General features: G+C 42.4%; 1 protein-coding gene across 1 annotated transcript; it reads right to left on the bottom strand.

Moving 5' to 3' along the window:
- Positions 1 to 55,570: 55,570 nt before the first annotated feature.
- Positions 55,571 to 59,089, bottom strand: LOC127034351 (cytochrome b-c1 complex subunit Rieske, mitochondrial). Its single transcript, XM_050923111.1, has 2 exons — positions 58,822 to 59,089; positions 55,571 to 56,348 (listed from the first exon to the last, which is right to left on the bottom strand). The coding sequence occupies exons 1-2, from the start codon at positions 59,030 to 59,032 to the stop codon at positions 55,738 to 55,740; spliced, it is 822 nt and encodes a 273-aa protein (XP_050779068.1). The 5' UTR covers positions 59,033 to 59,089; the 3' UTR covers positions 55,571 to 55,737.
- Positions 59,090 to 72,089: the final 13,000 nt, after the last annotated feature.

Below are 72,089 nucleotides of genomic sequence, written 5' to 3'. Positions count from 1 at the left end.
ATATAAAAAAGAAAGAAAAAATACATACAAATGGTCTCTCTGTATTAAGGTGACGAAATACAGGATCAATTGCTTAAAAGAAATATGAATAAACAGCCTTATTCAAAAAGAATACAAATCAAAGCACTCCAGCACTTATATTTATGCAAATACCAAAGAAAAGAAACCATATAACTTACTATCTGATCTCTTTGTCCTTACACTTAGAAACAGAAGATTAGAAAGCAGAACTACTTCTCCAAAGCTCAGAGAAAGCAGGCAGACAGAAAACAAAGACTTAGACACAAACTTCCCTCCACCCAGAGTTGAAAAAATCCGGTTTCCTGATTGGTCCTCTGGTCAGGTGCTTCAGGTGAAAGAGACATTAACCCTTAGCTATCTGTTTATGACACGCCCCCCAAATTGCAGACAGTGGGGAAGCTCACTGGCGGCGATTTCCTTCTAGAACTTTAAAATAAACAGATTACTACAACACATGCACCTTTACATATACTACTAAGTATATAACTAACAGACTTATACATTTTAAGAACACTTTTTAACTACTGAATTCTGGGAAACTCTCACGGGAGAGAGCATCAGCAACTTTGTTAGAAGCTCCTGTGATGTGTTGAATTTCAAAATCAAAATCTTGGAGAGCTAAACTCCAACGAAGAAGTTTCTTCTTGTTCCCCTTGGCAGTATGAAGCCACTTTAGTGCAGCATGGTCAGTTTGTAGTTGGAACCGCCGTCCCCAAACATATGGGCGTAGCTTTTCCAGGGCGTACACAATGGCATAGCATTCCTTTTCACTGACTGACCAGTGACTTTCCCTCTCAGACAGTTTCTTGCTGAAAAACACGACAGGATGGAAGTTGTGATCTGTTGCTTCCTGCATGAGCACTGCTCCTATACCACGCTCAGATGCATCCGTGGTTACTAGGAATGGCTTGTCAAAGTCCGGGGCCCTGAGTACAGGGTCAGACATGAGCGTTGCCTTAAGCTGGGTAAATGCCTTTTGACACTCATCAGTCCACTTAACGGCATTTGGCTGGGTCTTTTTGGTCAGGTCGGTCAATGGGGCAGCGATTTGGCTGTAGTGTGGTACAAATCGCCTGTAGTATCCGGCCAAGCCTAAGAAGGATTGGACCTGCTTCTTGGACCGTGGGACAGGCCACTTTTGGATAGCATCCACCTTGGCCTGTAGGGGGTTTATGGTTCCTCGACCCACCTGGTGCCCCAAGTAAGTCACTCTGTTTTGGCCTATTTGACACTTTTTGGCCTTAACAGTTAGTCCTGCCTGCCTGATGCGCTCAAAGACCTTTTCCAGGTGGAGTAGGTGTTCGGGCCAGGAGTCTGAAAAAATGGCCACATCATCGAGGTAGGCAACTGCAAATTCTCCCATTCCAGCTAGTAGACCATCTACCAGCCTCTGGAAGGTGGCGGGTGCATTTCGAAGGCCGAAAGGAAGGACATTGAATTCATACACCCCCGCATGGGTGATGAATTCTGACCTCTCCTTGGCAGGTTCATCTAGCGGTACTTGCCAGTACCCCTTGGTTAAGTCTATTGTAGAGATGAACTGGGCACGTCCCAACTTCTCCAATAGCTCATCAGTGCGTGGCATTGGATAGTTGTCCGGACGAGTTACCGCATTTAGCTTACGGTAGTCCACGCAAAAGCGTATTTCCCCATCTGGTTTGGGTACCAGAACCACTGGAGATGCCCATGCACTGGTAGATGAGCGGATTATACCCATCTGTAGCATGTTCTGGATCTCCCGTTCTATAGCAGCTTGGGCATGAGGAGACACCCGGTAGGGTGGGGTTCTGATTGGGTGAGCATTACCTGTATCAATGGAGTGGTATGCCCGTTCAGTCCGTCCTGGGGTGGCTGAGAACAATGGGGCGAAGCTAGTGCACAGCTCCTTGATTTGTCGCCGCTGCAGATGTTCCAGGGTGGTTGAGAGGTTCACCTCTTCCAAGCCACCGTCTTTTTTCCCGTCATAGTAGACACCGTCAGGCCACTCAGCATCATCTTCCTGGACTGTAAAATGACAAACCTGTAAATCTCTGGAATAGAAAGGCTTGAGAGAATTAACATGGTACACTTTAGGCTTTAGTGAGGAATTGGGAAATGCTATGAGGTAGTTTACAGTTCCCAGGCGCTCTTGGACCGTGAATGGCCCTTCCCATGATGCTTCCATCTTATGGGCCTGTTGCGCCTTCAAGACCATAACCTGGTCTCCTACCTTGAAGGAACGTTCTCTGGCATGTCTGTCATACCAGGCCTTTTGCTCTTCTTGAGCATCCTTTAGGTTCTTTCTAGCAAGGGCTAAAGAGTGTCGGAGGGTGCTTTGTAGGTTGCTTACAAAGTCCAGAATGTTAGTTCCTGGAGAAGGCGTAAACCCCTCCCATTGCTGCTTCACCAACTGTAATGGTCCCTTAACCTCGTGACCATACACAAGTTCAAATGGTGAAAACCCTAAACTGGGATGTGGTACAGCCCTGTAGGCAAACAGCAACTGCTGCAACACTAGGTCCAAATTATTGGAGAATTCGTTGATGAATTTTCGTATCATGGCCCCCAAAGTTCCATTGAACCTTTCCACCAGGCCATTGGTTTGATGGTGGTACGGGGTGGCAACCAAGTGATTCACCCCATGAGTTTCCCACAGTTTTTCCATGGTCCCTGCCAGGAAATTAGACCCTGAATCTGTAAGGATGTCAGAGGGCCAACCTACCCTGGCAAAGATGTCTGTTAGGGCCAGGCACACAGTGTTAGCCCTGGTGTTGCCTAGAGCTACTGCTTCTGGCCATCGGGTAGCAAAGTCCACTAAAGTCAGTACGTACTGCTTTCCTCTGGGTGTCTTTTTTGGGAAAGGACCCAGAATATCCACAGCTACTCGCTGAAATGGGACCTCAATTATGGGGAGTGGCTGGAGAGGGGCCTTGACCTGGTCTTGAGGCTTTCCCACTCTTTGGCATACCTCACAAGACCGGACATACTTGGCAACGTCCTTGCCCATCCCCTCCCAGTGGAAGGACTTCCCCAACCGGTCCTTGGTTCTGTTCACCCCAGCATGGCCACTGGGATGATCATGGGCTAAGCTTAAGAGCCTCCCCCGGTACTTAGTTGGAACCACCAACTGTTTTTGCGGCTGCCATTCTTCCCGGTGTCCACCAGAAAGAATTTCCTTGTATAAAAGTCCTTGGTCTATAACAAACCGGGATCGATTAGAAGAGCTGAGAGGCGGAGGGGTGCTCCGTGCCGCCGCCCAAGCTTTCTGAAGGCTGTCATCCACTTCCTGCTCAGCCTGGAACTGTTCCCTTGAGGCTGGGGTCACCAGTTCTTCCTCAGACTGTGGACTTGGGCTTGGTCCCTCTGGAAGCGATGTAGGTGATGGGGTTGTTTCCGTTGCTGGTGAACCGCTCTCCGCTGGTGCACCTGAGGGTATTTCAGGCTCTGGCTGAGCCTTTTGGGTATGGCTGTCTTTTGCTTCTGCCAGTTCTGGCTCGCTGGCGCCCTCTGGCGTTGAGTTTGAAGATGTGGTTGCACTTGCTGGTGCTGGTTGCTGTTCCAGTTCCGGGCCTGGGACTGGAGATGCTGTGGCTGTTTCAGTGGTAGGCATGGAATCCGGGTCCACTACCTCTGTCTGGGTCTCTGGTAACACAGACGGGGCCTCTGTGGACGGCTCAGGAACAGGAATGGGTCTGGAAGCTTGCCTGGTTTGGCTACGTGTAACCATTCCCACTCTCTTGGCCCGCCTCACCTGGTTGGCCAAGTCTTCCCCCAGTAGCATGGGGATAGGATAATTGTCATAGACTGCAAAAGTCCACATTCCTGACCAGCCTTTGTACTGGACAGGCAGTTGAGCTGTAGGCAAGTCTACAGCTTGTGACATGAAGGGGTAAATTGTAACTTTGGCCTTTGGGTTGATGAATTTGGGGTCAACGAAGGATTGGTGGATAGCTGACACTTGTGCCCCCGTGTCTCTCCACGCAGTAACCTTCTTTCCGCCCACTCTCAAATTTTCCCTTCGCTCCAAGGGTATTTGAGAGGCATCCGGGCCTGGGGATCTTTGGTGTGATGGTGGTGTAATGAATTGCACTCGCATGGTGCTCTTTGGACAGTTGGCCTTGATATGTCCCAGTTCATTACACTTAAAGCATCTTCCATCTGATGGGTCACTGGGCCGAGGTGAGTTACTGGAGACTGGTGAGGTGGAAGAGTAGGGTGTCTGTGGCTTTACTTGGGTGGTAGGTGGGGTCTTTGGCTGTCCTCGGTTGTAGGGTTTATGGTCTGTGTGCCCCCTGGGGTAATCGTTCCCCTTGACAGTAGCTTTCTTGCTTTCTGCCAGTTCCATCCATTTGGCTCCAATCTCCCCCGCCTCAGCGAGATCTTTGGGTTTTCCATCTTGTATGTACCGTGTGATGTCTTCAGGAACACCATCCAAGAACTGCTCCATTTGTATGAGGAGGTGCAGTTCTTCCAAGGTTTGAACGTTGTTTCCTGTTATCCAGGCCTCATAGTTTTTTGCAATGTAGTAGGCATGTTTGGGAAATGACACCTCTGGTTTCCACTTTTGGGTTCTGAAGCGCCGACGGGCATGATCTGGGGTTATCCCCATTCTGTATCTGGCCTTGGTTTGAAAAAGTTTATAGTCATTCATTTGCTGCTTAGGCATTTCAGCTGCCACCTCTGCTAAAGGTCCACTGAGCTGTGACCTCAATTCTACCATGTACTGGTCTTCGGGGATGTTGTACCCAAGACAGGCTCTTTCAAAATTTTCCAAGAAGGCCTCGGTGTCATCACCTGCCTTGTAGGTGGGAAATTTCCTGTGCTGTGGAGCAATAATTGGCGCCGGGTTGTTAGGGTTCGCTGGCACATGCAGCCCAGCTTTTGCCAAGTCCAGTTCATGTTTTCTCTGTTTTTCCTTCTCTTCATTTTCTTTTTGTTGTTTTTCCATTTCTCGGCGGTGGGCCAACTCTTCTTCTTCTTGCTTCCTTCTGTGGGCCACCTCTTCTTCTTCTTGTTTCCTTCTGTGGGCCAACTCATCTTCTGCTTGTTTCCTTCGGTAGGCCACCTCTTCTTCTTCTAGTTTTCTTTTGTGTGCTGCCTGTTTGATTTGTTCTTCTCTTTTTTTCATCTCCATTTGTCGCCTGTGTTCAGCTTCTTTGAATTGCTCTTCGGACTCAATTTTTGCCTTAGAAGTCATGATTCCTGTTTTCTTGTCATTACCAGCACTATATATATGCAAATAAAGTGGTTTTTCAGGTTTACTTAACATTGAAGATTAGCTAAAGGCACTGTTGCTAGGCAGACTTCAGGAGGCAACAGAGCCTGCAGTTCAGAAGATAAACAGCCTCCGGTGTTTATCTTCTGAACTGCAGGCTCTGTTGCCTCCTGAAGTCTGCCTAGCAACAGTGCCTTTAGCTAATCTTCAATGTTAAGTAAACCTGAAAAACCACTTTATTTGCATATATATAGTGCTGGTAATGACTCTCAATGGGAGTGCTATTGTGTGACAAAAGACTCTTAATAGCACCTTAATGGTTTCTTGCTTAAGATGCAAGCCACAAACTGCCAGAGAGAGCAGAAAAAAAAATTCTCTCTGGTTCCCTTTTAAAACCAACTGTTTCTCTCTGCTAAAAAGCCCTTAGCAGAGAAGAGAAAAATATAATATTCCTACTGGCTTCTGGATTCTGTCTATATCCCACCGCTACCACCATTTCATAACCTTAGTCCCAGATTTGGACCTTAGCGTCCAAAATATGGGGGTTAGCATGAAAACCTCCAAGCTTAGTTACCAGCTTGGACCTGGTACTTGCTGCCACCACCCAAAAAATTAGAGTGTTTTGGGGCACTCTGGTCCCCCTGAAAAACCTTCCCTGGGGACCCCAAGACCCAAATCCCTTGAGTCTCACAACAAAGGGAAATAATCCTTTTTCCCTTCCCCCCTCCAGGTGCTCCTGGAGAGATACACAGACACAAGCTCTGTGAATCCAAACAGAGTGACTCCCCCTCTCCGTTCCCAGTCCTGGAAACAAAAAGCACTTTCCTCTTCACCCAGAGGGAATGCAAAATCAGGCTAGCAAATTCAACACACACAGATTTCCCCCTGATTTCTTCCTCCCACCAATTCCCTGGTGAGTACAGACTCATTTCCCCTGAAATTTCCCAGAAAAGAAAACTCCAACAGGTCTTAAAAGAAAGCTTTATATAAAAAAGAAAGAAAAAATACATACAAATGGTCTCTCTGTATTAAGGTGACGAAATACAGGGTCAATTGCTTAAAAGAATATTGAATAAACAGCCTTATTCAAAAAGAATACAAATCAAAGCACTCCAGCACTTATATTTATGCAAATACCAAAGAAAAGAAACCATATAACTTACTATCTGATCTCTTTGTCCTTACACTTAGAAACAGAAGATTAGAAAGCAGAACTACTTCTCCAAAGCTCAGAGAAAGCAGGCAGACAGAAAACAAAGACTTAGACACAAACTTCCCTCCACCCAGAGTTGAAAAGATCCGGTTTCCTGATTGGTCCTCTGGTCAGGTGCTTCAGGTGAAAGAGACATTAACCCTTAGCTATCTGTTTATGACACCAATACCGTCGATTTACAGCCATACTAACCCTAATCCGACATGGCAATACCGATTTCAGCGCTACTCCCCTCATCGGGGAGGAGTACAGAAATCGGTTTAAAGAGCGCTTTATATCGATGTAAAGGGCCTCATTGTGTGGACGGGTCCAGGGTTAAATCGGTTTAACGCTGCTAAATTTGGTTTAAACGTGTAGTGTAGACCAGGCCTGAGGGAGGGGATTGGCTGCTGGGGTCTCTGGGAAGAGGTGGGGGAAGGAACTCACCTGCGAGTGTGACTCCCTCCCCCGGCATGAGGTGAGGCAGGCTCGGCGGCTCTGGCAGTATCCTTTGGTGTTCTCCATAACATTCGTTCTTCTCCCCCCTGCCCCACGGAGCACCCCAACTTTCTCCGTCCCCCTATGGAGCACCTCTCTCTCCCCTCTTCCCTCCCTGACTGCCTACTGAGGAATGAAAGTGAAAGTAACTCACTTCCTTGGCAGGCATCCAGGATCGGAATGGTCACACAGGACTGGGCTGGGGATAGCCAGATAGCATGTGCAAAATATCAGGACAGAGGGTTGGGGTAGGGTGAGCAGATGTCCCACTTTTATAGGGACAGTTCCAATTTTGAGGTCTTTTTCTTATATGGGCTCCTGGTGCCTATATAAAACAAAGCCCCAAATATTGGGACTGGCCCTATAAAATCAGGATATCTGGATCTGGTCACCCTAGCTGGGGAGCGCATCTCTCCCCCCCAGGCGGAGCTGCACAGGGCAGGATGAGGTGCTGTGACTCCATGGGTGCCCCGTCCCTGAGATCAGATGCTGTGCTAACTTCACCATGGTGCGCTGGGCTGGCGGTGGTGCCCATTGGCGTGTGATCCGACCTGAGGGTTTGCTGCTGCTGTTACCACTCTGCACCCCAAGAGGTGGATTTTAGGATCCTGCAGTTTTCCACCTATCTCCTCCTCTACTGCAGCTGTTGCACCAGCAGGCTGGGGGGTGAGCCAAGCATGAAAGCAGTGCTGTGTTGCCATTTAGATTGTCATTTAACAAATGTGTTTGCCAAAAATGCTTGGTAACAATCCTGAATTCAATTTCAATTTTTTTTTAAATCAGTATCTTAGTCAAAAAATAGAAAATTAAGTTGTTGACAATTATTTGTGACAAGTTTGGTATGGGGAAGGGAGTGGGCTAGTTTTCATTAGAGAAACAAAAAATGTTGACTGACTTTCCTATAGTCCTGTTACTGCTAAATAGAGCCCTCCAACAACTGTAATATGCTCATCTCCTTACTAGTGTACAGAGCAGTGGTTCTCAAACTTTAACAGCTCGCGAACCCCTTTCACTAAATTGTGAAATGTCATGAACCCCCTCCTAAAAATGAATATTTTCAGGGATTTAAGTTTAAATTTCCTCAATGTAATGGATGCCCCAACTGCCCGCCCTGCTCTTCCTGGGGCTCAGGCTTGGGTTCGGGCTGCCGGCTCCCCTGCTGATGGGGGCAGGGCTCAGGCTGCCAGCCCTACTCTGCCTGTTACTCAGGCTGCCAGTCCTGCACAGAGCACTGGGGTTCAGGCTTCCGGCTCCCTTGCTGACCGCCAGGACTTGGGCTGCCAGCCCCAACTGCCCGGCCTCACTTTCCGTGGGGCTTGGGCTACCAGCCCCGCATGGAGTGCTGGGGTTTGGGCTGCTGGCTCCCGTGCTGACCGCCAGAATTCGGGCTGCCAGTCCAAACTGCCCATCCCCCTCTCCCTGGGGCTCGGGGTGTCTACCCAGCAACGGGGTCCCACCTGCTGTCTCCAATGTCCAGGGTCCTCTGGCTGCCATTAATGAAATTTTTCTGGTGACCCCCCTGTAATGTTCTGCAACCCCCCAGAGTTTTCGCGAACCCCAGTTTGGGAACCACTGGTATAGAGCAGGGGTCAGCAACCTACGGTACACGTGCCAAAGGTGGCATGCCAGCTGATTTTTGATGCTCTGGGGTTCTGGCTGCTGCCCCATTGCCAGCTGAGGTCCCAGCTGCCGGCCCCACTCAGCACCCGCTGCTGGCCTGGGGACCCCCAAGGAACCCCAGGCTGGCAGCAGGCTAAGCAGGCCGGTGGCTGAGACCCCGGCTGAGCCACTCAACCCGCTGTTGGCCTGGAGTTCCATTCACTCAGCTGGCAGCAGGCTGAGTGGGACTAAATTCAACGAAATAGGAAAACAAGAGTAACTAATGACAAAGTGCAAGAAGCTAGAGAGCCTCCTGAAGCACAGTGATAGTTTTGATTTAAATGGACTTGAACTGTACGAAGAATTGAGTACACTGTCATGAGTGTTGCCACATGCAAAATTGATGATGGACATTGTACAGTTTATTCATACCAGCAAACTTGTTGATATATATATCTCCTAATGTGTTCATTGCCACTCGTATTCTACTGACAATTTCTGTAACAGTAGCATCAGGAGAACAGAGTTTCTCAAAACTAAAGCTCATTAAAAACTATCTCTGCTCTACAATGAGTCAGGAACGCTTGACTGGTCTTGCTATTCTTGCAATCAAACAAGACATCACTTTGTCTTTGTCATACAATGACATTATTACTGATTTTGCAGCCAAAAAAGCCAGAAAGTTTGCTTTTAATTAAAAACAAATCCTTGTTTTAATACCACTTCATATAAATTTCCAATAAAATGGTAACAAATTAAAAAAATTATATTATTTGTATCATTCTATCAAATCAGAATTTTTTCTATAGTGCTACTTCTTTAGTGCTAGTCCATCAGCATTACAGTGTGCTTAATTAAGTTAAACTGGTTTTAATAACATGCATGTGGCAAGTTTTCCAATACTATAAGCTTATGTTTGTGTTGCTCAGAGCACGTCAGGCACAGGGGCACCCGTTTAATAATCCCGCCTAGGGCACCATAAATCCTAAGGACAGCTCTGGTGGCAGTTCTCTGACCCTTCCCCCAAAGCAGCTGAGCATGCAGTAGTGGAATGAAGAGAAGTAGTCATCGGAAAGTGGGAGGCAGATTTGGTCTGCGGGTTTTAGAGATGAGCAAATTAGATTTGTCAGACAGCTGCAGTGGCACAGGAGCCAGCAAACAGAGCTGCCAACAGGGGAGTTTCAGAGGGAGTTTACAAGGGGAGGTTGTAGGGGAAATTAAGACAGAGGATCCGACAGGCTTGTTAAGGGTGTGGGTGGTGGTCTGGTGCCTGCTGGGGGTTTGTGGTGTGTTCTGTTCTGTGCACTACCAGGCTTTAGGTGGGAAGGCTATGACTGATACAGAGGTAGCAGTGAAAGACACAATGAGGATGACTGGATGTGGAAGCTGCGGCATGTACATGATCCTGGAAGGGGTACCTGAAAAGAGTTTTGTCTGCATGAAGTGCCGCCTGATAGAGCTGATGGAAAAAAAGATCAGAGGACTGGAGATGCAAGTGGAAACTCTGGTTGAGTTTAGAAGGGGGTTTGAGCAGATGATGGAGCACAGACACGGGGGGGCTGAAGGGATAAGCTCAGACGTGCAGATGGAAGCAGGACCAAAGAATTCAGAGGAGAGACTGCTGGGGGAGGAAAGTGGACGTTGGAAGCATGTGACTAAGAGAACCAGGCAGAGGAAAAGACGGGCCAGTGAAGGAGAAATAGAACTCAGGAACAGGTTTGCAGAGTTGGAAAATGAAGAAGGGGCACAGCAGGTGGTCGCTGAAGGAGAGAGGGCAAGGAAAAAGAGAAGAGCTGATAGTCCTACAAGAGGAGGGGAGGAGTCAATGGAGGCAACACCAAATATAAGCCCCAGGAGGATTGCAAGGGTGAATAGGAATCGAGAGGACTTGCAGCCAGCAGGTGCGGGGGATAGACCGGAGAATCACACTGTCACCAGGAAAAGGCAGGTCTACATGATTGGAGACTCCTTACTGAGAAGAATAGACAGGCCTGTAACTAGAGCTGATCGGGAGAACAGAAGGGTGTGCTGTCTGCTAATATACAGGATGTGGACCTGAGGCTGAAAAGGATCCTAGTGGGAGCGGGAAAGAATCTGTTGATTGTCCTTCATGTTGGAATCAATGATACAGCTAGATACTCTCTGGAACGTATCAAGGGAGACTATGCAAGACTGAGGAAGACACTTAAGGAAATCGAGGCTCAGGTGATCTTCAGTGGGATTCTGCCAGTTCCTAGAGAAGGGCAACAAAGGTGTAACAAGATTATGGCAGTTAACAGATGGCTCAGGCAGTGGTGCCATAAGGAGGGCTTTGGGATGTACGGCCATTGGGAAGCATTTACGGACAGAAGACTGTTCTCTCGGGATGGACTTCACCTGAGTAAGGAGGGAAATAGACTTCTAGGATGGAGGCTCGCCGAACTGATTAAGAGAGCTTTAAACTAGGAATTTGGGGGAGGTGGTTGGGAGATGTCCAGGAGATCTCCATGCCGGAATTTAACCTTGAGAGGGAAGTAAACAAAGTAAGAGGGGATACAGCCTTGGACAGAAGAATTGACACAAGGAGGAAGGGTAGTGCAGATAGCAGACTAACAGGTGATGCTGGTGGTAGAATGTCTCTGCCTAACAGGGTAAAGAATGCCAGTGAAGCCAAACGGCAAAAATTAAGATGTCTGTACACTAATGCGAGGAGCCTAGGGAACAAAATGGAGGACTAGAGCTACTGGTGCAGGAAGTGAAACTGGATATTATAGGGATAACAGAAACATGGTGGAATAGTAGTCATGACTGGAGTACAGGTATTGAAGGCTATGTGCTGTTTAAGAAAGACAGAAATAAAGGTAAAGGTGGTGGAGTAACATTGTACATCAATGAGGAGGTTAACTGTAAAGAAATAAGAAGTGATGGAATGGACAAGACAGTCTGTCTGGGCAAAAATCACACTGGGAAAGAAAGCTACCAGAGCCTCCCCTGAGATAGTGCTTGGGGTGTGCTACAGACCGCCGGGATCTGATTTGGATATGGATAGAGACCTCTTTAATGCTTTTAATGAAGTAAACACTAATGGGAAATGTGTGATCATGGGAGACTTTAACTTCCCAGATATAGACTGGAGGACAAGTGCTAGCAAGAATAATAGGGCTCAGATTTTTCTGGATGTGATAGCAGATGGATTTCTTCACCAAGTAGTTGAAGAACCAACAAGAGGGGATGCCATTTTAGATTTGGTTTTGGTGAGTAGTGAGGACCTCATAGAAGAAATGGTTGTAGGGGACAACCTTGGTTCGAGTGATCATGAGCTAATTCAGTTCAAACTAGATGGAAGGATAAACAAAAATAGATCTGGGACTACGGTTTTTGACTTCAAAAGGGCTCACTTTAAAGAATTAAGGAAATTAGTTAGGGAAGTGGACTGGACTGAAGAACTTGTGGATCTAAATGCGGAGGAGGCCTGGAATTACTTTAAGTCGCAGCTGCAGAAACTATCAGAAGCCTGCATCCCAAGAAAGGGGGGGAAAACCATAGGCAGGAGTTGTAGACCAAGCTGGATGAACAAGCATCTCAGAGAGGTGATTAAGAAAAAGCAGAAAGCCTACAAGGAGTGGAAGAAGGGTGGGATTAGCAAGGAAAGCTACCTTAGTGAGGTCAGAACATGTAGGGATAAAATGAGAAAGGCTAAAAGCCAAGTAGAGTTGGACCTTGCAAAGGGAATTAAAACCAATAGTAAAAGGTTCTATAGCCATATAAATAAGAAGAAAACAAAGAAAGAAGAAGTGGGACCGCTAAACACTGAGGATGGAAAGGAGGTTAAGGATAACCTAGGCATGGCCGAATATCTAAATAAGTACTTTGCCTCAGTCTTTAATAAGGCTAATGAGGAGCTTAGGGATAATGGAAGGATGACAAATGGGAATGAGGATATGGAGGTGGATATTACCACATCTGAGGTAGAAACCAAACTTGAACAGCTTAATGGGACAAAATCGGAGGGCCCAGACAATCTTCATCCGAGAATATTAAAGGAACTGGCGCATGAAATTGCAAGCCCATTAGCGAGAATTTTTAATGAATCGGTAAACTCAGGGGTTGTACCTTACGACTGGAGAATTGCTAACATAGTTCCTATCTTTAAGAAAGGGGAAAAAAGTGATCCGAGTAACTATAGGCCTGTTAGTTTGACATCTGTAGTATGTAAGGTCTTGGAAAAAATTTTGAAGGAGAAAGTAGTTAAGGGCATTGCGGTCAATGGTAATTGGGACAAATTACAACATGGTTTTACTAAGGGTAGACCGTGCCAAACCAACCTGATCTCCTTCTTTGAGAAGGTGACAGATTATTTAGACAAAGGAAATGCGGTAGACCTAATTTACCTCGATTTCAGTAAGGCATTTGACACGGTTCCACATGGGGAATTATAAGCTAAATTGGAAAAGATAGGGATCAATATGAAAATTGAAAGGTGGATAAGGAACTGGTTAAAGGGGAGACTACAACGGGTTGTACTGAAGGGTGAACTGTCAGGCTGGAAGGAGGTTACTAGTGGAGTTCCTCAAGGATCGGTTTTGGGACCAATCTTATTTAACCCTTTTATTACTGACCTTGGCATAAAAAGCGGGAATGTGCTAATAAAGTTTGCGGATGACACAAAGCTGGGGGGTATTGCTAACACAGAGAAGGACCAGGATATCATACAGAAAGATCTGGATGACCTTGTAAACTGGAGTAATAGTAATAGGATGAAATTTAACAGTGAAAAGTGCAAGGTCATGCACTTAGGGATTAATAATAAGAATTTTAGATATACATTGGGTACGCATCAGTTGGAAGAAACAGAGGAGGAGAAGGACCTTGGAGTATTGGTTGATCGCAGGATGACTATGAGCTGCCAATGTGATATGGCTGTTAAAAAAGCTAATGTGGTTTTAAGATGCATCAGGCGAGGTATTTCCAGCAAAGATAAGGAGGTGTTAGTACTGTTATATAAGGCACTGGTGAGACCTCACCTGGAATACTGTGTGCAGTTCTGGTCTCCCATGTTTAAGAAGGATGAATTCAAACTGGAACAGGTTCAGAGACGGGCTACTAGGATGATCCAAGGAATGGAAAACCTGTCATATGAAAGGAGACTCAAAGAGCTTGGCTTGTTTAGTCTAGCCAAAAGAAGGCTGAGGGGGGATATGCTTGCTCTTTATAAATATATCAGAAGGATTAATATTAGGGAGGGAGAGGAATTATTTAAGCTTAGTACCAATGTAGACACAAGAATGAATGGGTATAAACTGGACACTAGGAAGTTTAGACTTGAAATTAGATGAAGGTTTCTAACCATTAGAGGAGTGAAGTTCTGGAACAACCTTCCAAGGGGAGTAATGGGGACAAAAGACATATCTGGCTTTAAGACTAAGCTTGATAAGTTTATGGAAGGGATGGTATTATAGGATAGCTTAATTTTGGCAACTGATCTTTGATTATCAGCAGATAAGTGTGCCCAGCGGTCGGTGATGGGATGTTGGATGGGATGGGATCTGAGTTACTGCAAAGAATTCTTTTCTGAGTTCTGGCTGGTGAGTCTTGCCCACATGCTCAGGGTTTAGCTGATCGCCATATTTGGAGTCGGGAAGGAATTTTCCTCCAGGGCAGATTGGCAGAGGCCCTGGAGGTTTTTCGCCTTCCTCTGCAGCTTGGGGCATGGGTCACTTGCTGGTGGATTCTCTGCAGCTTGAGGTCTTCAAACCACAATTTGAAGACTTCAATAACTCGGGCATAGGTTAGGGGTTTGTTATAGAAGTGGATGGGTAGGGTTCTGTGGCCTGCTTTGTGCAGGAGGTCAGACTAGATGATCACATTGGTCCCTTCTGACCCTAAAGTCTATGAGTCAGCTTAGAGCAGAAGGATGGAAAGAAGTGTCCTTGTGTCCCATCTGCAGAGAAAGTGGAGTCTGGTGTAGAAAAGGGATCCTGATAGAGTATAAAGAATCAGAGTCATAGAGTTTTACAGCCAGAAGGGACCATCAGATCCTCTAATTTGACCTCCTGTATATCACAAGCCACCAACAGCACCCAGCATCCTCACACTAACCCTAACAGTCAAAATTAGGCCACAGTATTATGCCCTTAGGGGACTAGACTAGTGTAACAGGCAGAGATTAGGACGGACCAAGGCTAACCAAGTGTCTTTCTCTGAAGAGAGAGGGCCTGGCTGCAGATACAGAAATAAGACTAAAGAGTGGATAGAGAGAAACATTGGTTATGCTCAGATTTTGGTGTGAGGGGAGAGAGGAGGAAGTAGAAAGGGAAAGACCTAGCAAGTTCATAAGGTATCGTCTACACTTAAATCACTACGGCAGTGTGGCCACTACCTACCCTGATGGAACGGGTTCTCTCATCAGTGTTGGTAATTCACCTCCCTCAGAAGCAGTAGCTAGGTGATGGAAGAATTCTTCTGTTGACCTAGTGCAGTCTACAAGAGGACTTAAGTCATCTTAACAACAGTGCTCAGGGGTGGGGATTTTTCACACCCCTGAGCGACATAGTTAAATTAGTCTAATTTTCTAGTGTAGACCAGGCCTAAGTAAGACCTTCAAGCAGCAAAGGAGATTAAACAGTCAAAGCACTGTAAAGAGACTGAACCCTGGGAGCACAAACTATAGTACTGAGAAATGCATGACCTACAACTTGCTATGGCTTGCATAGAAATATTTCTTGGAGTCTATCAGTGTTCTTTCAGGTGTACAGTACATCTGAAGCTAGTGCCTTAGGGATTTTCATATAAGAGGACAAAGCAGGTCTTCCATTATTAGAACATTATGACCGATTCTGTCTCTCTTGCCTTCACTGGATGTCATACCTTCTTTTACTCTAATCCATATGTGTAGAAAAGCCTCCGCCTCCATGTTCACCAGGCCCCTTTCTTGTTCGTAAATGTCTGAAAACCCACCTATCCTCTCATGCCACCTGTCATTGAGCTCTGCACTGGTTCTTTCTACATTGCTCTGCACCGGCTCAAGCTTCCAATCACATCCCCTCTGGGACAGGGTTTTGTTACTCGGTATTTGTTTTGCACAGCTCTTCTAGGGTGAAAAGGGTTGAAGTGCTGCATGTGCCTTGTACTGGTCTTCTGCATAGGGCTGAATTTCACCCTGCATACTTAGGGTCAAATCCAGCCTGTGCTTCCTAAGCTGTGGAGGCTCCCCTGGCAGCAATTCCACGGCACAGTGGAAGGAAGGAGAATAGGATTTCAGGGTGTACACTTCTGTGTGACACGGGAGTTCAGCTGCACAGGAGCTGCTTCAGCAGCAGCCTGCAGGAAGCAGGAGGGTCTGGGATATAGCTGTATCCTGCCCTGATTCTCCCCCGTTGTGAAGGGAAGAGGCCATGTAGCTTGCTCCACCCAGTGACTTCAGAGGGACAATAGAGAGCATGTTGGGGGTGGAGGAGGGTGTTGCAGTTTCAGTCCCAGGGTTTGTGAGCCCAATCCCAGGCCCAGTTGGTGGGAGTCTTTCAGCATATATGTACTGCTCTATATTTAAGTGACTACTGTTATTACTAGTATTAATAATAATTATATCCCATTTCTCCGGTATGTTGTGACGTATGAGGTGAAGCCAAGTGCTTTCAATCACCCAGGAGATGTGTAATGGCTCAGTAATGCATTCCCAGTTGCATCTTTCAGTTTTTATGCAATGGCAATAAAAATGTAAAATGTATTTAATTAAAGAGAGAGGCTTGTTTTAGTGAGAAAATATACTGAATAAATAAACCAATTGTAGCATTCAAAGTAGGAGGTTTTTTACTTTATTATAGCAATGGAATTTAAAAACAAACAATTTTTAAATCAATGCAGCTATTTTTAATTTTCATGGGTATTAAATTATGAGTTTCTCAGAGACATGACAGCATATGTGAACTGTCAAATGAGTTGTGAGGAACGTACCTTTTAAAATTAAGGGGAAGAAACCATCATTCTTTCCACTAGGATGTACTGTATTTGAAAAATAAACAAGGAAATTTAACATTGAAAGCAACGTTAAAATAATCTATTTGCCTGGGAAGCCTTAGCTAATCACTATTTTCTTGCATTCATTGCTGGGCATGTCTGTTTTAACATTTATTTTTGATTTACTGCTATGATGAATCCCTCCCTTGTAATGTAATGTCTATTGTCTTTTAATGTACAATGCACAGTAAAGAGTCTATCTTTGAGATTGTCTTGAAATACCAACTGGCTGTTGGAGAGCAGAATATACTGTAATCATTTCCCTTTACTTTCATAGTGTAATGCACATTGGATTCCTCTGCAGCTAGTATTACATAGTCCACTTTCATACAGTATTGTAATGCTTATTGGTTTTTTTATCAACATAATGAAATGATCCCCTTTCACATCATCCAGTAGCATAATGCCTATTGATTTTATTGCTGTAACTATTTAGATGCTTATCAGAAAAGTGCCCCCTTTGTATATTAGTTCCTGGGGTGCCTCTAGTAATAGCATAAGATAGGAGATGCACAAAGGTGAAAATATAAGACAGAGTTTAATTATTTTACTTGTGTGCTACAGAGGACCTCACTTACCTGAGACCATACACTACTTTCAGCCCACAACCTTCTTCTATACTAGAGAAAACTCCTCTCTCTCTGTGACCCCTTTCCTTACAGCTGCCTGCCTATCTTTGCAGTGTGGGAGTTTATGAAGTGCAGCAGCCTAATTTTCTACCCCTGCTTCCTCATCCTCCCCGGGCCTACAGGTAACTCCTGTTGAGCTGAAGCAAACATAAGTCCATGGTAATTACTTATATCCTGTTGAGGTAGAATCAGACCCTGGATTTTGTTCCCAGATGGGAGAAATCACTGGACATCCCATTAATATATGAGTGGGAAGGCTTGTCTGTTGTGGCCCACCTACATCCCTCTGCATGTATACTGTCGAAAAAATATTTAAGCACAGAAGAAGCAAATCAACAATCAAGTTATTCTTAGAATAAATATATTTTATTGAATTCAGGCACAAGGCTATAGGTTACAGAGGAATGAATAAACTGATGATGATAACAGAAGCTGATTACATTGTGATGGGCAATAGCAGCAAATAGGCCTTATCTTGCAAAGCGAAATAGAAACTCAAGCCAAGGAAATAAGGCTAAATTCCCAGAGAGAGCATTTTATGCAATTTACGAGCAATGACCCTCAACGTTGTGTATGCAAAAACAATACATTATTTTCAGAAGTGCAGCCGAAGCCCCTAGTGCAACCAAAAATTATTTGCGTTGCCCAATTGCACATGCAGCCTATCATCAGATTTACATCCAACTGAGAAATGTTTACGCTCACAAGTGGATGCTGTGCAGGAGCTCTTTGCTCATTAGCACACATGCTGTCGTGCTCTCATTTTGTCTCTCTTTTTCCCCCTCTTCATTCAAATGAATAATAACCTTTAAAACCAAGGAGAAAGAGTGTGTGTGAGAGAGAACCCTCCATAGCAGATGAAAGCTTATTTTAATGGCTTCAGGTCCAATCTGTAAGGACTCAGACAAGTAGTCAGCACTCCCATTAGATTCGATGGGACTACTCACCTGAGAAAGGTCACTTGCACGAGTCTGGTTTGCAGGAGATTGGAGACCATTTTGTTATTGGGCTGGAAGAATCAAATTTTCAGACAGAGTCTCTGAACTGTTATGCACGAAGCCTGATTGTGCCTGCACAAATTCCTGCTAGTGGAAAAAAATGGAGTTTGGCAAGTGCAAATGATTGTGTATAAAACATTTAAAGATCAAGGTAATGCCAGCTAACATTTGGCCTAGAGTATGAACAATTTTCTCTCCACGTCCCCATAAATCAGTTTAGAACCTCATTCAACATAGGACTTAATCATGTGTGTCTGTCCATCCCTACTGAGCAATACCCTTGAGTTTTAAGCATATCTTGAAGTCCCATCCTACATGTTAGTGATTAGCTATTTGAATTTGGTTAGATAGCTCCCTTGGCTCCAATGGGACCTAAGGCGAAGCATATGCTGAATCAGGGCCTAAAGCAGTGGTGGGCAACCTGTGACCCACAGGACGCACACAGCCTGTCAGGGTAGTCTGCTGGTGGGCTGCTAGACAGTTTGTTTACATTTGCATGGCCGCCTGCAGCTCCCAGTGGCCGCGGTTCACCGTTTCCGGCCAATGGGAGTTGCGGGAAGTGGTGGCCAGCATGTCCCTGTGAACCACAGCTACTGGGAGCTGTGGGTGCCCATGCAAATGTAAACAAACCATCTAACGGCCCACCAGTGGATTACCCTGGTGGGCTGCATGCAGCGCTCAGGCCGCAGGTTGCCCACCGCTGGCCTAAAGTCTATCACAGTACTGATATATTTGTTCCTACAAAAAATATTTAAAATGAATCTTTTGGCTGTTTAGCCTATTAAACAGTTTCAAATGTCTTTGCTCCATTTTCTCCCCAACAATCAAGTTATTATTTAACAATATTTTATTTATTTATTTACTTACTTACTTTCCTTTAACAATATTTGATCTATCTATTAAGGATCTATTAATCTAATCTATTTTGTGATAGTGTCTAGGAGCCCTAGTCTTGGAAGGATCCCATTGTGCTAGGTGCTGTACAATCACTGAACAAAAGACAGCCCCTGTCCTGAAGAACTTACAATTTATTGCAGTCATCTGAGTGGCTTTAGGTGCTACACCACAAAAAAGGAAGTGAAAATAACTGAAAGTTTAAGTGTCTAGCAAATTCTTACTTAAAGAAAGCAAACTAGAGTCTGGGAGAATATGATATGAAAAAAGACATCGCAAATAGGGTCAGATCCTGTCCCCCATTCCACTGGCTTTGCACTACTCCACAATGTAAAATGGGCAGAAAGCCTACTTCACCACATAGTTGGGGATTCCCCCAGCATAGAGAATCACCAGATGGCATAGACCTGACACATTCACTAGCTGAGGTCGACTTACTGCGGTGTCAACTTCCCTTATTCTTCTTGTTTAGTGGAGTAACGGAGTTGACAGGAGAGTGATCTGTGGTCGATTTAGAGGGTCTTCACTAGACCCATTAAATTGACCCCTGGTATATCGATCACCACAGCATCGATTTCCCGTAAGTGTAGACATGCTCTGAGTTTTCAGTTTTCTCTAGAAAGAAGTACATGGGTTAAATCCTATCCAGTTTACTCACATTAGTTTGAAAGGTCCTGACAGAGGGAGTTTTTGGGAAATGGTATATGTTTGGGGTGAAATCCTGGCCTCAGTGACTCACATTGGCTTCAGTGGGGCTAGGATGACACCCTTTATTCCTTGGCTAAAGAAGATTTAGTAACTTGCAGGAAATGTTTCAGTAACTGTGAGCTCACTAATTCCCATCAAGTTTAACTTCATGATTATAGTTTTCAAGCTGTTCCTTCCCCTCCCCAATTATTTTCTTCACATATCTCTATGGCAGTAGAAACTGCTTCATGTTGTGTTTTTTACCTGCTCCTTCCATGAAATGTGCTTCTTTCATTCACCAGTCGTCCATCGTCAATGTGTTTCTTTTGGTTTCCCCACAAACAATAGATCATTTTTGGTAGATTAGTGGTTTGTTTGTTTGTTTGTTTTGGCTGCTTTCGGGCTGTCTTTTCCTGAGCAAGCTTTAAGGGTTTTTATTTAACTGATCTATATTGGTGTGTGTAAAACACATGCTTTCCTTCCATTTCCTTCTACCACTAGCATTTTCAACTGTGTCTTCCTATAAAGTAAAACCCAAACATTGCCTGTATTAGATATAGTCTTTGTGCTGAGTTGCAAAGTCATTTTAGTTCTTGTGTGTATCTTGGGAACATTCATGTTCATCTGTTGATATTTGGAAATTATTTATAACAAATTCTTTATATGCTAAAGTCATTGAGTGGTATCATTTTTAGCAACTCAATAAGATCCTTAGATGAAAGGCTCATATTGTTGTTGTTTTTCCAAACTGTGTCCCAGATGTACTGCAGTATGTAATCCTGAATGACATTTTGCTTTGAAGTATTTAAGCTAAACAAGAAAGTCGCGGCTTACAACTGATTGTAGTTTTTGATAAAAATCTTCCTACTCCTTTCCATCTGCTCACTCTGGGGGAATATAAATCTCGGTGATCTTCATTATTCTTGATTCATATGCTATTTAGGACAATATTGGCTTGTCATTCACTTGTCTCAAGTCACTGGCTGCCCTGGCAATGCCCTTCAATGTAACCACAGCAACCCTGCATACATGGTATATTGTATTTCAACTGATCTATGCAGTGATCTTTGATGTTTTCTTTATTGCAAACATGTCCAACTCACTTCATTCATTCCTTATATTTAGATGTGGATGTTTTAATCAAAACAGATGAAAAAATAATTTTTCTGTCAGCTGTGTTCTTCTACTCTCATACCAGTGAATGGGTACTAACCATTTAACTATGGCTCTCGGGACTAGAAAGGTTATGTCATAGGGAAGAAAAGGATTCCTGATTATTCTAACCACAGGAGAAGAGACTGCTGCAGGAACTGTCATACTCATTTGGGATGTAATTAAAATCATTGATGAACAACACCATTTACTTGGACAATTTGGGCCAAATTCAGACGTTTACATATGTTTATAGGAGATCTAAATTGTTCTTCTGTTAGGTTCATATTCATAAGTTATGGAAGGGGATATTCCCTATTGACGCCTTGTAGATTCACACACACTTACCAATGTTTAACTTACCCACTAGACCCCTGAATGTGACCCATTGAGTCTAAATGCATTTATGGAAGTGTAAGTAAATCAAAACCAATGTATCTCACATACTGAGAAACAAGAACACAGGAATATAGCAAGAAAGTTAATTAACAGGAAGCTGTAATAATATGTAAACTAAAATAGGTCACATCTTACTTTAGCCTCTCACTTAAAATGCTTAGATTTCCTTCTGGTCTTTCAACTTGAAAATTATTGCAGTTTAGACTTCCCTCCAGGCGTAAGTGGTGTAGGCTGGTTTGAGAGAATCAGATCAAGTATTGTATGAAGTGATTGTGCATAAGGGAATCTAACTTGTATCACTGAACACATTACCTCAGAATATGGCCCTATGAATGTGCCACTCGTACTCTGACTCATTGTAGGATATAATTATTATGCTGGAATTACCTCTACCAATTTAAGTAAATTAAATGGTGGATCATTTTCTGAATTCAGTATGAAAACTGTTATCATAATATCGATTCTAGTCAGCTACCTGTTAAAGAGTAATCTCATTGATTTAACACCATATAACTTATTTGAAGATTTCTTAGCCCTGCTGTTCTTGAGTATATTTATTTCCCTTTCTGAGGATGCTCTTTGTAGCAGCTCCAAAGGCAACAAAAGAAAGGGTGAGGTGAGCATGAGTGGGGAGGAGGCACAGAGAAAAGCTCAGCACTGCTGGCAGTTTTTGATAAATTTGAGCAGTCAGCCTTGATTTCCATATTATCTGTGGTAAAGCAATAGACTCCTGTGGACTTATTTTGAGTTCTTTGGATGAAGCACTCTGTACATGGCAGGTGTCAGTTACTGGTGGTGGTGTAATTTTAAAGAAGATTTCAATATGGAAATCTTTACAGAGCCTGATTTCACATTGTAACCATGTAGTATAAATACACAACTAAAAAGAAAACTGCTATATTTCAGTAAGGTACCGTTGATCAAGGGGCTTGAATTGCAGTCATAATGGTTCCTTTAGAGCTAAGCAGAGCGACTATATAGCTCACATTTTTATCTCCAAGATGAGATAGGAAGAGGCCAGTAAGAACATTTTTCATAAGCAAAAAGGTTTAAACCTTGAATATAAACGTTTTAAATTTTCATATATTTCAGGTTATTTGTACTTGGCTGCTCTGTAGTGAAAGCTGTGATCAATAAATATCCCAGGGCAAGAGTAGACTGATTTCAGGTAAGAAGAATGCCAGACAGCCAGGACGAAATCATCTATGCAAGGAGTATTACTTTGGTATGCACCAGTTCTTCACTCCTTCTACACTCTTTGGACCAGATTCTGATCTCAGTTTATTCAGGGTAAATCCAGGACAATTCCAATGATTTCAATGGAGATGCACCCGATTTTTACTGTTGTAACTGAGATCAGCTTCTGTCCTTCATGGTTCAGTTTAATCCTTTAATTGTTTTTTTTAATTGATATAATCACAGATATACCTGTGACAATCAGGGTCCAGACACCTCAAAGAGAGAACAGAAGGATTAAATTTGCAAAAGAAAAGCAGTTAAATCAATTGACTGTATACAACAATGTTACTGTACTGTAAAAATATATCAGGACTTTTATGAAAGCTTGTAATGTTCTAACCTTAATAATCACTATGAGGTATGTGTACAGGCTATGCTTATGAATTTGTGTACATAGACAACTGTGCTCCTAAACTTCAGCTCTACCTCATAGCAGGGCAGTGATCAATCAGACAAGGAGAGGCACCTCCCAAGCCAGGTGTTTATCCAAAACTGGACTCAACAAAGGATCAATAGTACAACCCAGGAAAAGACAATGATGACTATTAGAGTTAATGGAAAGACATTGAGACAACTGAAGATTTTCCCACTTTGAGTATCTATAGTAATTGGAGGGGGAAAAAACACCCTACAAACTCTTTGTAAAATGTAAGCGGTTTGAAGTGAAAGAATCCAGAAACTGAGGGACAGCCTGGAGGCAGGAAGCTGTCTGTGAAAAAAATTCTTCCATTGCTAGGGAGACACTGGGGAACTGATCAAAAGCAATAGGTAACTTGCTTGCAAAAAGGGATTTTATCTAACATGGAAGTGTAAAGCCCGAGGTTGCATCTTTGTTTATTTACTGTGTAACTTGTATATATTTGCTTTCACTTATTATTTCATCTTGGAATCTGTAGTTTTTCTATTAAATACACTTTTTGTTTGTTTTTATCCCAATCAGGTCCCCGGTATGCAATCTGCATGGAGTGTCGACTGATAACTGACATGGTGGTTTCACACCTTTGGGGGTTAAGAACCACAGGGTAATGGTCCAACTGTCTGGTACAACTCCAGGAAGATGGATTTGGGGAGATTTGGGCCTGGAAGGGCTGTTGGCATCGCACAGCCAGGAGTAACTAAGCTGGTGAAACCCAGGGGAAACCTTGTACTTGTGGGCAGGCTACCACTGTTAGGGTTCTGAGCCATAGCAGCATGGCACCAAGCCCTGCCCTCCCCTCCCCCTCCCCAAGTTACAGGGTTGGGTGGCAGAATCCCTTTACTGGTCTGGGTGGTCCCCAAAATGTCGCAATACTCTTTAATCAAACAAGCTAGGAAATCATTTGCAAATTTTGCTTACTAGCTGCTGAATTTACCTAGTTCTATAAATGAACCATTGCATTCATCTGATCCAGTTGACTTTTCAGTCACAAACCCTCTGAGAGAAGACAAAGGGCAGTTAGGCTGATAAAGTAAACAATTCAGTTTAAGGAAACTGTTTTAATTATCTGTTTGTTTAAATCTTCCAGGTAATTATTAATTATTGAAATTATTATTTTTTTAAAAAAATGTGGTTATCTGGCTCCTGTAAATAAAGTATTAACTGAAATTTACATTATACAAAATAATTAGCTATGAACAGTAACACTGCATTATCAAATAATTCCTCAAAATACCCTCTAATTGTAATTCCAAAGCTTAAATTATTTTTGAAACTAGTATTGCTTTAGACAGATTATAATAAAAGCAAATGATTGTACATTTTACATAAGTTCTTGAAGAAAGAAGGTCTAACACCAGACTGATGACTAACCACAATATATAATTCCTCTTAAAAGCTAATTGACAATTGCGTTTCTTAAATGCCATAAGAATTAATCATGATTAACATCATTACAATGAAATCCAAAGGAATTAAAAATGATTTACCACTAACTGAACATTTTTGCAAATATTATGACTACTGAAGGCGGTACTAAAATAGGTTAATAATTCAACAGCCTGGAATTCCCTATTTCATAAACACAGCACATGTAAATTGTACAGTAGTAGCAGAAAGGTACATTGCCTGTTCATGTATGAAGTAACAACTTGGTTCTCTTACTAATGAAACGTCTTCAACATGCTCAGCACTGAGACTATGACATACTTTATGTAAATTCTTAAATAGATTTACTCTCATGCCAGGTATCAATAGAAAATGATTTAAAATGAAGGAAGAGATACAATTATGGGGGAGAACCACATTCAAATAATATGTAACCCTTCTGCAAGGTGGAGCCGGCAGCAACCAGGGCCGGGTTCAATATCTAGGGGTTCCTTTTCAATAACACCACATAGAACTGGCTCAAGCCCCCACTCAGTAACCTGGGGAAACTACACATCACCCCTGGGTGCCTCTGAGGGTCAATACTTCTCCACTCACAAGCACAGGGTCTGAGTGTAGAAAAGAAACTTTTAATGAAAGGAGGGAAGTCACCCAACATTAATTAGAGAAAATGCCACAAGCAGGATTCATAAACATAAAACTGTGAGCAGGACACCCACCCCACAGTGCATGGGGCAGTGTCTTCTGCCTCATGTTCTTGAGTTCTATAACCAAAAGTTCCTTTACTGTGTCTCCCTCTGCTCCCTCACCATACCCCACTCAGAGTGATTGTCCTTGGTCAGAGATGGCCCAGGGTTCAGAGGTGCATCTGTGTGAGTTCACCTCCCACCCAGGGAAGAAGACACTTGGCTTGCTCTGCCATCTGAGCCCTTGCTCTGTCTGGTCGTCCCGCCAACTGCCTACTTGCCGCTTTTGCTGGCTGCTCCTGCTGGCTGACTGGTCGCCACTTTCGCTGGCCACTCTCGCCAGCCACCTGTCAGTCACCTTCTGCTGCCACCTGCCTCTCTGCTGTAAACTCTGTAGGTAAGTCTCTTGGTGACTTTTAGCTCAGAGCAGGCTGGGCAGAAATACTGCTCCACCACAAGTGATATCAGATTGTATTGAGTACTTCAAATAACAAAGAGCTAAATAGGATTCATTAGGAGCCTTTCTTTGAACAGTGAGGAGGAACAAGTTAAACCAGACGGGGAACCCTTATGGAGAGTCCACACCTCCTGGCTGGGACTCCTATCCCCACCCTGCTTATTTTAACAGGGCTCTGGCATTTGAGCCCCTGGCTTAGTGAGGTCCTTTCAGCTGAGGATGTCCCCCTCATTTGGGACAGGTTAAGCACAGTTTTGCTCCCCTTTATTCATACAATAAAGACAACACTACTGATAACATTTAATTATCCCTGCATTCACTACTACAGTACTAATTTGTAACGCAACACCGCTCTATCTGCTGGATATCTTGGCAGAGTAGGTGTATTCATGTAAATACGGTTTGCTCCAAAAGTCTCTCCCAAGCTAGCTGCCAGGGGAGAACTCATTCAGACCCTGCTTACATATAGATATGAAGATAATTTTCAGGGGTAATAAACTTTCCCATCCTATTTGAAATAAAAGAAGAAAAGTGGTGATGATGATGACTACACACTAATGTGTGCTCAGACCTTTAAGTACTAATAAAAAAGACAATTCCTGCCCTGAAAACCTTGCAGCCTAGGGGCCTGATCCTGCAGTGACATCTTATGGGCAGGCTCTTATGACCATGCAGAGCCAACAGTTCGCTCAAATATGTCATTACAGGATTGTGGCCCAAATATAAGCCTGAGACAATGAGGAGGGATGGAATAAAGTAAGTAAGGTCAAAGGTTGCTATCATAAGATCAGATGTTTATTCAAGCTTGTTATGTACGCTCTTAGGGAAGAATTCCGTGCTGTGCCTCTAAACGGTGCAGCACAGAATTCATATTCTGGGGATCGGAGCTGTTAAAGTGGCTTTAAGCCACCTTTTCACCCTTCTGATCCTGGGCTGCTTCCAAGCCTGGAGAGACTTCCAGTGTACCTTAGACAGCCCTTGTCCTACCCAAAGCTCTTGGTAGCTCATTTTAAATCTTTCCCTGAATTTAAGTAAAATGTTTTTGCATTCCTTCCTTTACATGTCCATTTCATCCCCTGCTATTGCCAAGCCAATTTATCTTCCGTAACGCCAGATTCTCTGTATTTTTGGACTATAACTAAATAAAAAATAGGATGCTAATCCTACACCTAACCAGATTTGCTCAAAAAAAATAAGAATCAAATGTGATGTTTCTACCATTTTCACCAGAACATGGAAACAGAGCAAAGCTGAGTCAGATACAACGGTAAGATCTGGAAACTGCTCTTTTAATTTAATATGACTATACTAGATGAAAGAAGAGTCTAACATTAGGTGGAGAGTATTTAAATCTCTCTCTTTCTCAGTGTATTTACTAAATAGTTTACCATTTAGAAGCAAATCAATTATACAGATGCACTGCTGGCTAGATTAATATATAGGCAACAGAAGAGAAAATAATTTGGATTAATTTACTACCTTTGATATTTTGGGTACTCCGAAGCACTGGTCACGCAGGGAAATCCAGCAATCAGATGTGCTCAGCCACAGCTCACATAGAGTTGGATGACACAATCTATTTAATTATGGGGGAAACTTCATCCAGACAGACAGGTTTACCTCTGTGGTCATTTCAAAAGTGCCATGGAAGTTTTAATGATTTCCTGGGCAATTAACAGCAATGTCCAGAAGTTGCTTTGGTATTAATATCTCACCCAAATGTTGGCAACTCTAATATAAATAACTCCACCTCTCACACACCCTAGCCTACCTACCTTTGCATTAGTCTAATCCCAGAGCCAAAATTATCTTGGCCCTTAATTACTCCATCTCATTTATTCTCAACTCTTCCTGCAATCAGTCTACCCACAATGCCACTGCAAAAGTCCTCTTCTTGTCCTGTTTACCTCATTCCCTTCTATAAATTCCTCCATTGATTTCTCTTCTCCAACAGCATATCGTGAGAACTTGTTCTGATACAAGGATTTACAGAATCTTGCCCCATATCCTATATTCCTCTACTTGTATTTCCTTCTCCTCCTGCCACACTCCTTGTGCTCTTCCTAATCGTTTCACCACCCTGCTTCCTTAAGGCTCAGTTCTATAATCTGGACAAAGCTCTCTGCAGGGGGTGTGCTGGAGTGCAGTGAGACATTGAGAGTTGCTGTGCCTTGGAAGGCTGTTTGGAGGGAGGAATCCATCACAAATAATACATATTATTTCATCATCTCTCCATAATACAATTGCGTTCCACATTATTATGTACAAACACATCAAACAATACATTATGGATAAGGACATAACATGCATAACAAGCAGTAACCCAATTCCATTTTTTAAGATCTGATAAAACAATGGTTTTAAAAGAAAGTAATTATTCAGCAAGACCAATCTCAATGTGTAATTTTGAAATAGCAGATGAAACCCATATCAGAAAGAACACTGTTATGTGTCAAAAGGAAATTTGCTAGGAAACAAGACTGTAAGGGTATTTGAAATATAAAGACAACACTTATAAAACAAATAAAAAGAAGTACTTTTTAAATAAACACAATATAGACATTAGCTATGGAATTCACTGCCAGAAGCTAGTAGTGAGACATACAGATGAATTTGGAGTGAGTTTAACAAATGCATTGAATAAGAATAGTGTGTATTGATGGTCCTTGTAATATCTACTGTAACAAGTGCCATGCTTCAAGACCTTAGCTGACCAGGTCAGGTCAGGAGGACACTGCTTCTCTTTGTATTGCACTGTACAATAACATAGATTATGCCACTTTTACACTTCCCTCAAACTCCCAGCACTGATCACTGTGGGAGACAAGAAACCAAACTATCTGGAAGTCCCTTGATCATGTTCCCCACCCCCTCACCCTAGGTAGCATCTCCTATATTCCTGTGTTTTAACTGAAACAGAGATGCTGAGGAAAATGTGTGATTAATGGCTATTTGAAGGGCTTCATTTTCAAAACCTGACAAGTCCGGGTCATGTTTACTTGTCTGCCTAACTGAAGATATATTATATATACACATACACAGACATGAATAAGCAATTTAACAAAATAGTCATTTGTGCATAAGCCATGTTTTATTAGCATGGCGCTCCATGCAGATGCAAACATGGAAATCTCATCTGGGTACACAATCGAGGGAACTGCATAAATGTTTTTTGTATGCAGATTTCTAACTTGTTGAAAAATCAGGCCCAACATGTCACATGAATCACATATGTGACAACAGTCTGTATTCCATTTTCACACTTTTGTTTTCATTGTTTTGGGAGTTTTTCTTCTGGCTATAATTAATCACATTTCAAAGCAATAGGATAATTATCTGCCCATCAAATTAGCTATTTTTGAATGAAAGACCATTGCTACTTAATTTTCCCCTTCTTTATAGTGGAGCACTGTTACCCAGATCTTTTATATCATTTCTCTGTGAACATCAGGATCAGGTTATGATAAGCGACTTTTTGAACCACTGCTTAAATGCAATTTATTTTACATAGGTTTGCCCAGTAAAATGGCATTTTAGATAACTCATTCAAAGGATAGATAGCAATTCTCTGCAGACTTCATTAAATCATTCTTTTCATGTTAAATTAATGTCAAGTTAATTTTAAAATAAACAAGCCAAGATATATAATTGCTTTGTTTGTGATAAATATGCCCTACTTCGTTATGATTTTATCAAGTGGCTTTGTATGTCAAATCTGTCTATATACCATCAAACACGTCTTTGCGAGATTTCACTTTGTGATAGTCATTATATACTGTGCAGTTCGTTGTGCTTGGCACTGTACAAACACATAGTAAAAGACCATCCACGCTCTGAAGAGCTTGCAGTCTAAAGAGATAAGGAAAACAAGTGATGAGTGAAATGAAGGATTATTATCTCTATTTTACAGAAGAGAAACTGAGATACAGAGAGTGACTTGCCCAAGGATATGCAGGAAGTTTGTGATAGAGCTGAAAACAATCCATTTTTCCTGAGTCCCAGCTCAATGCCTTAAGCCACAAGATCATTGTTCCTCTTTTTTCTTAATTGAAACCAGATGTCCACACAAGAAATCGAGCACTTTAACCATGAAATATAGTGGTGGTAAAATTTCTGAACAGTGCTAGATTATGTGTCTGAGTTTCAGGAAGAGGTCAACTCTTAATTCCAAGAAATCCAATCAGAATGTAACATAACCTCTATTTATTCAATTCCCAATTTAAGAGCCACAAGACATTTTATGTAATTATTTCATCTCTGATGACAGAAGTATCTCTTTCCACTGTATCATATTTCAATGAGTACCATCAAGTAGACAAAGCCAATGCATCAAGATTTGTGATTAGACAGAGAAAAAGGTACCGCAGCACAGCATTCCATGCACCAGCTTTACAAGTAAAGCTTATTAAAACTGCTTCTTAGAAGTATTTCTTCTGAACAAGCTGCTGGTTCATCACCAACGATTGACTGGAGACTAATAACAAGGAGAAACATTTAAGTTGGGATTTGAGAGTTTCAAGGCACCTTTTGCAACCATCACTCATTGTGGTGGTGGTTGTTATTATTATTATTATTATTTTATTTATTATTATTGCTGTAACTAGCAGAACCTTCAAGAGATGCCATGGCTAAGGTATTAACACCCAACAGACAGTTCAGTACATATTTTTATACTTTCTTTGCAATAATATTTCATGTTACAGGTAGGATGTGTGAAAATGCATTATAAAGATCAATTATTCACGGTGATTTATGAGAGCATAATGTTGAAATTTGTGCTCTTTGATGTTTTCTTTTGATAGGGTTGTAAAACACTCTTAGGACTTATTTCAATCATATTTTTAATATCATTTTCAAGAAATTAGAATCATACTATGCTGGAAGAAATTATTAAATTTCTTCAGTTACCAATAAATTAGTAACAATAACCTCCTCATTTTAAGCAATTTTTAAAATATGTGAGGCAAACTGAGACGATAATGCACAAGTAGATCTGTTAGGTTATTTGCCATTTTTATTATTATTTTTTAATTAATAAATTATTTCAACAAGTTGCATCTGAGAAAGAAATAAAACTCATCTAGGGAGCAAGCTAAATTTGGGGTATAGAGTGTGGCAATCTATGTATGTACTGGATTATTTTTCTTGCTTCTGAGTGTAAGGTTCTGACCAGTTGCTGGATTCAGGTTTTGTGGGGGCAGAATTTATGAAAGTTTCCTTTCCTTTGTTGCAAGTCTTTTTCCCCAGTCATGACCATTTCCAACCATAGTTTGGTACTGGATACAAGATTTCCAGTCAGAGCGCACTGATATGCAATGAACACATTGAACAAACAGGTGATGCTTAAGAACACAAATCTAGTATGTACCTCAAGCTAGTGGGAAAAAAATCATTTACGTCAAAACTTTTCAATAAACATTTTTGGGTTTTGGTAAAATATTTTAGTTTTTGGTTTCTGAAAACTGAACATTTTTATTAAAAAATGAACATTTTTGCCAAAAACAGTTTTCAAAAAACTAAAATGTTTTCAGTTTGGGGATGGTTGAGTTTTTTATTTATTTGTTGTTTTTGTTTTAATTAAAAACAAAAAAATATTGCTGCCAACAATTGCCAAACAGTGCTATGTAAGATATTTCAGGTCTTTTCCTATGTGTAGGATAGGAGATAACTTCTGTATATGAAATAACAGTTAATATGTTGAATTATCATAATTCTCCCATGGAAAAACCACACTAGTTTTGGACAGTACTATCCACTGGTTGACCATCTGTGGATTTACAATCTTCTCCACCTTGTACAATTGTTTAAGGTAGGGTGAGGTCTAGAAGGTCATACACTGAATCTCTTAGATGGGGACCTAGCTGGCTTTACATGGGGACTCCGATATGGCTAATCTTAATCTTTTCCTGTGCAAAGGCTAACAGCTTTGACTGAGGAAATAGTTGATGCTCAGTTTCATAAATGCCTAGTTCTTTGGCTCTTGTGATAGGGTATACCACCCTGATTTAGCAAGTTGTTAACAAGCTTCTGAGGGCCCACTCAGCTTTGCCCCACTACACCTGCACTTGCTGTCAGGTAATGAAGGGGTAGTTAACAAGAGAAGAGGCTAGCTCACTGGTGGGCAAATCAAGGAAGACAATAAATGTCCTGTCTACTGCTTCTGGAGGAAGGGACCAGCCCAGAACCTCTGCAGATACTATTGACTGCTGACTACCAGAGCCCCTCCAGAGGAAGGTAGGTCTGGCACAGGCCTGCTGAGTTTGGTTTGGGGACTATTTCTTTGCTTTAATTACAAAAAGGACTATTGGGCTGTCTATGCTGCCTAGGATAGGCCTGAGGGGTCTAAATGAGACTGTTGCAGGGGACCACTGCCAGAGGGGAGTTGTCTCAATAAACTCCATGGACTTTTGAGCCCTAATTGAGTCTGCTCTGTAGCTTGTCTTGGACCCTGAGAAGGGCAATCAGAGCTCTTTATGGGATTCAGTTCTTCCAGGCAAGTGAAAGACACAACTTCAGTGAAGAGAGCAGAATTTTTAACTATTTATTTAATATTAATTTTTTGTTTAATACTTTGATTTATTGGGGACTCTTCCCATCTACCTAGTTCACTGCTTGTATTTTACCTCAGTCTGAAGAGTGAGACTGAGGTGAAGGGCCCCAGGTTTACATCTGCTCTAAGAGCCCAGGGACTCTTGGTGTCACTCATATCAATGACGGAAGTTAATGAATTGGATCTCTATTACTGAATGGATGACCTACTGAAATAATTGAATGTATATTTGCCTGGGAAATAAAGTGGATTGAAAGGGTAGAAGTGAGAACAAAGTTAGAAGACAAATAGCACTGGCAGCAGTGACCTTTATGACCCCAATAAAGCAATCTGGAGATGACAAGAAATCCACACTGAAAGAGGTTGATGATTTATATGCTCATATGTCAGAATGGCTCATTCCTATGGATATGATTCAGAAGCAAGGGCAAATTAGATACCAAAGAGGAAACTGTCTTAAAAAAACAATGTTTTTGAAGAATGACTGACACAAGGTGAGAAGACCTTTGTCAGATTCACTAAAATGAAATAATCAAGAACAACTCTTCCATTAGCCTCATAAAGAGCAGTGGGCCAGACAAACTGTGGGAAAGTGTGTTATTACAGATTAAGGGATGCATAGGAATGACACCCACTTGACCAAAAGCTGCTCAAAAATATACCCTAAATGAGGATGAAATAACTGCATTCAGGAGTGACAAATCATGCTGTTTTGCTGTTATCATGTATGTTGGTACAATATTGAAGTATCTTTCATTTTTTGAACATTCTGACTCAACTGTTGTTGGTGTGACAATTTGAAGAATCGGTCTGTGTACAACTTATGAATTCTGGTTGGTACTATGAAGTCATTTATAAAATTGTTGTATCAGGGACTGCTTTTAGATGGATGTGGTTTGCAGCATGTTTCAGACCAGGGACAATGTAGAGTTATTACCTGTAACAACTGTGTTCTGGACTGAACAGTTGGGATGCTAAGGAGGTTGGCTGGATCTGGGAGAAGCTACTTCCTCCAACTTGTCTGCAAGGAGCAGGGGTTGGGAGTGGAGAGTGGAAACACCCACTCCCCCCCCCAAAAAAAAACAGAATAAAGAGAAAGAGGTGACAAAGCAGGGGGTTAAAAAGGATCCCCATGAGGAACAAAAGTGGGAGAAGGCTTTTTGAAGGACAGGAAGATTTGGGCAGAAAAGGGGAAGAGAAGGGCAAGCTTTTGTACTGGTAGAAGGGGTGGGTGGGTCTGATTTTAACTGCAGGACCAACCATGCTCAGAGAAAGCTAGCTGGGCTGGAAGAGTTCCATGTCTGAAGAGAAATCATGTGCTCCAGGGAAGAATCCTGGATACTGCAGAGGACTCTGCCTAACCCCAGAGAATGATCTGGAATGGTGAGGAACATGAGGAAGCAAATGTGCATTTTATGTAGATATTGCCACTTCTTGTGGCAATAAGTAAAAAGCAGTGGTGTTTATGTAACCCACACACCACCTGGGTGTGGAATTCTGTCCCATCTAGTGGTACCGAGACCACTTAGAGAGAGAGAGAGAAAAAATAAGTCTGTTCTACATCTTTAGCTAACAGCCAGTGTGTTTTTAGCTCATACAGTAGAGGCTCATGCACTAAGCTCCAGAGGCCCCAAGTTCCATCCCACCTGTCAACAGACCATGCTACATTTAGAATCCTGTGCAGTCTGTCTGTATCAGTGACCCTGAAGCGGAAAACTGTAAATCAGAAGGCTCACACCTTTAGGATACTGGAGATTGTGCAAGAGCTGCTGGGGAGGCATGGTAAGATGGCACTAACTTCAGCGCCTAGGCATTTGGGCTGTAGAAGTCCCCACTGCCAACAGAAGGTCTATACTGGTGTGTGCGCCTAGAGGTCCATAGCCAGGAAGAGTGCCTAAACTCTGCTCAGCCCCAGCAAGCTAAGACCTTCAGCGTTTGGATCACCTCAGAGCAAGTCTGAGTGTCCAACGGGGGAGCTCAACCAAGTCTAAGATACATAGATATGTGCTGAAGGGCTAATTTTTCTGTTTTATTGGCTGGAAGTAACATGATGCAGCTTCTGTGCAATCAATGTGTGTGTAAAGTGTAGAATCCTGTTGTTTTTTCATCTCTTTAACGACTGTGAAACATAAGGGTTAGTTGCTGGACAGGTCTCTACATTTTGTACTGCAAAGTAGAAGAAACACAGAACAATAAGAAAGTAGCTTCTACTTATTAAACTATTAAAGGCCAAATACAGATGTGATGTAAGCAGGAGCACTCCCTGTTCACCAGAGATATTGACATTTAAACATGAGAGCACTTAACATTGGGGAATTGTTTCTATCACCTTATGATGTATTATAAACTTACTTCATCACCACAGGATCTGGGCACCTTACAGCTCTATAAATAAAATGTCTTTGGCCCAAATGCATAGATATGTTATCAAGTAGCCAAAATAGATATCGTGTACAGTGGCCAAAAAAAATAAATAAATAAAGTTCAGCAGATCAGAGCTTGTGACTATAGTAATAATACCAGTACACTTAGTGGGAAATGTAAAAGCCAAACTTATTTAGTTCTCATTCAAGCAAAACTCCCATTGACTTTAATCCTCTGGGATCATGTGTCTTGCTCAACCCTAGGCAAGCTTCCAGGAAAGTCACTGAAACTGCAGATACTTTTGGTACCCATTTCAAAACTAGTGAATTTTGAGTTTTGAAACCAAAGATAGAGGAAAGCTTACCTAGAATCTACAACAATAATTTGTTCCTGTCCATAGGGTTGTAAATGTTTTAAGGTTGAAACTGCCAGCTAACGTCTTGCATACAGTTTGATTAAGGCTCTCTGGACCCAAATGGAGAGTGATTTTTCTCTCACCTTCATCCCGCCCTTCCCCCAGACAATTAGGCTAGCTACATGGTGTTATAGACAATCTGCTATACTATGCTAAAGACAATAGACATAACTACAAGATAAATCACACCTACCCTTTGGGAACCAGGACTAGAATCCCTGGCCTTCAAAAACACTGGCCTCTAACACATGAGGTAAAACTGATTCCATGATGTTGGTATTAGCCATTCCCTTATTTTCTCTTTGGGTCAACCATGAGAGGGCAACATAACACCCACATATTCACACAACAAGACAGCTTCTTTTAACAACAGACTCCTCAAAGAAAAAAATAACCTACCCATACTTGTTAGGGAAACTGTGCAGTTATGGAAAATGTCATTTAAGTGACAATGTATGGCATGGAAACATTTTCAGGATAAAAAGAGTACTTGCTATTGCAAAAAAATGTTTTAAAGATTTCTATGCTGTGTTCTGAGGGCTTGAATTTTTTTTTTATTCACCAGTTTGGCTTTTTGTGTCTATTTCAACAATAACATTCATTATGACATGGCAAAAAATACTGTTTAGCTACATTTTCCATCGCAACCTGTAATTATCTACAAGAGGTTAGTGAATAATACAATAGCTTTCAATTATTTTTTTTAAAAAGCTTTGAAATAGTCACTGCAAAGGTGATGTCATAATTAATGTTAGAATGGTTATTAAAATGATTATGCTAAAAAGTTCTTAAAGAAAATTTATCACATTTGTGACATAAACCAGTTACTAATTGTACTGAGATAATTAATGGCAACAATTCTGTGCATGCTTTTATCAAGCTGAGTTATAAACTACCTGATATCTCTCTCTTGGGTTTATTTAGCTGTTAGTAAAGCTTGAAATACGAGAATTGATTTGTAAGAGTAAAAAAGTGATCAATTAAAAAGGTTACGAAGCAGACCTGTTCTACTTCTAGCTGAAATAGAGCGAAGTCATAGAATTAAGAAGTGTAAAAACTGAGTGTATGCCTCAGTCGGTTGAAAGAAATCAAGAGCTACATTTTCAATATTAACTAAGCACAATTGTTCACCCAAATCACCATTTAGATATTACTGATCATTTGTGGCCATTGTGCTTTGTAAATTAGGGGCACAAATGCTCCTAATTCCATCAGCTTGTAACAGTACCCTAGGGGCCATTAGAGTGCCAAGCAATCGCTGAAACTCAGCCATGCTCCAACCCCAACATGAACTTTCTGGCAGGGAGTTTGAGAAGAGGTGGTCTGTCACTTGGTTATACATCTCTGTGCCATCTAAGGATTCCATGCCAGGGACTTCTTCTAATGGAGCAACTGAGAACTTTATGTCCCTCTTGTGCCAATGGAGTGATGCAAGGAAGCCCAGGCCTGGCCCAGTGCATTTATGAAAATACATCCCTGTTCTCCTTTTGATGTAGTATCATGTGCTACCCACTCTTTCACTTCAAAGAGTTCAGCTGCTTATCCAGGTAAACCAATGAGGAAAGGGAAAAGAGAAATAAACCTCCCTTTAAAAAAGTGATTTGCAATTTGTAACAATGTTTAGCACTAATCAGCTTCTAAATTATACTAGAAATTTGCAGTGGCAGGCAAATAATACTGCATAGCCATCTACCCCATTCTTTCACATCATAGTGCTTCTCTGGAGAGACATGCTCTAATCCTCGACTTCCTCTGTCCCTTGATTATGATTAGTGAGTGAATATAGGTCTCACAAATAGCACTGACATGAATCAGACATAACTGCTGTTTATAGTCTTGCCCACCTGTTCAGCTATATGACATGTTTATGGTATGTGTATGTACAACAAAGCAGCTCTGGGAGAAGTCCACCATGCTAATTTTCTTCCATGATATACATGGTAGTTACACAACAGAATTGGTGTCGGCTAGATCCACAAATTCAGCATCAAGCAGAAATGGGCTAGACACGTTTGGTCTGATCCATATCTGACTTAGATTAGTGTAGATCAGGAGTGACGCTGTTGAAGTTAATGCAGTTACACCATTGTAAAACTGCTGTGAGATCAGAATAATTCCCAATATATCCACGATTTGTTAGGTAGAATTCTTGTGAAATGTCAGCACTTTCAGTAGGATGGAAATTCCATTTCTGACCAACTCTACTACTGACCTAGCCTGTATTCAAGTGACCTATAGGTGAAAGGTTCTATGTTTCATTGTGTATCCAATGTACCATTCATTCCTCTCAGCATTATCTACGTCCATATCGGATACATCTATATAAACTCTATATAAAAGAGTTTTTTCAAAATTCTGAATTCAACTGTATACTAATTTCCATGAACAAATTAGGTGTATGGTGCTTGAGATACCATGTTCAGAGCCTGTTAAATATATGTGACATACACCATCGTGAGTCAGTAGTGGTTTATACGTAACTCTTTAGGGTTAAATATGTCCAGATTCTTCTCTGCCTTCTGCTATGGAAGTGAAGGGTTAACCCAAGTTCATCTCCTGGCTTACAATTGAGAAAGTTTTTCTAAATGCAATTAAATGAGATAGGATAGGCTACAGATTGAGTCTAGGAGAAAAACAAGCTCCCAGGATGGCAAAATCACTGAGCAAGCTCTCTCAGTGCAAGAAACAAAAGACAAGGTAGACAGGTTCTTGTTAGGGTTTTGTTAACCTTAGCAATCATGACAGGTATTCTTCTTGGCAATCTTTCGACTGTCAATAGTGGGTTTGCTCAGGACCTTTATGCTTCTTATGGCTCACTAAAAAATAACAGCTAAATTACAACCGTTCTAATAAAGCTGACGTATATTAAAAACTGCATGAAACCAGCAGCCACAAAACCTTTGTGAATTCAAGGCAATTCATCCCATATTATTGGTTCTGACATACTGTGAGAAGAATTTTCCAAGACTCACTATGCTGTATGAATACTACTAGTATTACACCTCTACCCCGATATAACGCTGTCCTCGGAAGCCAAAAAATCTTACTGCATTATAGGAGAGACTGCATTATATCGAACTTGCTTTGATCCGCCGGAGTGTGCAGCCCTCCCCCCTACCCTCCTTCGAGCACTGCTTTACCATGTTATATCTGAATTTTTGTTATGTCGGGTCACGTTATATTGGGGTAGAGGTGTATATAGAAATACTTTGGTCTTTCATCCACAAAGTGTGTTGTAACACCCCCAAACTTCTAGACTGCAAAGATCCTTCTTGGAACCAGTGAACAATATTTCTGCTCAAAGTACATCTTGGGCCATTAGCTAATTGCTGAGTCTGGTTAGCATAGTGAGCCTTGGGTACGTTCTCACCCAGCTCATCTGAAAAAGCAGTTTTCTGAGGTTAACTGCTTTGTATTCCCAAAGATTTTGTAGCTGTTTGACCCATACTATTTTCATATGCTTTAGCTTCTTTAGAATGGCCTCCTTGTGGCTATTGTTCCTAAGACCGTGAGGAGCATGTATATCCTGTGCAGATTCACTGCTGCTGCTCCAGTAATGACCACACAGGACATCTGCCAGAACTGTTAAAGCTAATGTAACCCCTAAAAGAACATGTCCACGTCGCTGGTTGTTATTTCTTCTCACATTGAGAACTTGCTGAATTTTATTTGCCATCTTGGGAGCTAACTCCACCTTTCTCCTTAAGAAGATGGGCTACGCCACTGTTTTGCTGACTTCTCTTTTCCTTTTATTGGCATCAGGAAATAACTTTTGAGTGTTATCCAACAGTATCTGCAAGAGTACTCACTGCCAGTTCCTCTAGCCTCTTCCACTAGTTTCACTTTGTAAGTTTCATCTCCTCCTTTGCTCTTAGCTTGATTTCTGATGTCATTCACCACATTCTCTTTTCAGAGAGTCTCTATAAAAGTAATTTTGCCTTATAGGATTTGAAGAAAGACAGAGTACTTACGGGCTCACATACACTTTTGGTCCTGGGCAGATTGAGATGTTAAAGATCTTTTCTCCACTTCGGGGAAAGGGATTTTTGGTCTTAGAAGTCTGGGTGTTACAGAAGTGATGTTCCTTCAGTCCCCATGATCAGTGGCACAGCTTCCTCCTGCCCATTCCTGGTGATGTCAAGTGATTTAGATGCCTCATCAGTGACTACCATGCTACCTCACAATACACACATCGTTACTCCCCAACTAAAGAGTTATCCAGGATAGGCCAGAATGGCTATTTTGGAAAGTATGAAGGAGGCCCAACCACATGGTGAGTTATTTTATATATATTTATGCCACTGATTTTTTGGGGGCAGGATGGGGGGAGTGTTAAGTTCATAATAGGGATCCTCTGCTAATTTTATCCATACAACCTGTCTAGCTTCATTAGCCATGAACACACGAGGAGAATATTTTGTAAAGATGGTTTGGATTTTTTTACAAAGTATTTTTCTGTTGAAAAATGCCAAATTCAAAACAAACTATTCATGTGATAGGGAATTTTTTTTGGCAAATTTCCTGTGTCCATTTTTTTTAAAAAAGGTTTGAAACTGGCAAAACATCCAATTTTCAACATTTTCAAAATAGAGGAAAAAGCCTGGTTTTAGTTCAAAATGACTTTGTTTTGAAAAAAAATTTCTTTTACTATAAATAACAAAAATAGAAATGTCATAAATGAAACTAAATTTTCAGTTGAGCCAAACCAAAATTGTTTTCAGCTGATTGGTTTGTAAATGTGTTAGAGATTTTGACTTTTCATCCAGACTCGGGAAGGGAAAAGTTTTGGAAATCTTGAAAATGTTCCTGGGATGTGAAACTATTCCCTGCTCAGTTTATTATTTTGCCTATCAAATTAGTCACTACAAATTAACAAGGTTCTAATTTTCAGTACATAACATGTTGGTATTTGGGCATCCAAAACTGTGTGCCTATAAGTTGGGGATTTACATGTGCACATGGACAAGATACGTCTATTTAGCATTTTGTTTGCTCAAATATGCATCTGGTGCACAATCATACACAGAATGTCTACACTACAGCTGGAACCTCAAACTACTTAATAATCATTAACCCAACAAGTCTCAAAACACCTATGCTTTATACCCATTTTATAGTTGTGATACCGGGATACAGAAAAGGTTAATTTATCTTCCAAAAGTTACTTACAAAGTCCGTTGAAGAAAACAGGATTGAATCCAGAAGTCCTGTTTCTTAACCCCCTGCTCTATCAAATAAATATAAAACAATAAGACCGCATTTGGGTGCCAATGAAGCTACTAAGTAAATTGCAGCACATTTGTCTTAACTGCAAAACCCTGTGAATAAAAATAAGGCAGTTTCCTGACACTGCACACATTTCGGAACAAAGCAGCAGCTTTTATTATAACATGAGAGGGAAACCATTCCCTTTTTCTTTTCAGGGTTCAGCATTCGGCAAGGCTCAGATATTGATTTCTCACAAAATGGATGTCTGACAGTCACAGCCCTCCTTTCAATTACCAACTTTGAACTTTCTGTCACTGCACAGAAAGCGTGTCTAATGGCGCTAATGTACAACCCTAAGTAAAAACCAAGGTCTTCTGGAAGCTGAGATGCAATGAAGTGCTACAAGGTAGAAAGGAATTTAGTGACTGCTAGCCTCCAAACATTGCTCCACAATTTGTAAGAAAGTTTTCAACTACCTCTGTGACCAAGAACTGCAGGAGAGAAACTCCCAGATGAAGGATATATCCAGTTGTCCCCATATAGTGCTGCACACCCGTGCCAAGCAAACGCTGAAATTAGCTTGTGGGCTGAGATGCAATTGAGCAGAAATATTGACCACTGCTGCCAACTGGGATTTCTAAGGTCTACAGGATTGGTGGTTATATTGTTTTCATGGCCATGACAAACATGGTGGATGAAATATTTTTACTTTTCTGTATAATCTAAACAACATTAGTTGGCGTCTTGGAGAGACTTTCATTCCATTCCTAAGAAACAATGAATTTCTGGGCTCAAACACCTTGTCTTCCCAAAGATTCTGTGGATGTTTGAACTCTTCTGCTTTGACACACTCCCACTCCATTACAATGGCCTTACTAGGGCTACTGTTTGCTAGGTTACAAGAAGCTGGAAAAGCATGTTCACTGCAGCTGTCCCACCAGTGCTGCAAAACAGAACGCCTCCTAAAGTTGCCGAAGCCAACACGTCAAAAAGAAGCACCAGTCTCCTTTTCTCTTTTAACTCTTTCCATCTTGGTAGCTTGCTGATCCTCTTTGTTTAAAGCTATGACCCATGCCAGAGTTATAAAAAATGTCTCCTCTTTTCTATTTAATGCCATTGGAAACCACTCTTCAGTTCCAAGCCTTGGAACAATGCGGATCTTGGAGAACCCATCTCATTCTTCACTATATTTTGGACTATGTCTTGGAGGACACCAGCTGTACACCTAGGCAGTGTCAACAGAAGCTGTGCCCCACAGTTCAAAATGGTAGGCAGGAGACGGACCTGGATGTCAAAACAAAAAGAGTTTACTAACAGAAATCTGAACGTCGCTTATAGATTCTGTAACAGTCTTCTTTCACTTGGTTTCACTATAAGTCTCTTCTCCCTCATTTTTGCCTCGTGGTTGATTTCAGCTGCCATGTACCTTTACATACCTTTCAGGGAAAATGTTGACAGAAATAATTATGCCTCCAGGATTTGAAGCAAATCAGGATTATAATTGTTTTCTCTGGGGGGGCTTTTTTCTACTTTGGAGATCAGAAGGCTTGATGCTGCTTGCCTGCCAATTATCAGTACCTCTCCCTCTTCCTGGTGCCAAAGGAGTCAGACATGCCATCCATATGTGCCTCACAATACATGCCTTTGGAGCATGCTAGCAGTATAGTTATTAAGGGTGAGCTATAATAAATCAGTGCTCATCCTCAGTTACATACTGCTTACAAAAAAGACCATAGGTTCAATTCTCACTTTTTTACTCACCAGATCAGAGGGATACTTGCAGGGGGGACAAAGGAAGCCCTGTGGGGAGCACAAAGCTGGAACCTGGCTAGGCAATCCACTTTGGGAGGCAGAGGGGACAGCTCTCTTCTCATTCTGTCATATCTCCTGGGTTTCAACACAGGCTCATGAGCTGTGAGGAGCCCCAGATTGTGTGGCACAGCAGCATCTGTGCAGATGTGAGAGAGAGTCCTCTCTCTCTCCCACTCCACTTCAGGGCATGTCTACCACTATCTGTCATTAAAAGGGTAGGAAAGTTGTCCCATCACCCAATACTTCCTTATCCATGACTAGCCTCCTGATGCTCATGCATCTTCTCTCCAGGAAGCCAGAGAATGTGCCTTTTGCTGGCAACCTATGTTAAAAGAGGGACTGGCACCCCCTGGTTTACATGGCATCATGTACAGATGCTCCCAGACCCTTCTAGCCTCCTTACATGTTAGCAGGAGATAGAAGGTATCATTTCTTCTGCCAGAGACATTCTTCTGGCAGGGAGATATATCTACCACGGAGCAGGCACGTGGGACTGTGCTAGGAGTGCCAAGGAGGAGGCAGTGCTCTAGGTGAAAGGCCACAAATAGGCTTTGGTGAAGAATGGAAAGGGGAATCCATAGAAGGACAACAGTCTTTATTATCATTCAAGCTCTGAGTTTATCTGCTCTAGAGTTAATATGCTTCTGGAGCTTTTGGTCCAAGAGAGAATGGAAAGCGTTACATTTTTGCCTGTGGGGCCATGTTAATGCAATATTACATTATGGAAATTTTACTTTCCTTTATTGCATTTCACCTGATTTTCTCCTCAACTTTGATTTTTACTTGATGTTGTATGTTGAGCCTCTTAATAGTTTAGAATCTGTAGTGAGGATAGCACAAAGTCTACAAGTGAAGAATGGACTGACCTTGCAATTTCTGCATTTCTGTTGAAATCAATCCCTGAGTCTTCCTGAACTCTGACATTTGGAGAGAAAAAACAAAACAAAAACACAAACTTGATTGCCACCTTATCTCACAATAAAAATTGCTTTGTTCAGAAACGTATTAATTGTCAGGTGTTGTATTTATGTTTGAAAGATTTTAGCAGTAAATCAAAATCAATTCAGGTTGAGCAGCCTGAAGGTTGCACTAACTAGTACCTGATGGTAATAGACTTGAGAGACATTATGGCATTTGAGTATCCCTGATCATCATGGTGATTCCCTAGTCATAATCCATTATGCCACCCACACTTTCAGTACTGGCTTCACAGAGAGAAGTGACACAGTTGAACAGGGGCTCCTATCTCTTATTCAGAAGGAATCCTATAGTGGCCAACTAAATGAGCTTTAGGGCAGTTTTGTGTTGGGGAAACATCACAAAGTTGACCTATTGCGGCCCAGGATCTTGCCCATGGTTTCAGTCCATTCTGCGCTCTTCTGCAGATGAAGCTTAAGATGACAGCCTCAAAATCTCTATGTAAATACTGTAAGTATAATTATAATTATTTAGTCTGGTGAGGTGTATATAGTGTAGCTGGATGATGAAAAACTGCCCATGACAATTATACTGTTTAGTTTCTTGTTAACACAGAAGTATTTTTTCATTTAATTTATGATTGTGGACATATTGTGCAAATTGCTTTGATACCTTCTGAACAAGTCAAATATTGTAATACCAGTTGTTTCATTTTGTAACGGTCTTTACTGCTGCTGTTCTGTTTTTCATTTCTGTTTCAGAAATATCCCAGAGGGTGATATTAAGCAACTGCTCTTCTACCCCAAGGTTGCTCTCATGTGCGGTTCCATCTTGCCCTCCCCTTATTGTTTTATGTAATTTAAAGCTATGTAGAACAAAAGGAGAAAGACACATCACAAAAACCATTAAACCAGTAAGATAAAACTTAAAACAAATATCCTTCGCCATTGACCCCACTCAATACTTATTATGTTAGAGCCTGATTTTGCCGGGTGCTGAATAGTTTGAAGGAAACTGCATGGTGTTCAAATAATACACTGATGGTGAATATAAAATACTATGTAGATAGAAGGATGGAGATCCATGTTTTTGTCAAAGAACTCAGAGTAGGATCTTACTCTACAAACAACCTTTTCCAGTGGCAGTCAAACATCATAGATCCTTTTCCTTTCCTTTTATTGACTGAATTGATCTTTCCTCAAACAATGAACATTACTAGTCCTAGCTACTAAGAACATAAAAACAGCCATACTGGGTCATACCAAAGGTCCATCCATCCAACAGTGGCCAATGCCAGGTGACCCAGAGGGAATGAACAGAACAGGTAATCATCAAGTGATCCATTCCCTGTTGCTCATTCCCAACTTCTGGCAAACAGAGGCTAGGGACACCATCCCTGCCTATCCTGGCTAATAGCCATTGATGGACCTATCCTCCATGAATGTATCTAGTTCTTTTTTTGAACCCTGTTACAGAATCATAGACTTTAAGGTCAGAAGGGACCATTATGATCATCTAGTCTGACCTCCTGCACAACACAGGCCACAGAATCTCACCCACCCACTCCTGTATCAAACCTGTGTCTGAGCCATTGAAGTCCTCAAATCATGGTTTAAAGGCTTCAAGATGCAGAGAATCTTCCGGCAAATGACCCATGCTCCACGCTGCAGAGGAAGGCAAAACCCCCGCAGAGCCTCTGTCAATCTGCCCTGGAGGAAAATTCCTTTCTGACCCCAAATATGGCGATCAGCTAAACTCTGAGCATGTGGGCAAGACTCACCAGCCAGACACCCAGGAAAGAATTCTCTGTAGTAACTCAGATCCCACCCCATCTAACATCCCATCAGAGGCCATTGGACATATTACTGCTAATAGTCAAAGATCAATTAATTGCCAAAATTATGTTATCCCATTATGCCATCCCCTTCATAAACTTATCAAGCTTAGTCTTGAAGCCAGATATGTCTTTTGCTCCCACTATTCCCTTTGGAAGGCTGTTCCAGAACTTTACTCCTCTAAAAGTTAGAAATCTTCATCTAATTTCAAGTCTAAAGTTTCTGATGGTCAGTTTATACCCATTTGTTCTTGTGTTCAAGTTGGTACTGAGCTTAAATAATTCCTCTTCCTCCCTGGTATTTATTCCTCTGATATATTTATAAAGAGCAATAATATCTCCCCTCAGCCTTCTTTTGGTTAGGCTAAGCAAGCCAAGCTCTTTGAGTCTCCATTCATAAGACAGGTTTTCCATTCCTCGGATCATTCTAGTAGTCCTTCTCTGTACCTGTTCCAGTTGGACTTTATCCTTCTAAAACATGGGAGACCAGACCTGCACACAGTATTCCAGATGAGGTCTCACCAGTGCTTTGTATAATGGTACTAACACCTCCTTATCTCTACTGGAAATATCTTGCCCAATGCATCCCAGGACTGCATTAGCTTTTTTCATGGCCGTATCATAGTCATGGCAGCTCATAGTCATCCTGTGATCAACTAATACTCCGAGGTTCTTCTCCTCCTCTGTTACTTCCAACTGATGCGTCCCCAGCTTATAACAAAAATTCTTGTTATTGAACCCTACATGCATGACCTCGCACTTTTCACTATTAAATTCATACTATTACTATTACTCCAGTTTACAAAGTCATCCAGATCTTCCTGTATGATATCCCGGTCCTTCTCTGTATTGGCAATACCTCCCAGCTTTGTGTCATCCGCAAACTTTATTAGCACATTCCCACTTTTTGTGCCAAGGTCAGTAAAAACAAGATTAAATAAGATTGGTCCCAAAACCAATCCCTGAGGAACCTCCCTCCAGCCTGACGGTTCACCTTTCAGTACAACCCGTTGTAGTCTCCCCTTTAACCAGTTCCTTATCCACCTTTCAATTTTCATATTGATCCCCATCTTTTCCAATTTAGCTAATAATTCCCCAAGTGGAACCATATCAAGTGCCTTACTGAAATTGAGATAAATTAGATCCACTGCTTTTCCTTTGTCTAGAAAATCTGTTACCTTCTCAAAGAAGGAGATCAGGTTGGTTTGGCACAATCTACTTTTTATAAAACCATGTTGTATTTTGTCCCAATTACCATTGTCCTTAACTACTTTATTTTTCAAAAATTATTCCAAGACCTTGCATGCTACAGATGTCAAACTAACAGGCCTGTAGTCTTGGCCTTCACAACATCTTCTGTCAAAGAGTTCCGTGGGCTGACTGTGCATTGTGTGAAGAAATACTTCCTTTTGTTTGTTTTAAACCTGTTGCCTATTAATTTCATTTGGTGACCCCTAGTTCTTGTGTTATTAGAATGAGTAAATAACACTTTCTTTCTTACTTACTTTCTCCACACTAGTCCATGATTTTTAGGCCTCTATCATATCCCCTCTTAGTCCTCTCTTTTTGAAGCTGAAAAGTCCCAGTCTTCTTAATCTCTCCTCATACGGAAGTCATTCCATATCCCTAATAATTTTTGTTGCCCTTTTCTGAATCTTTTCTAAGTCCAATATAGCTTTTTTGAGGTGGGGCAACCACATCTACACTCAGTATTCAAGATGTGGGCATACCATGGATTTATATAGAGGCACTATGATATTTTCTATCATCTTATCTATCCCTTTCTTCATGATGCCCAAATTCTGTTCACTTTTTGACTGCTGCTGCACACTGAGTGGATATTTTCAGAGAACTATCCACAATGACTGCAAAATCTCTTTCTTGAATGGTAGCAGCTAATTTACCTACTAATAATGAACCTGTGATATGTTGGGCTTTACATAAGTCAAAACTAAGTTTTATCTAGATAACAAACTTGCAGGTGGAGAGAACTTCGTATATCCCTAATGTTCTCATGGTGTTTGGCCACCACTCTCCAGACATTTCACACAGTTCCAGATAACATACATGAAGACATCAGTCTCGATCTTACACATTTATCACTGCTCTTTGTGCCTGTTTTATTGATTCTTTCAGGGTTTATACACTCTGTGAATAAAATTTAATAGTCTGAATCTTTGATACTTCAAAGGGCCATTACCATCTTCTCTTTCAACTATCTCTACAAAATTAATCTCTGTCATGACATCTGTCAGAAATCAACTGATCAGTGATAGCTAGGTTGAGGAATTGATGAAGACAGCATTTCATTTATCTATGTCTAATAAAAAAGAAAAGTGTGCAAATCATATCTGATTGTGTCCTCCTCCACATGGCCTTTTGACTTCTTAAACCCCAATCTTGCAATGACTTGTGCATTCATGTATGGATTATTCATGTCTAGATCTCTGTATGAGGGTCTAGAAGGTAAAATTTTCATGGCTTTGAATTCATATGTAATTAGACAGAACCTAGCACAATAGGGCTATTGTCCTGACTGGCACCACTAGGTTCAAAAATATAAATATTGAAATAAACTCTAAAATGAAGCTATGTCTTGAATTACTTTAGTGCTTTAGCATGTTGACTTACTAAAGGAATTGAATTTTAAACCCTTTACATGCAGAATAAAATTTGTGCTTAAGTCTTAAATTTTAAGACGTTGGGCCAAATCTTGGCCCCCCTGCTCTGTCTGCACCAAGCTACCAGAAGGCCGTCTTAACAGGATAGGAAATTCCTAAATGGATCAGAGCTGGTGTTGGAGCTCTATAATTTTGTTCCTGACACTTGGGAGAAATGGAGTATGGCCGAAGTTATCCCAGTTGTTCAGACTGCATGTTTATCTCTTCTGGAGTTATTGACTTTCAGAAGTCTCTGGTCAAAGAGGGAATCTAAAAGCACTCATTACAAAATGTGTAAACTTTATTTGGACAGCTCTAATTGACGTAGCATTTGAACTCATTAGTTTTTCCATTTCACCTTATTTAATCCTGAACATTTTTCTTTACAATGTATTGTATTTTAGCGCCATTTTACATATTTATTTACTGGTGAGAGAAGTTCAGTGCATGAAAATGGCAGGGCTGCTTTGACTAACGTTGATATCTATTCCTTCATTAAGAAATGAATTATTGAGTCTTCACAAAGTCTTCAATAATAAATATAAAAGCGCTTTCATGTTCATATATTCATGTTCACTGTTCTACTATTTTTGTTCACTAAATTGTAAGCAGTTTAAGTAGTGGGTTAATTCCTAAATTAGGATGTGTTTTCTCATATATTATACTTAGGGAGAAGTGTGAGAACGAAATCTTATGGATTTTATTCCCAATTCTACTACAGACTTACTCAAAGTCACATGGCAAATCAGTTTATTTCTCTGTGCTTCACTTGCTTCATCTGTCATGTGGATAAAATACTTTTCTACCTCCATAAAGATGCGGTGAGATTTCAGTAATTAGATTCTTAACCTACAAACACTTTTATACTTAACTTTAAACATGTGAGTTGTCCCAATGAGCTAAGTGTTTGCATGATTGGGGCCCTAATGTTTATAAAATGTTTTACTTTAAGGGTCATAAAGTGCACCTGGATGGGTAAGGCTGCACCTGGGAATTATACTGTTCAGTTTTTTAAATTAATAGAATCTGCATAATTCTTTAAAATCAATAAAATTGGAAAAGTTAGTTAAGATTTGTTGCTTTAGCTAAGGCGTTGGCATTCAATACTTGATTACAAATAAAAATGCACTATCTGTTTATAATTATCTAATCTTCAACAGTAGTATAAGCTGCTGCTTTGATGTTAAGACACTATTCTCCCCCTCTTATATACCATTACAGAGACATTCTTAAAGAGAAAGGTGCGGGAAGTTCCCAAGATGGCATATGGGTACGTAATTCAGTGAGTTCACAATAAAGAGATAACAACTGGAGATGTTGACACATTATTGGAGTTGTTGTTAGCAGTTGGGTTGTTGTTAGCAGTACTGGCAGGTGTTCTGCTTTGTCATCATTTGAGCAGCAGCAGTTAATCTGCACAGGCCTTCATTTTCATTATAGGCTAATGAAGAAAGTCAAAATAGAGACATTCTAATGAAGTATGTCAAAGCAGCAGGTCACTTGGCCATTAAATCTTTGGGAATACATGCAAGTTAATGCCACTAAGTCTTTCTTTTTGGTACACGGAATTGGATACCATCCAAGCGAGTATGCTGTGTGATTAGCAGTTTAATTACACAGGAACATTTCTACTTTTCATTCACACAGTGTATCCTCACCATGAGTAGTACAGTACTACCAAACCTTTAATGCTCAACCATCCTAAATGGAAAATATTTCTGCTCAAGTGTATCTTAGTCCATCTGTTAATTACTAAATTTGCTTGGCATGGGCAGGAGACACAATATAGAACAATGGGATTTATCAGTTTTCATGTCATAATTTCCTGTATCTGGGAAATATTGAACTGCTGGAATCACTGATCAACAAGGAAACAGAAACCTACTTTTGTCAAAGGGTGGAGCCACTTTTGTAGCATAAGAATTTTATTAAGACTTCTTTTCATTTTGATGCCTTATTTACTGCCATTTTCCTCGACAACTGGCCTTAACTGCGTTTTATACACTGACCCCATTTTAAATATTTATTTCTCATAAAAGATGTTTGAAAACGGGAAAACTGCTCTGACTTGAAAAATGTTATATCTCTATTCCTTTTTAAAGAAATCAGTATCTGAATTTTCCAAAAGCCTGAGCTCTGGAGGGTTTAAGGTTAAAACAAAACTGAAAATATTCCGCTGAGACAATAACACTGAGATGTTTTTGAATGAAGTGCAAGTTTAATTAATCTGTTATATTAATTTCTTTGGCAAGATTTTTTATGGTGAATTTAATCCAACTGAAGCATCATATTCAGTAACTTGACTGGGCTTTGTTGTCATATGTATAAGAAGGGATGCTTCTAGTGGCTAGACTCAGGGCATTGGAAGCAGGGTTCTGTTCCTGGTTCGGTGACTGACCTGGTGTATGATGACTGTGCATACGTCACAACTTCTGTGCATGTCAGTTTATCCTTCATTAAAATATATTTTAAGAATGGCATGAAATGAATATTTTGGAAAAGTCATTAGCACTTATACTGCTAAAATTCGGAATAACTTCTTCACTTAATCTTATACATGTGAAAGTTGTCTAAGGCTGCACTGTTAAGAATCAATACCCTTGTACAACTTCAGGTCTGGGGCATCTCATGAGGGTCACTGGGTTGTGACAGGCCATCAAGGTTTACAAATGGGTCCTAAACCCCAAAGGCTTAGAACCACTAATCTATTCTGACCTCCTGCATACCCCAGGCCAGAAAATTAAGAGATGAAAACCTTCCATTCAGTAAATCATTCATTTTCCTTGGGGTAAAAGAGTAACAGAAAAGAGGGATTAACTATAACAGGAGACTGTCAACTTGTCAATTCCTAACAGTAGAGTTAAAAACATTAGGAGCTAAGTGTGTCTGCAAATTTCTGTAGTCTTACATCTGCATCCTTTTAGTATTTTTCTCCCCTCATTCTTGTAAGAAGGACTCACTAAACAGAAATTGACTATGGCAGGGAAACAATATATAATACACAAATTACTGTCTGGGGAATGCTCCTGCTTTGAGAAGGGGGGTGGGTTAGATGACCTCCTGACGTCCCTTCCAACCCTGATATTCTATTTACAAAGTAAAGAAACTGTAAATAGAATTTTTTCTTTGATCTTTATTACAGGATTCTAATCTATACTTGTAAAAAAAATGTAGTTAATATCACATATAAGAAGTGTGATTGAAATGGACAGTGCCCTTAAAAGGAGTAGCAGGTAAACTGGTTTATATATTACTTTTGTATGGCAGGACTTTGCATGCTTGCAAAGCATTCTAGGATTTTATACATGCACAGATATGACAGAACTTGTTAAAATATTCAGTGTTTTTTGAAGGATCTTTAATAAGGCTAATGGGGAGCTTAGAGGTAATGGAAGGATGACAAACGGGAATGAGGATATGGAGGTGGATATTACCACATCTGAGGTAGAAGCCATACATGAACAGCTTAATGGGACAAAATCGGAGGGCCCGGACAATCTTCATCCGAGAATATTAAAGGAACTGGCGCATGAAATTGCAAGCCTGTTAGCAAGAATTTTTAATGAATCCGTAAACTCAGGGGTTGTACCGTATGACTGGAGAATTGCTAACGTAGTTCCTATCTTTAAGAAAGGGAGAAAGAGTGATCCGATTAACTATAGGCCTGTTAGTTTGACATCTGTAGTATGTAAGGTCTTGGAAAAAATTTTGAAGGAGAAAGTAGTTAAGGACATTGAAGTCAATGGTAATTGGGACAAAGTACAACATGGTTTTACTAAAGGTAGATCGTGCCAAGCCAACCTGATCTCCTTCTTTGAGAAGGTGACAGACTATTTAGACAAAGGAAATGCGGTAGACCTAATTTACCTCGATTTCAGTAAGGCATTTGACACGGTTCCACATGGAGAATTATTAGTCAAATTGGAAAAGATTGGGATCAATATGAGAACTGAAAGGTGGATAAGGAACTGGTTAAAGGGGAGACTACAACGGGTCGTACTGAAGGGTGAACTGTCAGGCTGGAAGGAGGTTACTAGTGGAGTTCCTCAAGGATCGGTTCTGGGACCAATCTTATTTAACCTTTTTAGTACTGACCTTGGCACAAAAAGCGGAAATGTGCTAATAAAGTTCGCGGATGACACAAAGCTGGGGGGTATTGCTAACACAGAGAAGGACCGGGATATCATACAGGAAGATCTGGACGACCTTGTAAACTGGAGTAATAGTAATAGGATGAAATTTAATAGTGAAAAGTGCAAGATCATGCACTTAGGGATTAATAATAACTTTAGATATAGATTGGGGACGCATCAGTTGGAAGCAACAGAGGAGGAGGACCTTGGGGTATTGGTAGATCGCAGGATGACTATGAGCCGCCAATGTGATATGGCCGTTAAGAAAGCTAATGCGGTTTTAGGATGCATCAGGCGAGGTATTTCCAGCAAAGATAAGGAGGTGTTAGTACCGTTATATAAGGCGCTGGTGAGACCCCACCTGGAATACTGTATGCAGTTCTGGTCTCCCATGTTTAAGAAGGATGAATTCAAACTGGAACAGGTTCAGAGACGGGCTACTAGGATGATCCGAGGAATGGAAAACCTGTCATATGAAAGGAGACTCAAAGAGCTTGGCTTGTTTAGTCTAGCCAAAAGAAGGCTGAGGAGGGATATGCTTGCTCTTTATAAATATATCAGAGGGATTAACATTAGGGAGGGAGAGGAATTATTTGAGCTTAGTACCAATGTAGATACAAGAACGAATGGGTATAAACTGGACACTAGGAAGTTTAGACTTGAAATTAGACGAAGGTTTCTAACCATTAGAGGAGTGAAGTTCTGGAACAGCCTTCCAAGGGGAGTAGTGGGGGCAAAAGACATATCTGGCTTTAAGATTAAGCTTGATAAGTTTATGGAAGGGATGGTATGATGGGAGAGCCTAATTTTGGCAACTGATCTTTGATTATCGCCAGATAGGTATGCCCAGTGGTTGGTGATGGGATGGGATCTGAGTTACTGCAAAGAATTCTTTTTTGAGTGCTGGCTGGTGAGTCTTGCCCACATGCTCAGGGTTTAGCTGATCGCCATATTTGGGGTCGGGAGGGAATTTTCCTCCAGGGCAGATTGGCAGAGGCCCTGGAGGTTTTTCGCTTTCCCCTGCAGCGTGGGGCATGGGTCACTTGCTGGTGGATTCTCTGCAGCTTGAGGTCTTCAAACCACAATTTGAAGACTTCAATAACTCAGGCATAGGTTAGGGGTTTGTTATAGAAGTAGATGGGTAGGGTTCTGTGGCCTGCTTTGTGCAGGGGGTCGGACTACATGATCACATTGGTCCCTTCTGACCCTAGAATCTATATGGTTTGTTATAATTGTGATGAATGTTTAAAACAAGAGAATTTCTGGGGATTTTAACTATTCTTTAACAGGCTATTTGCTGTTACACAATGGAAGATGTTCATATAAATTCAAGGTTCAGCTTGGGAGCTCAGCCTCTCCTAAAAATGAGGGGAGGGAGGGAGGAGCTAAAGGTCTTAATTTGTCTGATTCTACTTGCCCAACAACTTGCAAGTCCCCCCGCACAAGTTGAAACCAACAAATGTTCTTGAACAATGCAATTTAGAAATACCGAGAAAGGTTTATTACCAGGCACTTAAAGAGCTGTAGCAGAAACTAAGCAGGTCAAAATATAATGATTACATATACACTGATAAGTTTGGAGAACTCATGAAATTCACTAATTAATTCCAGGTGCCCGATATAGATCAGTTCCCAAATATTGAAGAAAATCAGTGCATGTGTGTAAGCTAAAGGCCTTTATTTCAGGTTTTTTTGTTTTTAAAAAGACACTTGTCTCAAACATGTCAGATTACAAGGCTTGAAAACTAGAGCCAACATTTTCAAATGTTAGGCTCCTAGATAGAAACAAACTGGTTCACAACTTCTGAACAGCAGAATCTCACTGAATAGCAGATGCAGCCCTTATTTAGACCTACATATTTAACATCCTAAAATATATATATATATTAGAGAAATTGGAATGGATTTTTTTAATACTCATTTTGATACTTCATCATGCATATGTAAAATCTTTCAGGTTTCACTTATGGATCATGATTAAGATGCTGTAGGTTCACAATAATCATGTGCTTGCAGATTCAAGGGGAGCTGGGAAGCCTCGAGAGCATAACTTCCAAGGCTCCCATCTCAGCTAGGTGTTCCAGTTTCCCCAGCATCCCTCCTGGTAGAATTTAGTTTAAAGTTATAGAAATTAAGTATTCAGATTTGTTTTTAAAAAAAAAAACTTTTTATTCTGTTTCAAAGAATTTTGGCTGTTCAAAATTTCAATACCACCTTTCAAAATCCTCCATGAAACAATTATCATCCCTTGCCCAGCGTTAATTCTTACAAGATTGACTGAAGCATCTGGTTCTGGATAGTATCTGACATGAAAGAGTAGACTGCATCAACTGCTGTTCTGAATACCACAATTCTTATGGTGATTTACCTAGCTCACAGCAGAGTAATGGATTAGCAAGTGTTCATAAAGTAGTAAGTTATTTTCCTTACCTCCTCCTTTTTCCTCAATGTAAATGTAAGTTGAAGATAACACCGCATTATAGGTAGTGAACTTGAACAAGTAATTTGTTTTCAACTGTCAAGGAAAATCCAAGCAAATATGCTTGTATATATGTAAATTAGGCACACTCAGGTTCCTGGCTTGTTGCCAGTGCAGGCTTTTGGCATCAAGTGAACCTACCTAGATTCTGTGAATATCCACTATAAAACAAAGGCCTTGGCTACACTCACACTTTACAGCGCTGCAACTGGGGTGTGAAAAAACACCCCCTGGGCGCTGCAAGATACAGCGCTGTAAAGCGTCAGTGTAATCAGGGCAGCAGCGCTGGGAGCACGGCTCCCAGCGCTGCACGCTACACCCGTAAGGGATGTGGTTTACATGCAGCGCTGGGAAAGCTCTCTCCCAGCGCTGCTGCTCTGACTACACTCACACTTCAAAGCGCTGCCGGGGCAGCGCTTTGAAATTCCAGATGTAGCCATACCCAAAAGTGTTATTACAAAAATAACAAACTGTTAATTCTACGAATATGAGCCCATACTGCTGTAATACTCAACTATTCTTGCTTTCTCTCCCCCAAAGCCAGCTGAGGTACAGCAGAGACTGACAAGAAATAGTGACTTGATAAAAGACTGGATTCAATTTAGGAATGTTCATTAGTAAAAAATGTAAAATTAATAGAATGGGATCCATGCAATATAGGTAGAGGAAGCAGTTTTTAAAAACACCAGTTTAGAGGTATTCAGCTTAATGCCAGACAAATATTGCAAAGTGAAATAAATGTTTTATGTTAACACTTTATGGTTTCATAGAGGTTGAAAAGAGCTGCAGAATTTAACAGCTGTTATGAGGTTACACAAGTCATACATGGAAGAATTATGCTACTCAGATATGGCAGTCTGTTCTTAAAGCCACAAAAGCCAGGAGCATAGATTTCCAGTTTTCCTAGTTGTGCATATATTATATAAAACCCACCATTGGAAACAGTATCTTCTTTTGTGGCAATGTTAAAATGAGGACACTTTCAGATTTAAGCGACAGACTAAACCTTCCAAAATACACATGCTTTAAAAAAGGATAGGATTATGGCTCTCACATTATTATGATTCATCTAACTTTATGGACTGAAAGTGTGTGAAAGCACAAATATAAATATTAGCAGTCCTAAAGCATGAATAGATGAATATCATCATGCTTCCTGGTCAGACTTTGCCTATGATTTGATTTTGGGGGGGGGGGAGAAGGAGTGGATTTGGAAAGTTGAGTTCCCATCAGTAAAGTTTATTTTGTTTGCTAGTTAACTGCTTCTATTTAAGAAGTTAATGAGATTAGAACTTTACTTTTCTGGCATACAACCACATACAGAAGTCTCACAACACTTGAATTACTTTTTACTTTTAAATCAGCAGTTTAATCAGTTTATCTCCATCTACCATCAAAGTCATAACCAATGTAGACTGCTGTAGAAAGCAAGATATTTCAAACTAAAATAACCGTCTAACTATGAGTAGGGATTTTTTTTTAAGTTTGCCTCTTAAAGATTAGTTTTTATCTGTTCCCTAAAACAACTGAGTTGTTCCCAGGTCAATTTTCCTCTTCTATATGCAAAAGGTTTTCTGGAGAGTGGCTAGGATTAAATATGGAAAATTCTAGCTTAAGCTTTTTGTTCCAATGCTACATCACCCCATACTTATTACAGCGCATCCATAACTTTTTTATTAGGTACTGCCATCAAGATTTCTTCAGTAATTAGACACTAACAGCATTTTATAACAGCAAGTAAATGACAGATCACTCAGTTTGATTCTTTATTGAGAAGCATTTCAGAATACTTCTTAGTAAGAATGACTTTAGACAATTAGGTACATTTTTAGGATCACTTAGTTTTATACCACACCCGAATATTAACCCCTTTTCACAATGTTCATGCAGCAAAGATGAAGCAGACAAATGTCCAGCTATTTAACCAACAATAAGTAAGTCATCAGAAGTAAATTCATAATATGGAACCTCAAGGTTGGCTGGAGCAGGACCTTTTCTAATTCTGCCAGATGCATCATAGTGTGACCCATGGCAAGGACAATAATAACCACCAAAATCTCCAGCATTTGCAATGGGTACACAACCAAGATGAGTACAAACACCTACCAGTATAACCCATTCTGGTTTTTTTACTCTGTCTAAATCATGCTGTGGATCTCTTAGTTCAGTCAATGGTACTTCAGCTTCTTGATTAATCTCCTTCTGGGTTCTGTGACGCACAAAAAGGGGTTTTCCTCTCCATTTGAAAGCCATATTCTTGCCTTCTGGAATTTCAGACAACTTGATCTCAATTTTTGACAGTGCCAACACATCAGCAGAAGCACTCATGCTGGAAACAAACTGGGTGACAACATTCTTAGCGGCATAGGCAGAGGCTACACATGTTGTTGCAGTTAGAAAATAGGAAAACCCTTTCCTAGCATCGCTGCTCTCTTGAGAAGATTTTGTTTTATCTAACACATCTGGGCGACGGTAGTCAGAGAAGTCAGGTACTGTGACATCATTGTGGATGTACCGAATACTAGCTGGAGCTGCAACAAAAAGGTAAATACTATTAACTGCAAGCATCTTCATAATAAAAACCTAGTACTATATTGACTATGAAGCTTTTTTTTTGTTTTCCAGGAATTCAAGGTGAAATTGGAAAGAGGTCCATAAAATTTTCTGTAAACAGTAAATCTGATAACTGCATATTGTTAGAAAGTAAAACTTACCACCCTGTTGTGGTAGTATAAAACCATTTGGGAAACCTAACCAGTTTCCATCATGTGACCTCCACCACCCCCACCAGTATCTGACACTATATTCACAACTGAGCTATGTAATGATTTAAAGAGCCCTGGCACAATTTAAAATACAGCAACATTAAAGAACATTTTTAAATTCTATAACCTCTTAAAAGCTTGAAATCTGTTTCCTTATTAAATCTTCCTTTCCATACTTTTCTTATTGAAAGACTGCTTATGAGCAATGGTTTATCCAAACCTTAAAACTTTAAAATCAATTTTTTATTCATTTATATATTTTTTAGAGACAGTAGTAGGTTAAATGGTGGCCTATTACACATGTTAACGTTCTACACAGAACCTGAAGAATACCATAGGCAGGAGGGAGGGAAGACTGACAAATTCTTAGAGTGAGATTTTTTTTTTTCCATTTCAAAGTTTCCCCAGAAACACTGGGATTAAGAAATATGGATTTAAAAAAGCATTTAGGTCATGAACTTGCAAATATTTATACATGTACTTTACTCTGACTTCAATGGAACCACTCAAGTATTAGTCAAATTAATGACAGAATGTCAGCCTCAACTATTTGTGTAAATTATAATCACTACAAAAGCATCTTTCTACAAGTAACAGTAGTTCCCAACATCTGTGTAAACTGTGAGACCACACAGGGAAAACTATTACTACATGCCACTGAACTGGGAGATTTTGATGACTTCTGTACAACGGAGCAGCACACAAGACAGTTTGAATTAAGGATTTTAAAGTGGGGTTCTGACGCTGGAACGTGACTGAAAATTGTCATGCAGAGTTCTCTGTCTGTATCTCAGTTATGTCAGATATAGGCCAAAATTTTCAGAAGCAGCTGCTAATTCTAAGTGCAATTTCTGTTCCCAAAAACTGAGATTGAGGTTGATTTGCAACCAAGAGGAGGTGCAGGTACTCTGCTCCTCTGAAAATCAAGCCAAAACAGTCTCAAGTTGGTCACTCAGACCTTGAGACTCTCCCTCCCCCCAACATATACATTCAGTGGCCACTTTAGGTGCAGCTGCAACTTTTCCATTTACAATAAAAATGTTATTAACTAAATCAAGCAAGGGCAATCAGGAAGCTGAGATAAACTATTCTGTCCATTTTGTGCAGGCTTATACCCTCACTGCCTTGCCATCTCTAGAAACTAGGTTAATGCTTGGACCTTGAGAAATGTCCTCAACCTGATTTTAAACAAGACTTGAGTCAATGAAAACAAGGCCAAGTGGCATTTCACATTTCAGTTGGTGAATACCTGTGCATGCCCACTGTCTCCAAAACTGGCACATGGACAGTGTTATTGGAAAAGAGGTTATACTGATGTTTTGCAAGGGAAGTTTTCATGGAGAGCTGACCTTGCTAAATTTGAAAATTAAGTCCTGTAAAGTCATCCACTAGACAGTCTACTAAAAGGAACTACTCTGTCAGTACCATTGCACATACAATTGCAAAACACTACACGAATTGGACAATAGTGAAGCTGATGGCATAAGTCTACTTGCAAGATTAAAACTTGTTTTTGTAACTATAAAGAACCCTCTCACTTTTGGTCTCAGATGGAGTCCTTCACTTGTAGTTAAAACGATTAAGTACCACTAACGTGCTACATGCAGTGTTTTCTTCTCTCTCCCCATTCTGGAGCAGCAAAGTGAAATCCTGCCCGGAGTACCTACCAGGGAGTCAAGCACAAACTCTTGTTTAAAATCACTGCTTGTGATCACACAGTTTGCCCTGGATTAGATTCAATTACTTCCTCAAGTATGGAAAACACTCAAACTATTCAGTCTCCCTCAGTCCCGCACAGAGGGGAGATTTACAGCACCGCTGCACCAGGTTTTACGCGAGCTGAAAAGATTTCCTGCGCTGGGGCCAGACCCAAACACTTCCTGGGGTGCAGATCAGAGTCAGCAGCTCACAGCTGAGCTGTAGAAGAAACCCGAGCACGAGAAGTGCAGCCCAGCCTCCAAGGTCACCCCCAAGGCCTAAGCCGACGCTGACGTGCGGATGCAGAGCGCCAGACGCAGGCCTGGCCCATTCCCCTCGCACACAGTGACCCGAGGCTGGGGGCTGCTGCTGGTACGAGTCTCCCCCCGGGCTGGCTCCCTCCCCCCACCACACCCCGCGCCGCAGTGACCCGAGCGCTGCTCCCCATGGCAGCAAGGCCCACAGGCACCAGCAACACTCCCGACCCTGCGGCCCCACCTCAGCGCCCCGTCCCCAGGCTGCCCCCACCCCTGTCCCGCACCGTTGAGACTGGCAGTGGCGACGAGGCCTCCGCGAGGCGCTCGGCCGCTCAGCGATTCCCGACACAGCACAGGCCCCTTCGGGTCCAGCAGCAGCTTCTCGGCCTGCGGCACCAGCCCCGGCACCAGCGGCTTCAGCGGGCCCGGCACGGCGTGCGCCGCGGCCGACAGGTACGGAGCCAAGGGGCCGGCGCGGGCGGCCACGGACAACATGGCGGCGACTGCGTCTCGAGCGGATCACCTCAGTCACTCCTGCGCGCAACCCGCCGGTGGCCGCGGCGCCGCGCGGATAACGTGCCTCCCCCCCGCACGTACGTACGCACGCCCCGCCCACCTCGGCTGGGCGGGGGCCAGTCAGGCTGAGCTTGACGATGGACGCTGCGTGACGTCAGCCAGGCATCCGGCTCGGTGCGCAGGTCCGGCTCTGTCTTACGCCCTTCAGCCTTGGGTTCTGCCGGTTAGCGGCTTTACTGCCACAGGGCGTCACCTTGGGCACTGTCAGTGCAGCACCGTGATGTCATTCAGAACAGAACTGCGTACCAGTGACATCATGGCGCATCATGCGTGAGGTCACATGGGGCTCTATAAAAATAAGATAGTGCGTCAAAAGTGACGTCACCTCACCATGCCAGAATCACAGACATGTAGGGTTGGCAGGGCCCCCTATGGGTCAGCTAGTCCACTGGTTCTCAGTCGGGTCATGGGCCGCCGGCAGGTTTCAGGGGGTCTGCCAAGCAGGGCTGGTATTAGACTTGTTGGGCCCAAAGGCAGAAAGTCAAAGCCTCACCACCTGACGCTGAAGCCTGGTGATCCAAACCCCGCTAACTGTGGCTGAAGCCAGAGTCTGAGCAACTTAGCTTTGCAGGGTCCCTTGTGGTATGGGGCCCCTGGGACTGCCCTGCTTGCTACTCCCTAATGCTGGCCCTGGCTCTTATATACAGAAAAATAGTTGTGGGCCATGGAGTTTTTATTGCATGTTGTGGGGCCTCAGAAAGAAAAAGGTTGAGAACCCCTGATCTAGGCCATTCATCTCATCTTGCAAAATTAAGTATACCTGTTTAGAATGTGTATGTTGTATCATAACATTGTGCCTTATATAAATGGCATATTGTGCCCTAATTACAAACTAACATGAAACCATCACCCAATGTACCAAAACACCCTAATTCTGCAACACAGATACTGAAGTACCAAACTGCTTCAGATAAAAACCATCAGATCAGTGCCAAATGCCATCACAGCACAGAATCATCACATCATAGTGAAGTGCTGTCATACAGCAACAAAATGTCATAGCCCAAGTCACTGTCTTGCCATTACAGCTTGTAAAAGATTATAGCACTGTCACATCATAGCCATGTGATCATGCTTGCCAATAGGTCATCATAGTCATAACAACTTTGTATTGTTGATACACAGTGTTGTTACGTTACATCAGATTGCTATTTAAGCAGATCTAAAAGCGCAATCACATAAACATGTCACATGAAAACACTATCCTGTCACTCCAGAACATCATCACATCATCCCTGCCTCTGCATGATGACAGTTTACTGTTGTGTTTTTTGAATGCTCTTTTTGATTCTATCTGATCTTTAGACATTTATATTACACTCATGGTCTTGGTAGCAAGCCACAATCCTACAAACACTTACGTATATGCTTAATTTTATTACCATACTCAGGGTCAGCCCTAAAGTTCTGTACAGGCAGACACTGACATCTGTACAACTAAGATTATATCGATACAATATGAGCCACAAGGACATACACAACTTTTTTATTTTATTTGGGAAGGTGTGGAGGGACATGCCGTTACACTGACAGGTGACTAATGAGCTCCTCTGGGCCTTTTCAAGGAGACACACCTGCAAGATTTGTTCTGCTCAGAGGGAGGAGTTTAAAAGGGAAAACCTGCTGGGTGGTGAATGGTAGTTGAGACAAGCTTGGGAAGAAGGAGTTAGCACTAAGCCTCACAGGAGGACCTGAGCTACAGCCCCTGTAGACTAAGCCTAAGGCCTACCACAGGAAGACTGCCTGAGTTTCAGGTCAGTTTTGTTTCTTTTTGATTTCCCATAGATGTTTCTTTCCCATAGGGGAGGACAGAGGGGAGAGGACTTGTCTTGTCTTCACTATAAGTGGAGTGGACCTGAAGCAGAGGCTGAAGGGGACTCCTGGTACTAGAGTTTAAAAAAAACAAAAGGCTGTTGAATATTCTTTTTACACTACTCACTTATTGTAGCAGGGGCAGTCCCCCTGATAATTCACCTCATTCTTATCAGCCCAAGAGGGGTATAGCCCTCAGATGGGCTCGGTTGTTTGAAGTTCCTCTCATTGCCCTGGGGGATTAACTGGTATTTGGTAGCAGGGCTGGGATGAAGGTTGCTACTGCACCAAGTTCTAGCTCCTTTCTTTCCTGGCAGGGATATGGCTCAGCAAACACAACTTCTTCTTCTTCTTCTTGAGAAGGGCACCTTTCTATGCCTCAGTGAGGCTCCTCACCAGTCTATGCTTCTCCTGCTCTTTCTGTAGGCAAGCTGGCTGTTTGCTTCTCACAAAGGCTACTATCTTTTTTCTCCTCCTGTCCCTGAGGACTCTGATCTCTTCACCCTAAGGAGACCTGCTATCAGTCCAGACAGCTACAGCTCCTCAGGATCACGCTGCCCAGAGCATCATGACTGGTTCTTCCATAGGTCAGGGAGCTTAGGAAGCCACCCAGGCCCCTTTGAATTAAGTAAATGGACATTACTGGTGGATTTTTCTACTTTTGTGGTTGTCAGTCCAGAGATGTAGTTTGCTGGGGAGTGAGGGGGTGCTTATAGTGTGCATATGTGGTTGTGTGTATTGAATGTGTAACTGACAATGCATGTGTCATGGCTGGCACACAGGCCCCACTGTGCACGCACAGCATGCAGTGTTCTGGGCTCTCACCTGCTGAAACCACAGTGACCCCTTTCAGCACTGGGGACCAACTGAGAAGGATGGACTTGTCACCTAAGGGCAAGGCTTGCCAACAAGGAGGAGTAGGATAAGGAGTGGGGTTGGGGTGGGAGAGGCTCTTGGGAGGGTAAGGTAGGGGAGGCCCTGGAGAGCTCAGATGCCTGGGAGATAGTGGCCATAGGGGACAGAGGGGGCAAAGTTGCTGGTGGAGGAGAGCCATAGTGGGTAGGAGAATGGCCAGATGTGTGGGGGGCAAATCTATGGCCTCCCCATTTTTAAGTGGCACTCCACAGCCTCTGGATGCTTCTCTTTTCTTCCCCTCCTGCACAAGTTCCATGTGGCCTTTTTGCACAGGGAGGGGGAAGCCAGACATTATGGAGCTTGTGATTCTTTGGCTATGCTTTTGGAGACTCTGGCACACAAGCATGATGAGACCAGTGTCTAACGCAGGAGTGGGCAAACTTTTTGGCCTGAGGGCCACATTGGGTTTCTGAAATTGTATGGAGGGCCAGTGAGGGGGAGGCTGTGCTTCCCCAAACAGCCAGGTATGGCCTGACCTCCACCTTCCTGCTTCTCACCCCTGACAGCCCCTGCCCCCGGTACTCCTGCCTCATCCATCCAGCACCCCCCACTCCCTGTCCCCTGACTGCCCCCAGATCCTCCGCCCCATCCAACCCCTCCTCTCATTCCTGACTGCCTCCCTGGGACCCCTACCCCATACAACCACCCCTTCTCCGCTCCCTGTCCCCTGACTGCCCCCAGGATGACTGCTCCCCCGCTGCCCCATCCAACCACCCCTCTCCTTCCTGACTGCCCCCTGACACCGCACCCCCATTCAAACCGTGTTCCCTGACCACCACCCCAACTTCCCTGCCATCTATCCAACCACCTCCCCCCGTCGGCTCCCTGCCCCCTTACTGTGCTGCCTGGAGCACTGGTGGCGGGTGGTGCTACAGCCGCGCTGTCCAGAGCACCAGGACAGGCAGCTGTGCCTCCTTGCTGGAGCCAGCACACAGCACCAGGTCAGACCATGTCTCTGCAGCTACGCAGCCCGGCAAGAGCTCGCAGGCCCACCACCCAGAGCATTGTGCTGGCTGGCGGCACAGTAAGCTGAGGCTGCAGAGGAAGGAGAACAGCAGGGAAGGAGCCTGGGCCTAGCCTCCCAGGCCAGGAGCTCAGGGGCCAGGCAAGAGGGTCCTGTGGGCCGAAGTGGCCCGTGGGCTGTAGTTTGCCCACCTCTGATCTAAGGTCTTGCAGCTTCTACCTTATCTGTAGTCCTTGTCAGAGTCTCCGGGTGAGAGAAACCTAGGAGGTTACATAAGCAAAACATACAGGAAGACAATTAAGGTGACTCAAAGAAAAGAGGCTATGAGTTAGTTGAAGAGTTTACATGTGGAAATGGGGAACTGATTGGGGTGTTAACAGTGTGTAAGATGCCTGTGTGTTAACAAATCTGAAGCAGTTCTACAAACTACTGACCTGAACTCTTGGTTAATAGATAGACCCAAGGGATATGTGTGTGTGGTGGGAAAATGGACTGATGCTTTTGCTGACAGCTGGTCTGGATGTGAGAAGGCACAGAGGGGAGTGGTCCATGCATGGGACCCAGGAGGAGAAGAGGATGTTCTGCATAGAGGGGAAGTAGGTAAACCCAAGAGTGTGTGTGAGCGGGACAGCAGCACCAAGCTGACCACAAAGAAAGATATCAAGGAGCTGAAGTAAGGCACCTGTCACGGAGTGAGGCACAAATATTCAAACTGCTTGGTGAACACAGCCAGCTCCTTGGCATACGCCTCACAGCAGATTAACTTTGTGGCAGCCTGGCCAGAGTGGAACTAGGGTGCTGTGCCACAGATGCAGCAGGTTAACCATATGACAGCGAACAGGATGTACAATGTGCATGTGACTGAATTTACACCCCCACCCTTCTGTACATATGTCTTGTGTACCTAGAGAGTTGTGTACAGCCATATCCCCAATGGGACCATGAGGTGTAAATCGATGGGGAGGACACGGGAACTGCATGCATTATAGTCAAACCACATGTGGGGCTGGCAGGCAATCAGATGTGGGTGAAGGGCCCTGTGATGAACCACATTGCCCTGCTAGTGGCCTGAGTCATTGTGGACAGCAAAAAGATTCTGAAGTGCTGATTATGGGGATATTTCTTATGATACATAATTTCCAAACAGAGTAAGGTTAAACCCAGGGGGCTCAGATGCACACACACCTAAGTCAGACCCACAAGCCATTGGGGCAAGATCTCAGTCTACCTTGCTGGGGAAACAAAGTCAATGCTGACTGTGTCTGTGCTCCTAACTTCTGCAGGAAGTGAGGAAACTGGGGCATGGCTGAACAGTACTGAGAGTTGGAATACCTCTGAGAGAAGGGGAAACTGAGGTTAGTAATGAGTACTGCCCACCAGAAGGTGGGAAAAGTCCCAATAAATGTAAAGTGACTGCTTGAGACAACACACAGAAAAGTGGGGGGGTGTTAATCCTTGGTCTATAGCTTCAGTTTAGTCAGTGGAGATGTAATCAAACATGAGAGGGATGATAGAAAGTGGGAAGGCGAAGATTTTAGTCTTGGCTTTGGGGGTGGGGAGAAGTGGGAAGATTTTTTTACCTTACCCTGGGACAGGGTCCGCTGATCTGAGGCATTGCAGGCTAAGACCTGCTCTGAGGGAGCCTGGCCAAAATGGCCCCAAGAAGCTAATCAAAAGTATTTTGGTGATGAGCTTAGGGGGTCGCATGAACTCTGCTGCCATGTACCCTTCCCATGCAATACCGAGGGAGGAGACTTGTACAATGTGGATGGAAAATGACCTGTATTGTGGATGTTTCTTATTTAATGAACGTATGAGGAAGTAATAGCAGATACTTTGGCTCCAATCAGAACTTCTTTGACTGTGGGTCCAGCCAAGGTCAAAGAAAGCTCTCAGAAGGAGAGGAGAGACAGAGCAGACTCCACACCCCAGAGAGGAAGCCATGAAAAGAGAAGTTTAGGAGAAAGGACTTAGAATCCTGAAAAGATACTGACCCAAATCCTGAAACACTCCAAAGTGGTGAGGAAACTGAGGCTGGGAATGGTGTATCATTTTATTTTGTCTAGATCTGTATATTGTGCTTTTTAAAGTAAACAGTGATTGATGTTGGAACCTTTTTTGCAAAACCTGTGTTATGCTTGCAACTATTACTTGTCCCTATGGGGTGAGTATGTTCATGCTGGGAGGCTGTTTTATACTTGTGAGAATCTGGTCAATTGTTTTGTACCTGAAACAGCCAACAGCTTTCATCTTCATTGAGATGAAAATGACCAATGAAACCTTGTGAATGGGGCTGTAATGGGCTGTCACCCCCGGGGTGACATCTGGGAGCCGTATGAACCTCTTTGCCCCCTAACCATACTGCTGGGCTGGTGATTCAGCCAGCTGCCCTGTTATCACCCAACGCATCAGCAGGTGGTGCCACACCCAACAGAGCTACCTGAGTGCTTTACCTAGGCCATTCAAGGACAGACAGAAGACAACATCCAATTTCCCAGCTCCCACAGCCTTGCACCCTTGCTGGAGTATAAACCCACAGGGTGGAAAAATAGTGGGTGCTCAGCACCCGCTGGCAGCCCTGAGGATCAGTGCCTCTCCCCATCACCTCCTGTCCACAACTGTTCAGAGGTGTTTAGGAGGTGCTTGGGCTTGGGGGAAGGGGGAGTGGGGACAAGGCCTGGGGTGGAGCAGGGGTGAGAAGAGAGGGTTGGGGCTTGGGAGAAGGGGGGAGTAGGGGCAGGGCCTGGGATGGAACAGGGATTGAGCAACCCCTAGGATCTGAGTAAGTCACATCTATGCCAGAGAGGTCAAAGAGACTGTTCTGGAGCCTACCCAGGCCAAGGGAATCTTGAGCCCATGGATCTAGTGTGATGGGACCTAAACATAACAGCCAGCCTGTCAAGTGTCCAGCAGGGGATGCTTGACTGGAGATGCTACAGTGTTTGGAACCTTTTCAGATTTGTAATGAGGCGTTTTGTACTACAACTAAACTTGTCCACTTTTAATAAACGAGCTGCTGCTCCAAACTCAGTGTTTCCTTTACTTATTAATGCAATGCCTAAATTGTTTGAAGGAGCTAAAGCCCCCACAACCCTATCTCCATGAAGGAGGCAGTGTGGTATAACAGATGTCACTGGGCTGGGGGTCAGGAGAACTTGTTGCCTTTCCTGCTCTTCCATTGACCTACTGTGTTACCTTGGATGAGTCACTTCACCTTTCTGTGCCTCTCTTCTCCACCTTTCGTCTATCTTGCTTATCTAGACTGTTAGCTCTTCAGGACAGAAACTGGCTCTCAGTATGATTGTACAGTGCCTACTGATGGGGCCTCTAGGCAATACTGTAATACAAATTAATACAAAAACAAAACACATTCCTTACGCAAAGTCCCAGAAACTGGTTCCAAAAATGTCAACCTCTCTTTAATGTAGTATTACTGATGTTATTTTGATCATCCCTTGCATTAGTTTGACTTTTCCAGCAGGAGTACCACTCCCAGATCTTTTGCATTCCTCCTGCTCTTGTTGAGTTTATCCTGAGATCTGCAAACCAGCTGAGTTTTATTCATCAGTCCTCAATCATTTCTGGAGTCCCACTTTGAAATGTCATCACTCTTTTTTACTTTAATTTTGAGAACAATGCAGTAATTAATAGAGGCCCACCTACACTGACGTCATTGCAGGGTTGGGGCCTACCTATCATCTCAGTATCATTTTTACATGTTGTATCTTTAAGAATTACTGTATTGACCCTTACAAAAATGTAAATAAAACATGAGGAACATTTCAAAGGGGGACTCAAAAGGAAGAAAAAATTAGACTTTTTGTGAATAGTCCTGAGCTCTCTTGCAGGACACAGGTTCATGCTAACAAAAGCAGGATGAACCTACAACATCTGAAAGATAGAAATTTTATCCCAATTGATCTCTTATGACACCGTCTGGGGTTACTGAAGAAACATCTCTAAACATTACCTTAAGAAAAATTAAGGTTGTTGGGTTGTTTTTTTTTTGAGCCAAGTTGTATGTTCTTCCTATGTGTGCAACTTAGAGCTTTTTCCTTCAGTCTGTTTTTCCCCCCCCCCCACTCGCCCCTTAAGCTGATCCAATTAATTTTTGTCCCATTTTTCTAGTCACTATTTCAGTTGCAAGGGAGGGGAGGGAACAGTGATTAATCTTGAAATTTATCTCTGGAAATTTGTGGGTTGTAAATTTTACATCCTGTTTGAAAAATGTAAAACATGTTTTTTAACCACACGCTTATTTTTATCACCACACTCCTGTGACCAGTCTCCAGTTTCTACAGCTTCAGTCTCTTACATTGCTTACCGTCAGCACGTTCTGTCTGGAACTCAAGACTCCTGTGGAAGTCAAACAGTTCCCCAGAAACTCATTCTCATCATCCATGATTAGCAGGGTGAAGGAACACAGCAGCTGTAGTTATCACCAGAATTGTATCGTCTCTCATTTTGGGACCACAAATTATCCCTATACCATAGGCTCAGCTGCACACATTTGAGGCCCCATTCTTCACTCCATTACATCAGTTTTACATTAGTATAGAAGAGTGAAGAGTACGGCCATTTATTTACATTTTGGCTGATTTATTACTGCAGCACCCGTATTAAAGGAATTTTACCTACACAATGCAAATTTGATTTTTATGCCCATTGTCTTCAGTGCTGTTTCTCTTGGTTTATGCTTAGGGGAGTGAGAGGAGACTCTGGCCCTGTGTCAGCACCTTTGATAAGCAAACGGCTGTGTTCTTGGTTTCCTTTAGTAGAACTTTTAAGAGACACCTGCTTTTTTGTTTGTTTTTTAAACCCAACCTAAAGGCCAGCAATGAAACTGACTTCATCTGTCAGACCATTCTAAAACATAGGGCGATGTCAGTTTGCATGCCACTGTGGAGCTTTTTAGGTGAGTGTGTTTAATGTAATTTTGGAGAAACTTTTATTTATTTATATATAATGTAGATATGCAAAGCCATTAAAGACCAAAATTGCTCAGTTGCTATTTAGATTTATAAGACTCAGATGCTTGTCTCAATCTCTTGGCACTTTGAGCATGTAATTAAAAATGCAATAGAAGTAGCCACAGCAGTAGCCACCCCCAAGGCAGAACAATAACTGAATAAATAACACCCTCCAGATAAATTACAAAGAAATGCACTTCCCCCATTCTTTAAATATTACCCTTCAAGCAAACTTTCCCTCCACCAAAGATCCCTTTAAAAGTTGAGCTTTGCAGTGTGCCTTGAGGGCCAGCAGAGGTGGGTTGCTTCAGACTGAGTGTGGGGAGTACATTTGAAAGGTGTGTCTAATGTACACACCTTTCAAATGTGAAGAAGGCCTTATCAGCTCCCTTTTTTTTACAACAAGGGTCTAACTTCAGTGCTTCCATATATCTCAGCTGCAGCATCATAGTATAGGCAGCAGCTGCCTAGGTAAGCCTATGCTATAGTCTATACCAACATTGCAAATTCCAGCTGAAAATACTAGCCTAGCTGTCAGAGGGATTTATTCCTTTGGGCAGCACTTCCAGCCCTTCTGTTACTTAGGCCTGGTCTACATTATGGGGTTAAGTTGAATTTAGCCACGTTAGGTCTATTTTAAAAATGACCACACAACCAACCCCGTTCTGTTGACCTAAAGGGCTCTTAAAATCTACTTCTGTACTTCCTCTCTGATGAGGGGAGTAGTCCTAAAATCGACCTTGCTGGGTCGAATTTGGGATAGTGCAGATGCAAATAGATAGTATTGGCCTCTGGGAGCTATCCCAAAGTGCTCCATTGTAACCACTCTGGACAGCACTTTGAACTCCCGTGCACTAGCTAGATACACAGGAAAACCCCTGGGAACTTTTGATTTTCATTTCCTGTTTGGTCAGCGTGGCGAACTCGGCAGCACAAGTGTCCGTCCCTGAGGTTATAGTAGATTAGAAGGCAAAAAAAAACACACTCGCGATGACTTGTTTTTCCGAACTCATGCAGTCCTCCCACGCTGATGGGGCACAGCTTAATGCGTGGAGGCATTCAGTGGCAGAGGCCAGGAAAGAGTTAAGTGAGCGTGAAGAGCTGAAGCAGGACACGATGCTGAGGCTAAAGGGGGAGCAAATGGACATGATGAAGCATCTGTTGGAGCTGCAGAAAAGCCAGCCAGAGCACAGACCCTCGCTGCATCTACTGTATAACCACCTACCCTCCTCCCCATGTTCCATAGCCTCCTTACCCAGATGCCCAAGAATGCGGGGAGGCTCTGGGCACCCAGCCACTACACTGCAGAGGATGGCCCAAGCAACAGAAGGCTGTCATGCAAACAGCTTGATTTTTAGTGTGGCTACAATAAGCAATGTGGCCTTGTCCTTCCCTCCTCTCCCACCTCATCCGGACTACCTTGTGCATTCTTTTTTTTATTTATTTTAAAAAAATGCATGGTTTCAAAGCAATAGTTACTTTATTTCAAAGTGGGGCAGGTGGTTGGCTTAGTAGGAGAAAAAACCCTACCAAATTCCACTCTCTGTTTGAGGGGAGTCTTTGCCAGAATTGCAGGGATTGATTTCCTGGAGCTCTTCTACGTGTATGATGAGGACAGGTACCAGTCCTACTTCACCCTATGCTGCGAAGGCAAGGAAGTGCTGCTGTATAGCAATGCCAGCTGCTGCAAGTGCTTCCATGTCAAATGCTTGGTGGCCCTGGAAGGGCAAGGTACCTCGGCCAAGGCAAAAGAGCAAGAGCCCTGGAGCTGTTACATGTGTCAACCACAGAAGTGCTATGGGGTGTTCCACTGCTGACTGGACTGGAATGTACGGCTGCAAGATGACTTCACCAGCGACAAAGGACTGGAATATGATGCACCTAAAATCTAAGAAGGCCTGCACATTTCCTAGAGTCACTACCCTTGATAACAGAATGTCAGTGATTGCATTGGCTTCTTGGTTCACAGCAGCCCCCACAGTAGACTTGCCCACAACAGCAGCGGCTATGGTGAGCTGAGCGGGCTCCATGCTTGCCGTGGTATGGCGTTTTCTCGGGTAACCCAGAAAAAAGGCACAGAACAATTGTCTGCCGTTGCTTTCACGGAGGGAGGGGCAACTGTTGACATGTACCCAAAACCACCTGTGATTGTTTTTGCCCCATCAGGCATTGAGAGCTTAACCCAGAATTTCAATGGGCAGTGGAGACTGCAGGAACTGTGGGATAGCTACCCACAGTGCACCGCTCCGTAAGTCGATGCTAGCTATGGTAGTGAGGACACACTCTGCTGACTTAACTTGCTTAATATGCAATTGACTGTATAAAATCAATTTCTAAAAATGGGCTTCTATAAAATCAACCTAATTCTGTAGTGTAGACATACCCTTAAGTTTTTCTTTTCAAAACTTGCACTAAAGGTTCATGGGATTTGGGAAGGGGAGGAGAATAAGAGCAATTTCAGATGAAAAATTTCAAGTAACTAGAAGATCCATCTCTCTTCAAATGATTGTGCAAATAAAGTTTTGCATTTTACATTGTATAGCATCACTTCTTGACTTTGTCACTGCATCTAAAATAACATCTCATATACAATACTGAGCAGATGTATGTATTAAAGAATTTAAGTCCGGTTCTAGTTAAGCGCCACCTGACAGATCAAACACTTGACACTTCCCAGAACATAGGATAAATCTAGTATAGCAGTGTTAGCAGTTCAGATCAACTATCTTGTTTTCTACAATTCCAGCTCAAGCCACCTCTCCAATTGCAGTTCATCAGGCAATCAGCCCATTCCGTTCACACATAAGTGTGAAGGATTGCTGCTCATTTTAGCTGTATAAGAAGCTAGTGGTTTGAATTCTAGCAGTTGCCAGTGTTGTCACTATAAATTATTTTAAGATTGTCTACTGAGAAAAGACTCCCATTGGGCAATGCAAATGATACCAATTTGGGGCCCAATCCTGGTAAAACTTATTCATGTAAGTACTTTTATTTAAGGGAGTAATTTAATAGGCATTCCCACCCCCACTGAAACTAATTATCATGAATAAAGTTCATGTGCATAAGTCTTTAGAGGAACCTTTGGCTATTATAGGGTATGTCTACACTACGGGATTATTCCAATTTTACATAAACCGGTTTCATAAAACAGATTGTATAAAGTCGAGTGCACGTGGCCACACTAAGCACATTAATTCGGCGGTGTGCATCCATGGTCCGAGGCTAGCGTCGATTTCTGGAGCTTTGCACTGTGGGTAGCTATTCCATAGCTATCCCATAGTTCCCGCAGTCTCCCCCCCCCCTTAGAATTCTGGGTTGAGAGCCCAGTGGCTGATGGGGCAAAAATCATTGTCGCAGGTGGTTCTGGGTAAACGTCGTCAATCATTCCTTCCTCCGGGAAAGCAACGGCAGACAATCATTTCACGCCCTTTTTTCCTGGATTGCCCTGGCAGACGCCATAGCACGGCAACCATGGAACCCGTTCAGCATTTTTTTTTTTTACAGTCACCGTATGTGTACTGGATGCCGCGGACAGAGGCGATACTGCAGCGCTACACAGCAGCATTCATTTGCCTTTGCATGACAGCAGAGATGGTTACCAGTTGTTCTGTACCGTCAGCTGCCAGTGTAATTTGGCAATGAGATGATGGTTATCTGTCCTTCTGTGCTGTCTGCTGCTATCATGGATGCCCCTGGCTGAGATCGGCCGGGGGTGCAAAAGCAAAACTGGGAATGACTCCCCGAGTCAATCCCTCCTTATGGTTTCTAAAAATAGAGTCAGTCCTGCCTAGAATATGGGGCAAATGTACTAGAGAAGCAGTGTATCAGAGAGTACAGCTGCTCTGTGTCAGATCCCACAGAAATGATGAGCTACGTGCCATTCATGGGGGGTGCCCCTGCAACAACCCCACCCGTTGCTTCCCTTCTCCCCCAGCCTTCCTGGGCTACCGTGGCAGTGTTCCCCCCCATTTGTGTCATGAAGTAAGAAAGAATGCAGGAATAAGAAACACTGAGTTTTTAGTGACATAAAATGAGGAGGAGGCAGCCTCCCGGTGCTATGATAGTCCAGACAGGACATTAAGCAGTGTGGGGGAGAGGAGCCGAGCATCCCACTGCTATGATAGTCCAGGCAGGACAGAATCTTTTCTTTTCGCATGAAAGGGAGGGGGCTGATTGAAGCTCAGCCCCCAGTTGCTATGATGAAGATGGTTACCAGCCGTTCTGTACCATCTACTGGGAATGACTGGGAGTCATTCTTATTTTCACCCAGGCGCCCCCGGCCAGCCTCACCTGAAGCCAGCCAGGAGCACTCACG

Source organism: Gopherus flavomarginatus, chromosome 14 (genome assembly GCF_025201925.1).
Source record: "Gopherus flavomarginatus isolate rGopFla2 chromosome 14, rGopFla2.mat.asm, whole genome shotgun sequence".
In the NCBI taxonomy this organism is placed as follows: domain Eukaryota; kingdom Metazoa; phylum Chordata; order Testudines; family Testudinidae; genus Gopherus; species Gopherus flavomarginatus.
The sequence above is the reverse complement of the archived record's forward strand: the minus strand, read 5'-3'. Positions and strand labels throughout refer to the sequence as shown.

Excerpts from the sequence above, each read along its gene's own strand:
- LOC127034351 (XM_050923111.1), bottom strand. The coding sequence starts at position 59,032 with ATGTTGTCCGTGGCCGCCCGCGCCGGCCCCTTGGCTCCGTACCTGTCG. Across the intron at positions 56,349-58,821 it reads CGCCACTGCCAGTCTCAACG|CTCCAGCTAGTATTCGGTAC; the intron begins GTGCGGGACAGG and ends TTTTTGTTGCAG.